The sequence below is a fragment of the Aythya fuligula genome, chromosome 1 (genome assembly GCF_009819795.1).
Source record: "Aythya fuligula isolate bAytFul2 chromosome 1, bAytFul2.pri, whole genome shotgun sequence".
In the NCBI taxonomy this organism is placed as follows: Eukaryota; Metazoa; Chordata; class Aves; order Anseriformes; family Anatidae; genus Aythya; species Aythya fuligula.
Window position 1 is genome coordinate 79,516,407 of NC_045559.1, and position 72,089 is coordinate 79,588,495.

General features: G+C 41.7%; 1 protein-coding gene across 1 annotated transcript; it reads right to left on the reverse strand.

The window, feature by feature from the left end:
* Positions 1 to 19,937: 19,937 nt before the first annotated feature.
* GALNT8 (polypeptide N-acetylgalactosaminyltransferase 8) lies at positions 19,938 to 55,396 on the reverse strand. Its single transcript, XM_032187340.1, has 11 exons — positions 54,871 to 55,396; positions 42,264 to 42,552; positions 40,508 to 40,674; positions 39,245 to 39,428; positions 37,475 to 37,672; positions 33,244 to 33,358; positions 26,369 to 26,554; positions 24,923 to 25,060; positions 23,933 to 24,028; positions 23,186 to 23,353; positions 19,938 to 20,108 (listed from the first exon to the last, which is right to left on the reverse strand). The coding sequence occupies exons 1-11, from the start codon at positions 55,394 to 55,396 to the stop codon at positions 19,938 to 19,940; spliced, it is 2,238 nt and encodes a 745-aa protein (XP_032043231.1).
* Positions 55,397 to 72,089: the final 16,693 nt, after the last annotated feature.

Consider the following 72,089-nt stretch of genomic DNA (forward strand, 5'->3'; position numbering starts at 1 on the left):
CCATCCCTGGAGGTTGTTAAAAGACCTTTAGATGTTGAGCTTAGTGATATGGTTTAGTGGAGGACTGGTTAGTGTTAGGTCTGAGGTTGGACTAGGTGATTTTGGAGGTCTCTTCCAACCTAGATGATTCTGTGATTCTGCAATTTCATCATGATAAAGCATTTTGGACAAGAAAAGCAAGATATTTTGTACACACATAGTTGTGCCTGCAGACAAACACATTCCAGGTCATCATTATGTCAGTATTATAGTACCAGTATTACATTACTAATATATTATATTATCCTGTGCAAGGATATTGAGACAGCACAAATACAATAGGACATTGTTATCGGAAGCAGGTTTTCTGCAAACTTGAACAATTATTTGAGTACAGAACACAAAGGCTACTCTTCCCATGAACTTAAATAACACAAAGGACTGAGGAGTAACAACACTATGACCCTGCTTACTGAAGGAGAGGCTGCCAAGGCTTGTCCAGTCCTCAGACTCTGATTTTCCACGTAGGCACCAATGATGCTGCCTTGGGAGATCTGAAGGATATCAAGCATGATTGCATGGCTCAGGGGGTGATAGTCAAGGTCATGGGGATCCAGGTGGTATTCCTGTGGATTCTCTCAGTAAGGTGGAAGACCTTGAGGAGGAGTAGACAGATCCTGCAGGTCAACAACTGTTTGTACATCTGGTATTTGCAGCAGGGTTTTGGCTTCAGGATCATTTTGTTTTGTTTTGTTTTGTTTTTCCAGCAAGGTCCTCTTTGAAAGAGACAAGATCCATATGACCAAGAGAGGCAAAAGTATCTTCACCAACAGGCTGGCTAACCTGGTAAGAAGAGCTCTAAAGAATGAATGATTAAGTAGTCAACAACATGGGGCTGAAGTGGGGTCACCTTAAGCATATGCACTTAAATAAGGAAATGTCTATGTAACATCTATGGGAAAGCTCTCATACCTCTTCTGTGAAATCACCATGCCAGCACACTTCTATCATGTGCCAGTATATCAATGCATACAGCACAGGGAACAAAGAGGAAGCATTAGAGGTCCATGTTCAATTACTGAGCTACAGAATCATTGGGATCACAGAGACATCATGAGATTGCTCACATAATTGAAATGTTGCAGGAGATGAATACAGGTCCTTTATGCAGGACAGACAGGGAAGGCGAGGAATATGTGTCCTTTATGTGAGAGTATATTGGGAATGCATGGAGCTCTGTCTAGGAAAGGATGATGAGCCAAACAACAGTTTATGGGTCAGGATTCTTGGGCAGACCAATGTGGGTAACATTGTTTTGGTTGTCTGCTGCAGACTGCCTGATCAAGCAGAAGGAATATATGAGGCTTTCTTCAGACAAATGGAAGAAGCCCCATATTCACAGTCTCTGGTCCTCTTGGGGGAACTTTTACCACCCCATAGCTGCTGGAAGGACAACACAGCTGGGCATAAGTATTCCAGGAAGTTTCTAGAATGCATCAGTGACAATTCAGTGACAATTACGTAACACAGGTGATTGAGGAAACAACAATGAGGAAAGGCACTCTTCCAGATCTCATACTTAAAAAAAGAGGAAGCAATGATCAGCAGTGTGAAGATTAGGGGCAGCCTTGTCTGCGTCCTGATAGAAAGGAGCAGAGCAAAAAAAGGTTTAAAACACTGTCCTTCAAGAGAGCAGGCTTTGGCCCCTTCAGGGATCCATTTGGAAGAATTCAATGGGATGTGAGCCTGGAGAGAAAAGGGGTCCAAGTGATCCAGTTTATATTCAACAATCACCTACTCAAGGCAGCAGAAAGCCTGTACAGATGAATGAGGAATTCCTGACAAAACCACAAAGAAAAAATATATAAAGTGGAAGCAGGGATATGTGACTCCTGACAATATAAATTTAGTGCCCAAACACACAATGATGCAGGGGTCCTAGTGATAAAAGACATGGAAAGGGCCAAGGTATTCAACACCTTCTTTACCTCAGTCTTTACTGGTAAGACCGACTTTTAGGAATCCCAGGCCCCTAAAGTAAGAGGGAAAGTCTTGAGCAAGGAAGACTTCAACCCTTAGTGGACAAGGATCAAGTTAGAGAATATTTAAACAAACGGGACATACAAGACCATGGGACACAATGGGATACACCTACAACTGTTAAGAGATCAGTGAACACATTTAAATGTGAAGCCACTCTCAATTATATTTGAGAGATCATAGCATTTAGAAGAGGTTTCTAAGGACTGGAAGAAAGCAAATGTCATACATTTTCAAGGAGGATCTAGGGAACTACTGGTCAGTCAGTCTTACCTCAATCCCTGGAAAGGTCATAGAACCATAGAATCATTTAGGTTAGAAAAAACCTCTAAGATCATCTAGTCCAACCTTTAACATAGCAGTGCCAAGTCCACCATTAAACCATGTCACTAAGCTCTACATCTACACCATTTTTGAAGATGTCAAAGAATGGTGACTCAACTACTTACCTGGGCAGCCTGTTCCAATATTTAACAAGCCTTTCAGTGAAGAAATTTTGCCTAATATCCTACCTAAACTGTCCCTGGTGCAACTTGAGGCCATTTCCTCTTGGCTTATCACTGGGTGCTTGGGAGAAGAGACCAATCCCCACCTTGCTACAGAATCATAGAGTATCCCAAGTTTGAAGGGACCCACAAGGATTACTGAGTCCAACTCACGTGTCCCCAAAGGACCACCCAAAAAATCAGACCATGCATCTGAAAGCATTTTTCAAATGCTTCTTGAACTCTTGGTGTTGTGACCACTTCCCTGGGGAGACTGTTCCAGTGCCCAGCCACCCTCCTGGTGAAGAACTTTTTCCTGATGTTGAGACTGAACCACCCCTGTCATAGCCTCCTTTAAAGTAATTGTAAAGTACAATAAGGTCTCCCCTGCACCTTCTCTTCTCCAGCTAAACAACCCAACTCCCTCAGCTACTCATCATAAGACTTCTTCTCTAGATTCTTCACCAACTGAAGTGAACTTCTTCGGAAACAGGCCAGAAACTCGATGTCTTTCTTGTAGTGAGGAGCCCAAAACTGGACATGGTATTCAAAGTGCAGCCTCACCAGAGTCAAGTATAGAGGGACAATCACTTCCCTAGTCCTGCTGGCAATGTTGTTTCTGATACAAGACAGGATGCCGTTGGTCTTCTTGGCCACCTGAGCACACTGCTGGCTCACATTCAGCCAGCTATCAACCAATACTCCCAAGTCCCTTTCTGCTGGACAGCTTTCCAGCCACTCTTATCCAAGTCTGTAGCGCAGCATGGGGTTGTTGTGCCCAAGGTGCAGGACCCAACACTTGACCTTGTTGAACCTCATATAGTTGGCCTTGGCCAACCTATCCAGATCCCTCTACAGAGTCTCCCTACCCTTAGGCAAGTCAATATTCACGCCCAACTTGGTGTCGTTTATGATTTTAGGAAGGTGTACTAAATCCCTTCATCCAGATCATTGATAAAGATATTGAAGAGAACTGACCCCAATACTGAGCCCTAGGGGACACCACTAGTGACCTGCCTCCAACTGGATTTAATTACATTCACCATGACTCTCTGTTATGTGGAATTATTTGTGGAATTAGTTATTACATGCCATGGTGATGGAATAACTAATCCTGGGATCATTTCCAGGCACATGAAGAACAAGAAGATGAGCAGGATTAGTCAGCATGGATTTAAGAAGAGGAAATCATGCTTAAGCAACCTAATAGCCTTCAACAATGAGGATGAGTTGCTTTACAGATGGAGGAAATATAGTAGGTGTTATTTATCTTGACTTCAGGAAGGTTTTCTTCATAGCTAATGAATCCCAAGGTGTGTAATTAGGCAATGAGTTGGATTGAAAACTGGCTGAATGGACCGGCTCAAAGAGTTGTCATCAACAGCACAAGTCCAGCTAAAGGGCGGTCACTAGTGGTATACTGCAGGGTTTAACACTGTTTACGACCTTTGTTAATTACCTGGATGATGAGAAAGAGAACATCTTCAAGAAGTTTGCAAAACTGGGAGGAGATGATGATACATCATACATATAGCAATTGCCTTGCTACCAAGAAGGCTAAGAGTATTCTTGGCTGCACTATGTGAAGTATTACCAGCAGGTCAAAAGAGATGATCCTCCACTCTACTCAGCATTAGTGAGGCCACACCTGGAGCACTGTACCCAGTTCCACGTCCCTCAGTACAAGAGAGACCTCGACATACAGGGAAGAGTCGAACCGATGCCTACCAAGACAATAAAAGGGGTGGAGCACCTCTCCTATGAGGAGAGGCTGAGAGACCTGGGACTGTTCAGCCTGGAGAAGAGGCTCAGGGTTGATCTTATCATTGCCTATAAACACCTGAAGGAATAATGCAAAGAGGATGGAGCCATTTTTTTTTTTTCCGTGGTGCCCAGTGCCAGAACAAGAGGCAATGGGCACAAAATGGAACACAAGAGGTTCTGTCGAAACATCAGGAAGCACTTCTGCATTGTGTGAGTGATGGAGCACTGGAACAGGTTGCCCAGAGTGGTTGTAGAGTCTCCCTCCTTGGAGATCTTCAATAACCACTTGGACGTGGTCCTGGGCAATCTGCTCTAGGTGTCCTTGCTTTAGTAGGTGCACTGGAACAGACAATCTTGTGGAGTAATTGCCTAAAGTAATTAGGAAAATAAAACTAATATTCATATTTTAAAGAAAATATACAGCACTGAAGAGGTTTTCAGGCTAGAGTGTAGCTGAATTACCTGAACGTTCCCTAGGGTTCCAACCTTAGATGCTATTGCGCTAGGGGAACCTGGTGTGCTGGCTCTAAGGAACAGTATGGAGCATAGAGCAGAGTGGAGACACTGTGACTAGGTTCTGTGACGAGATGAGGTCTCGACTGTTCTTGTGCACACTGAGACTGATAAATTGAACATTTGCTACCCTGAGCCAACAACCTGTCATGTTTTTGACAAAATGCTGTACTCTAGTGAACTTTTGTTCATTATAATATCATTATAATATGAAAACACACCCCCATCCCAAAAGTTACTCACCTCCAAGGTGCAACCACCCCTCACTAAGCTCGCGCTCTGAATTTCTCAGAGCCTATACCTTTAAACAAAGGCGAGAAAACTTTTAACCAATCATAACCAAGATATGCTTGACTAGAGTCACTCAAGCTCCACCTAAAAGGTAGAAAATAATATAAATTGGCTTAAAAGAAAGGGGATGTCAGGGAAGATACCATCCTGAGGGAAGATACCATCCTGACTTCTGGGATAGTTGATGGGCTGAGCCTCTCTTCCCCCCTCATTGGGACACCTTTGGGTGAGATTTGAACACTTGGTTATACTGGGTGTCTCTGCAGAAGCCTAGAAATTTCTGTAGAGTCTTTGTGCCTTTTAACGTGTTAATAGCCAGGCTGTGTATATGTGTATCTCATGCATGCTAGCTTGATTTTCTAGACAGTGAATTTATCACCAGCAATCCAAAGAACCTGTGTACCTGTTGCTGTAATAAATTGCAGTTAATTGCATTGTTCCTAGCAGTGATAGTTCTAATTGAGTGTGACTAGAGTGAGGGCATGCTATGTTGATGGTGAGTCTGCAACTGTGATAGTTCAGTACCCTGAATCCAACCAGACCCATAACAGTTAATCAGCTACACCCCTTAACGCAAAAAACCTCCAGAAGTCCCTGCCAACCTCAACTGTTCTGTGATTTTGTGATACGGTTGCAATGCTGTTCAAAGCATTACCAACCTCAACAGTTCTGTGATTCTGTTCTGTTCTGAATCCCTGCTGGTGATGTGGCAGAGCAAACAGTCTAAGAAACAAAAGGATGTATTCCTGTCAGGACCACACAGTTTCTAGAGAGATACAGAGCTGGTCTCAGACATGCTGCCCCAAGAAATGTTTGCCATCCAACTTAGTGTTTCTGGGGATACAACCTGAAAAGAGATGGAAAGGCCAAGCAGTCTCAATGTTTCCTTTCTGGATAGGTCACACTTTAGATGTCCCTTAGTGCATCACAAAACAAGGATGGTTTGAACTGTCAGGGAACTGAAGCTTTTAGAAAGCTGTGGGAGATACTGTCACAGAACAATGCAGGAACAAGCCATGATCCATTGCATGAAAGAAGCATTAAAGCATTTGCAGAGATCAAGAGCACCAAAAAGAAATGAGCTGGTTTATGTGTCACCAATCACCCTAAAGCAGCATAAAGGGTAATTTGGGACAGTCTGTCCAGGGAGAAGAGTCAGACTGAGAGATGAAAGAAGTAGTTGCTGAAGCAAAGTGATAAAACAAATACCTTCAAGCTGAAAAGATTTAAGGATTAAGTGTCTACACTGTTAATGAAAGCAAGTAAATCTCATTAAAACTATTGGCACTGCTTTAAAACAGGGAATATCAAACAATGTATTAATATTTCCAGTAAGGCAAAACATGCCCTGAACTATGGTGATTAAGAGTTACATTTTAAATAACTATTACAGTGTTAACTGTTAAAATTTTATCTTAATTCCCTGAAAGGATTTTAATGTCTCTGGCTAAATAGATTTTATTTCTTCAGCTGTCTGAACTGAATGGTTTAACTGCATTAGTAATAACTGTATGAGACACCAGAATACAGCCCAAAGATCCAGCAAATGCCCAGCAAGTTCTACAAACCAAAGATGTGTAAAGTGACAGAAATACCTCCCACTTCTTCATCTTCAGAGCTACACCCATATTCCATGCACAATGGAGAGGTATCACTGCCTCTTTCCTGTGCCACAAAACAAAACAAAACAAACAAACAAAAAAAAAAAATGAAACAAACAAACAAAAACCACCAAAAACAAACCAGCATCTTTTGTGACCTTCTAATTAGCCATGTTTGGCATACTGGTATAGAAGAATTGCCCATCTCCTCAGGGAAGAGAGAGAACCCTGCTTCAAACTCTCTTTCCTATCTGCAATGCAGCAATGCAACAAAGCAGTCCCTTTCCCCAGCACAGGTCTGAACTTGAATGTTGAGGTCTCAGGTGTCAAGACAGAAGTCAGCAGACCCACCATAAGCATAACATGGAAATGGAAATTTATGACAACACCCCAGTGCCTACAGTAACTGAGAATTAGCGGGGGGAGGGGTGGCAAAAAGTTGAGCAGATGAAGGGTTCAATGTCTTTATTTTTTTGTCTTTTTTTTTTTTTTTTTTAAGCACACTGGTGATTCACATGCTTGGGATTCAGACAGAGTGATGAAGACTTGACCTCTGAAAGCAGGTGACAAAGAGAAAACTAAGTGGAAACTGCCAGTATTTCCATAAAGAAAAGAGGGAAAAGTACTCTGTAGGAAACCCTTTGGAGATTTTTCCCATTTTCTAATGCTGTGCAGTAGAAAATCATTGCTTTGCTTCTTTGTTTGGGAGATTCAGATATGGAGTGCATGCATGTCTGTGCAAACAGTCCATACTCTGCAGTAAGAAAGAAGCCCTCTGGGCTGAAGTATAAAATTTGGAGACAAATGTAGAAAGGAAGTGAATATACCCACTACAAAAAACGTTTGTAGACTTTTTATAGGATTTATTGTGTGGGAGGCAGACCAGTTTTAAACATTACACTATGACTAAGGACAAGTACATTTCCTAACCTTATTTTATGTTCTTGAAGGACAGAGGCTGCAACTCAAATGCAGTAATAATGTGTAGAATAAATATGATATTTCATGTTTTTATATAATGTCTTCATGTTGTTATACAATAGCTTTATGTTTTTTAACAAAGGACTTGCAAATCCCTTAGGGTCTTCAGGCCTTCAGAGTCAATGTCCACTCCTCTTGCTTCAACAGAAAAGAATTCAAAGATACTACTGCGATGCTCCAATTTCAATACTGACAAGCTCTTGCTATGTCACAAAAATATCACTGATTTAATGGTGCAGTGTACAGAAATACATATATACGTATATACATGCTTCCTGCTCCTGAATATGCCCCTGAAGATCATATTTTGGTTTTCTTCCTCTCTTAGGCATACCTGCAAAAGATTAGATTTTTAAGTCAGCTTTCCTGCAATCTGCTTAATGTTTTATTTATTTATTTGTTTGTTTCTTTGTTTGTTTTAATTTTTTCATTAATGATTTTTTTTTCATTTCCTTGTAACTCTGCTCTTCTCAGAATAAACACAGGCAAGAAAACAAATATGAAACTGTTCTTAAAGAATTATGCCTTTACATGCCAAGATAATGTTAATGTGTGGGCAGGTCTGATGTTGAATTAAGGTATCCCTTTCTTTTGTGCCATGCTTTGTTCCTTCCATTACAGAAAACAATATGCTTTGCTCTGAAGACCCCATTCCAAGCCATTGCTTTCTCACACAGATCATTGACTGTGGATGAAAGTCATGCATGGGAAAAACATGGCATCCTGATGAATTACTGCAGTCAGGAAACAGCAACTGCCTTTCAGTCCTGATGAGCCAAGATTTTACAGGGCTTATGACCACCATATGTTCCTTGTATGGCTCCTCCTTTTGTCCCACCTTCCAAGGAGAGAAAGAGAGAAAGGGAGCAAGACAAAGTCAATACATAAAAGCAACAGTCAAATATCCTGAAAGGGAGTACAGGATCAGGAAAAGGGTCACATGGAAAGTGTACAAACAAGTTAAAAATAATAGAGAATGCCAGAGAAAAGAATAATAGCCCCTTATTGAACATATTATCTCTCCTGATATCAATAAATAATAAAAATAGAAAATAGCAAAAGAATGGTCTGATCATAAAGGCAGGTGTGAACACATGAATATTTGTGTATCAGGTCCATTACTGTTAACACTTTATTTTGGGTTACATCTAGCAAACCATAAGGGCGGGATTTCCAAAGGCACCTAAGTTAAGACTTTCAAAAAGAGAAACTGTCTCCATGGCAATAAGAAATATTTTCACAGGACCAAGGCATATGATTCACTCTACAGACTTGTTTAACTACATAATACAAAATAAACCTGTCTGAATTAACCCTGTACAGAAAACATGAGCATACAGAAAACATGAGCAATAGCAAATGTCACATTTAATAATGCATTCATCATATATTATAAAGCAAGAAAATTGACTGACTGGTGCTCAGGAAGAATAACGTGGGGGAGTCTCTATGCAGTATCTTACACACTTAAATAAAGAATATGTAAATGGTTTAATGTGGTTTATATTCCACATATACAACAAATATAACTCTATTCATAGCACTGTCAGAACAAGAACTAGGACAGTACATTTAAATCCTCAGAAACAAAAATCTCAAGCTAATGATAAATTACTATTCACCAAAACATTGAATTAATTCTGAGGGGAAAAAAATAACATTTACATATGCTCATTTTTTCCTTAAATTCAAAACAAATCTTCCTAATTAAACAAGCCCTTTTAAACTTTGCCCAAAGCTAGAACCTCCAGCTCCCAAGTGTTTGGTGTTCTCACTGCCCTCATGTTACCTTCTCTGGGAACATGAAGGTTTCACAATTGTTATAGACTGTACAGAACCAGAGAGACTTCTTTGCCACATCACAGCTTTCTGTCTAGTTCTCCACATGCACTGAAGTGCATCATAGTTTATATCAGACAACATATCTCGGCAAGGGAAAAAAAAAAAAAAAAAAAAAAAAAAAAAGAAAAGAAAGAAAAGAAAAGAAAAGAAAAGAAAAGAAAAGAAAAGAAAAGAAAAGAAAAGAAAAGAAAAGAAAAGAAAAGAAAAGAAAAGAAAAGAAAAGAAAAGAAAAAAGAAATAAAAGGAAAATTAATGATTTCTAGATAGAACAAGCAACAACCTTCTCTGCTAGTGGCCCTTTCATTCAGGCAAAATTGACTCTGTGAGCTGAATACATAAAACTTAAGACTATAAAACAATATTTGGCACAGTAGTTAACTAGGCTCCTAGGTGAGCAGCAGTATGTTCACTGTACCCAAGAAAACAACTTTTATTAGTAAAACTGAGCCAAGGTTGCTGCAAGCCAAGTGCTGCAAGATTTGTGCTACACTGCACAAGACTTTGGATCACAGACAGATGAACTCTGGAGATGTGTGATTTCAGCACACATGAAAGCAGAGCTGTGGCTCTGGAGGTGGTGAAGAAGGACATGACTGAATTACCTCTGAGCTAGCACAGAACAACTGAACACACCAGAGGATCTGACGTTACCTTTTGTACCCATCCAAACACTCTTGCATAGGAAGCAATGGAGATTCTGGAAAGGGCAACAACAACAAAACAGACATAAAATTTAAAAATATTTTATTTGAGAGTGAATACACTCAACTCTTTGCAACACAAACAGTGGTTTTGCCATCAGGTGAACTAAGACAGAAGAATATGATGACAGCAGTTATCTTTCAAAACCTCTTTTTTTTTTTTTTTTTTTTTTTTTTTTTGATTGAACAAAGCACGTTTTTCTTTAGAACAAGAGAATTTCCAATAGAGTATTCAGGCCTGTGATAGTGTCACATCTGTAAAACCAAAGCTATAAAGTGAACACTGGCAATCAGCATGCCTCAACATTAGCACTTATCAATAGCTATGTAATAGGATTACTGTTAAAACTTGCATGTGTGAAGCATTTTAAATATATTAGATATTTCTCAAATATAGAAACAAAGAGGCAATTGATAACTTCAACCTTGAACATGTGTTTACTTTACATCATTTCACAGCTTTTTGATTGTTTTATTCTAGCCATGCTGGCCCCCAAAATTCTCTCATCTCTTTGCAAAAGCATAATACACAGAGTAAAAAGAATGATCCAGCATTTTTTTTTTATCTTCTGCTATAAAACTTGCACCCTGCCATCCAAAAATTACCTTGTTAGGAAGAAGTCCTGGTGTTCCTTAAAGGAACAAAATCCTTCTTTCATCTCTACTACAGAGAGGGTTGCGAAACTGAAAGACAATATTACAGAAAATCCGCATGGACAATGAGGCAAATGTCACACATACTAAAAAAGGGAAAGGGAGAGGTGTACTGAAAGTAGCTAATTTGTTCTTTAGCCTTAAACAGATGCCCCTGTATTTCTCAGCAATCCTGGTAGGTAAGATCTTTTGTCTTAGCTGAATTTAACAGTGTAAAAGAAGTTATATGATTCTACAATTTAAGTTTAGTTTTCCAAATTGCAAATGCATGCAAATGCTTCACTGTGAAAGCAGACTGCTGAAAGACCAAGGGAAATACTGAGCACTTGCACAATGTCAGGAGGCCACAAGTTGGTCTGGTGTTTTATCACCTCATGTATTTTATAGAATCATAGAATGATTTGGGTTGGAAGGGGCCTTAAAGATCATCCAGCTCCAACCCCCTGGCCATGGGATACCTCCCACTAGACCAGGTTGCTCAAAGCCTCATCCAGCTTGGCCATGAACACTTCCAGGGATGAGGCATCCACAACTTCTCTGGGCAACTTCTTCCAGGGCCTCATAGGAAAGAATTCCTTCCTAATATGCAATCTAAATATACCTTTTTTTAGTTTAAAGCCATTACCCCTTGTCCTGTCACTACGCTTACTGACACAGAGTCAGCTCTCCTGCCTCTGCCCTCAACAGCCCTCCTGTAGGCCCCCTTTTGGTACTGGAAGGCCTCTATAAGATCTCCCTGAAGCCCTCTCTTCTCAAGGCTGAACAACCCCGATTCTCTCAGCCTTTCTCCATAGGAGAGGTGCTCCAGCCCCTTGATAATCTTTGTAGCCCTCCTCTAGACTCCTTCTAATACTTCCGTGTCCTTCTTCTGCTGTGCACCCCAGAGCTGAATGCAGTGCTCCAGGTGGTGTCTCATGAAAGCAGAGCAAAGGGAGAGAACACCTCCCTCTCCTTGCTGGCCATGTTGCTTTTGATGCAGCCTGGGATACTGTTGGCTTTCTGGGCTGCAAGCACACATTGCTGGCTCATACTGAGCTTCTCAACAACCAATACCCCCAAGTCCTTCTCCTCAGGGCTGTTCTCAATCCATTCTCTTCCCAGCCTGTATTTGTATTAGTAGAAAACACTACTCCACAAGAGTGGCAGACCAGTCCTATTGCAGGGCAAGACCACAACCTGCCTGCAACGTTCATATTTGCTGCCCATTAGACAAATGATACCAGCAGCAACCAGGCCTGGATGTACACAGCCTCTCAAAATAAAGTTATCACACAATCAAGGGTCAGCACCAGTTAAACAGGCTCCTGGTAATAGATTATGCCTTTCCTTTAGCAACATTCATAAAGGCATTTTTTACAGCAAGAAACATTGGGTTATATTTCAGATATGCTTAATACTCTGCAGATTTTTTCATGGTCCCTGAAAGATTGTTCATTATGCTTTGGGAAACACCTCATCTGTGGAGGCTTCAAGCAGACAGACACTTTTACAGTTTCTATATAGGAAGAAAGTAGAAGCATGATATGAGAGAGATAATTTCTATCCCCAGTTGTTCATCCTGTTTCAAAGAGGAAGCCACTAAAAGATTTCTCTATGAAGGACCAAATGACAAAAGAATAGAAGGAGACACTATTCCGCTGGATGTTGGCTTGTGCCCTGCATCTCAGAACACTACCCGCTGCCCTGGATGGAGTAGTAAGAACAGCAGTGGAACAGGTAGAGCATTATCTGCTACGAACAGGAGGGTTGGATGCTGGAGACAGTGGACGGCAAAGGCAATCTCTACATGTGGACTGGCCTCTTTTCTTTTACAACATGCACATGCTACTGGGTAGCCAAAGAAGACACCTCAAAAGCCAGTGGTTCACCCCTGCACAATGCTAGCTCTCTTTGAGACATTTTAAGCTTGACTCCCCTCTGTTCACCTTGTGCTACTTTTTGGTAGTGTTCTCCCTTTTGGTAACTGAGCTCTTGGGACTTGCAGATGAGTTGGAAAAAGCATGAAATTCACCGTGCATGGTCTCAGTATTACAGAGCTCAAAACCAAAGGGAAAATGCTAAGTAGCTTCTGCTTCTACTATTCCACATATTCAAAACTGCACACTACAAGGCTGTGTCCACAAGGTGTAAAATGTGTCAAATTAGGTGAGGTCTTCTCTTCATGTCCCTCACTAGAGATCAAAGTGTCCACATAAAGACAACAAAAATGTTTTTACAAATATATTAATGGTAAGACGAGGGCCAAGGAGAATCTCCATCCTTTACTGGATGTGGTGGGGAACATAACTGCTGAGGATAAGAAAAAGGCTGAGATTCTCAATACTTTCTTTACATCTGTCTTTAATAGTCAGACCAGTTATCCTTGGGGTCCTCAGCCTGGAAGTCTGGAATAGGAGCAGGATAAACCCCACAACACTTCAGGAGGAGAGTTAGAAACCTGCTGCTCCACCTGGACTGCCACAAGTCCATGGGGCCAGATGGGATCCACCCAAGGGTGCTGAGGGAGCTGATCAGGTAACCCACCTGGTAGATGAGGGAAAGGCTGTTGATGTAGTCTACCTAGATTTCAGCAAGGCCTTTGACACGGTCTCCCACAGTATTCTCCTTGAGAAGCTGGCAGCCCATAGCTTGGACAGGTACACTCTTTGCTGGGTTACAAACTGGCTGGAGGGCCAGACCCAAAGAGTGCTGGTGAATGGAGTGAAATCCAGCAGGAGACTGGTCACCAGTGGTGTTCTGCAGGGGGCAGTGTTGGGGCCCATTCTCTTTAATATTTTATTGATGATTTGGATGAGGGAATTGAGTGCACCCTCAGTAAGTTTGCAGATGACAGCAAGCTGGGGGAAGTGTTGATCTGCCAGAGGGTAGGAAGGCCCTGCAGAGGGACCTGGACAGGACGGGTCGACAGGCAGAGGCCATGGACGAGGTCAACATCGCTAAGTGCTGGATCCTACACTTTGGCCAAAACAACCTCATGCAGCATTACAGGCTTGGGGTAGAGTGACTCGAAAAGCTGTGCAGAGGAAAGGATTTTGGGGGTGCTGATTGATGCTTGCCTGAACATGAGCCGCAGTGTGCCCAGGTGGCCAGACTTTCAGAATTTCAGTTCACTATCTTCCCAGCCACTGAGAAGGAAAATAGAAACTCTTGCTGTTCAGTTACCTTCCAGTTGCCTTGGATCTTTGCAGTACTCCACCAGAGCAAATAAGATTCATTTAGATGAATCTTGATAATCCCATTGCAGCCAACACACTCATCTGATGATAATAGCTGAAGATTGATACAGTGGTGCTGGGCCATGCCAGGCCTTTGTCAGCAAGCCTGCCAGTTTTCAATCTCTGAATCATAGCTCCTAACAACTGTATCACTTATCCAAAATACTAATATGATTTTGTATGTGGAGAGATCTCTGTTTCAAGCAAATAGTTTGATTTGGTGATTTGTTTTCTCTAGAAAATAATGAATTTTCAGATGTATCACAAAATCGTCTGCTCCCTTACTGCCAAAGTATGTGAACACAAACTTACTTGAATTTCAAGCTGCATGGAATTGCCAAATTACAAAATAATTGTTCATCTTTTGTCCAAAATTACCAGACAAATAATGGCAATGAACATTCCCGTTTACTTCCTTAAAATTCTACCTATAGCTGCCAGAATAAGGGAAATGAAGTAGAGTATCTCTTGTTCCCTTGTTTTAGAAAAGTCTGCCATCCTTTGCAGTCCCTTCAAAGGCTTGAAAGCCCATCCAAGAAGCAGTGGTGAAAATCATTTTAAGGTTGCAGAAAATCAATCCTTTCATTCCAAAATAAACTGTTTTATGAGAACAATGACAAATTAAGGCTCATTCCAAAATAAACTGTTTTATGAGAACAATGATAAATTAAGGCTATTACATGTTTGCCTCCACATTACACACCCATTGTACACACAGTCTTAAGACAGATTAAAAGGAAGGAAGATTACACAAGGAAGATACCTTGAAGTAAGATACACTTTAGACTAGTGAGTAACCACATATTTGCCCAAGTAGGAGGAAAATCATCCCTTGGAGGCAGAGATGTAGGTTCCTTCACAGTGTAGTTCAGGATCTCATAGACAGATGTCCCAGAACTGACACACTGAAACTTCCTTCTTTGCTTATCTCACAGCAGAAAGTGTGTGTCATCATCACCTTGTTTAAAGAGCTTTTCCCTTGCAACCCTAAAGGCATGCTATTGATTGGGGGTGGAGTGGGCAGGATGTTTAACCACAGATATTCAATAAACACTGATTATTGCAGTTTTAATCTGTTCTGTAGCTTCTTCTGAAGGTCAGCAGCAGTCTCAGTGTGCTGAGAAGCACGCGAGGCTTGTGAGGTCCCAGGAGGTGTCTGAGGGGGTTCCTGAGTCCCAACACTCTTGTACTGTGTGTGCCTCGATGGTCTCTCTGGCATGTTGCAGTCTGTGCAAACCTACTGAGAAGCTCAAGGTCTTCAGAAAATAATCAGTGCTTGTAGGCTGTGCTCTGAGATTCTTGGTAGAATAGTAGTTGAGACCAGGCATGTGCTGTGCTCTGCAGCAGCCAGGAACCTAGCCATGCCATCCGTGGACAAGTGGAGGCCATCCAGACAGAGCTTCAGGGAGGCTGCTGTCCAGGTGGAGATTTTGCAGCCCACACTCTTGGGTGGAGGAGTATGGGGTGCTCCACCTGTGCAAGGTGTGATCTAGTGGAGTTATGTAGGCAGCAGGTGGAGTAGCTGCTGGAGGAAGTTGGCAGGTTATGTTGCTTTAGGAAATGGGAACAAGAAATAGAGTAATACTTGTAGCACTGCATGGATAATTGCTAGAGCCCTGATCTCCAAGGACTAGAAGACAAAGAACATCAACGAGACAGGCAGCACCTTGGAAGAGAAGGTGTGGTGTGGTCAGACACACAGAAATTCAAGTCCAAAGGAGATGCAGAGGCAAACTTGGATGGCTCCAGTGTGTGATAGCTATCAGATGAAGTTTCCTTGCATCACAGGTTTGCGCATATTTATCACAGTCTTTTTCAATATGGCTGTCAGTGTAGCACTCTAATATTGTACCTCTTTTCCTGGAAATATGCTGAACTGACAACATCTTTGCAAAGTTACCTGTATAAAATGAGTATTTTCTCTTTATCAAACTACTGTCTTCCCTCAAGATAATGTTTGCCATTAAACCATATGTTTCTAATTTTAAATACTGATGATAATTGCTTAAATAACATTTATGCAAAGCCCTAGTGCAATCCTTATCAGGAGTGAGGGACAGGACATTACCTTGTCTTACCCTGTGTAGTTGACGAACTCCTTAATTTGTTGGCAATCTTCAGGCTTGTGCTTTGGTTACTGAGAGATTCTGGGTGGCTGTCTGTGAGCAGCTCTGCCTCTCTCTGCTGGCAATCATTCATATCCCCCAATACCTGTCAAACTGGTGGATGTCCTCAACTCATCTGCCTCTCTCAGCAGAAGGAAAAGCTCAGACTCAGAGTCTGCTGAAGATTTCAAAGAACATGCATTCACAGGATACTTAGCAGAGAAAAAAAAAAAGTGGGGGGGGGAGGGGGACAGAAAACACAAAGTGCTGGAAGATATGTGCAGGAAAACAAATAGATGTATGGCAGCTTAAATAGGATGAATAAAGCCCAGGAATATCAAATCAAACCAACAAACAAAGTGAGCTATTTCTGTCTTGTGCAGGAATGGAAAAGTTGTGTTCTGACTGGGACATGCATAGTGGTGAACTAGTGAAATGTGTAGTAAATTACCTTTCTGAAAATACAAATTCTTTTGGTAAAGTTTCTCATACCTAATGAGGCTACTTTTGCTTTTGACAGATACATTTCTCACAGATAAAATTTAATCTATCATCTAGTTAAAGATTGATCATTGATTCTGACTGGATTGCTCTTGATGCAAGAAGAGTATTATACTGCAATGGTAACACGTGCTTGTTTCAAAAGGACTAGTTCTGCAGTGAGAGTGGGAAAAGGAAGAAATAATTTTAGGTGGGAAAAATCAGTCAAAAGCATAAATGAAAACAAATATAAATGTTATTTTCACAGTTCCCCACAACATTGTTGGTCAGAACTAAACAAATCCCCTGGTGCAAGCTGAAAAGATGTTCTGTTCTCTGATTTATTTTCCATTTAAAGAGATTGTTGGTTAGTAGTCCATTAAATAGCTCCTGCCTCTAGACTGATTCTTCTCCCCGTTCCACCAAATATTGCAGAAAAACTTATTATCCCTTTCTAGATCTTCCTCCAAAGCTGTATTTGTATCAAAATATGCAGTAAGGTCAAGATTGCTTAAGCACAAAACCAAGGAGAAAAGCTTTATTCTGTACGTGCTGCTATGGCTTACTTCACAGTGGTATGAATCTCAGTCATTTTGTTGATATTTGCTTTGAATTAAAGTTTCCCTTTCCTTTGCATCTGAACACTCATTAAAAACTTCTATGTTATTATTTATCACTTGTTTTCCTCTGTTTAACACATGACTCACGTGTCATTCTGCAGAAGCTGAGGTGACTTTCTGCATTTCTAAACATTCAGCTAATGACTGGTTACCAGATCAAGAAGAGATCCCATTCACTTACTCATTGGACTTCTGTGGCAAAGTTTTGGTAGCAGGGGGGACTGCAGGAGGGGTCTCTATAGGAAAAGCTGAGGAGCTGCCCCATGTTAGAGAACAGCCAGTTCCAGCTGGCTCCAAAAGGGACCCACCACTGGCCGAAGCTGAGCCAATATGTGACACTTCTTATACTTCTGTGAGACCATGTTTAAGTAAGGGAAAAATGGCCGTTAAACATCAGCTTGGAGAGAGAACTGAGAACATGTGAGAAAACCAGGCCCGCAGGCACCAAGATCAGTGCAGCAGGAGGGCAGGAGGTGCTCCAGACACTGGAGACAAAGTTCTCCCGCAGCCTGTGGAAAGGCTCCTGGTGGAGCAGGCTGTCCCCTTGCAGCCCATGGGTCCCACATGGAGCAGATCTCTGGGCCAGCCTGTGGAAGGGAGCCCATGCAGGAGCAGGGGGTCTGGTGGGAGCTTAGCTAGCCATTGCACTGAAACCACCACAGCTACAGTCATAGGTTCCTTCTCATGACACACCATGACATACAATTTCTACACCTACTCTTGACTTGCTGAGAAATCATGCAGTACTACCCTCATGCAAAAGTATTCAAAGTATATCAAAGTAATATTAGTGAGAGCAATGTATTACTGCTGTAGCACCAAAAACAAACAAACAAACAAACAACAACAAAAAACACTAAGTTGTTCTTTATGTCTCACCAAGCATCACCAGAACGCACTAGTCAGAAAATTGAGTTATTCTCTTGTGGCTACTGTCTTTCCTGTCTGCTAAATTAGCCAAACAGTTTCATTTGTGAATGGGCTTCAAAAAAACAAGACAACACACACTTGAGAGAAACCAATATATTAGTGTATTTGAAGTGTTTCGTTTTTTTGTTGATTCTTGTGTATAACTGTTGGCCATACATTAAGAAACAGAATATCCAGACTTTCTGGAACATTTTGATGTTTTCCAAACTCTAATTTCAGAACAAAATTGTTCAAATGCCTATTACATTTTGGTTGTATTAAAGTGGCATATTAAGATGAAGAAATGGTTAAGTGAACACTTTTTATTTACTATTACCACCAGCAGCAAGCCAGATTATATTCTCAGTAGTGCTGGCAAAATTTCCACAATCTTCACTGCGCTTTCCAAATTGCTAAATCCTTTGGCTTTGGTCAGACACACTGTTGAAGATGCAGAAAAGCAGCAGAGCACATATAAAACATTTTCTTTGGTGTCTGGCTTTGACACAAAACATGGGAGTAAGAGTTAATTTCAGTAGGTTAAATCCAATCTGGATAAAACGTATCACTTTTAAAAATCAATTTTCAAGGGAAAAAAAAATAAAGCCACCAAAGATTTTCTTTTAAGAGTTTCTCCAATTCCAGACCTGAATATCAGGGATAGATGGTTCACACCAAGTTTACCGAGAAATCGGAAAATGGAAGTCATATCAATTCATGAGATTATATTCAAACAAACTCTGAACACATTTTCTAATCAAATAAAATGCTTGGCACTTTTTTGATAATGAAATTACTTCAGGCTGAAACTGTGTATAGTTTCAGTGAGTTTGTTTTGCAGGAGTTCCCTTTAACAAATAAGCGTAGGTCCTAGGAGTGGTTACTCTAAGTAGGACAGCCAGTTCCTCCTACCCCTATTTCTATACTAGAGAAGAGGAATTCTTATTGAGTCTACCTGGAGTTTGCCTCTCATTAGCAACTCTGACTGTATTTTACTTGGTTTTTTTCAACAGGCATACACTACTGCACTGGCCTTATATTAGTTTGCAGAAACTACTGAATTAAATCCCCCTTAATCCACGCTGTTAGCTGGCTCACATAAATCAGCTTCATGAAGGTATTCATAAAACAGCCTTAGTGTAGCACACTGCTGAAAATAATAAACTTTACTGAGAAAATGATTCATGTCCAGGTAAATTATACAGAAAGAAAATGCACTTCATTTCACCAACTAGCATGAACACATCATGACAAGAAGTATTGCATTATCTGCATCACCCAAGAAAAATTTTCCAATTCAGCCTAAGATAAACTCATAAACTGTGATTAAGCAAGAAGCCTTAGACCCATATTTTTTATTTCTGAATATTCACAAGTTACAAAGTGAGAGACCTTGTACCTGCTCTACATTAATGAGCAGAGGTAAGCACTTCAAAATGACATCATAAATAACTCAGGTGGGCTGAAACACTTTTAGGAGTAACTGCTTCTCTCCAGTGATGACGAAACAGAGCAAAGACAATTCCAGTCCTAGCCAAAGAAACTCATGGGTAGGAGTGGGATTGGCAAGGACACTTGGCAAGGGATGCCAAGAACACAGAGAGATGAATATGTACCTTTGCATCAGTAGACGACAGCTATTATAGTAAGTAACACATTGTAAAAACCCTTTCTATCAAACTCTTCAGTTCACTCCTTTCAGTGCTGTGTTATGAACATAGCAATTTCCAAAGAAAAAGATCCTCAGTTGAACACTGTCACTGCTGTATCCTGTGTTCCACATCTTTGGTCTTTCCCCAGTCCTTTACTGTGTGTTGAATATTCCACCTTTGTCCCGTGCAGGTCTGCATTACAAGTCTGTATGTACCTGTATTGTCTGCTGTGATTTCAAGGCATCTTTTAGTGTTTCTGTTGATTACAGCTGATCCCTACAAAAGGAAAAAAAAAGAAAATATGAGAGAAGATGTGGGCATTTAAATTTAGTGCTTAGTCAGAAAGTAATTGTCTTGGCCTCTACAAATGAGTCTGACAAACACTGCTAGGTGACAGATATAAAAGAAAAATTTTACACTTGCCTCATGCTAATGACACATGACAGTTTTTGGTACCCTTCAATGCCTATTAAATATATTTAGAGATTTATTTTGTGTCTGCTTTTCAGAGTTTTTCATTCTTGTTTGTTTTTGTTTTTGTTTTTCCTTTTACACTTCAAATAAACATTTCATTACATTATAAAATAATAGAATCATAATCATAGAATCATAGAATCATAGAATCATAGAATCACAGAACAGTTTGGATTGGAAGGGGCCTTAAAGACCATCCAGTTCCAACCCCCTGGCCATGGGCAGGAACACCTCCCACTAGACCAGGTTCCTAAAAGCCCCATCCAGCCTGGCCTTGAACACTTCCAGGGATGGGGCATCCACAGCTCCTCCAGGCAGCCTGTTTCAGTGCTTCACCACCCTCATAGGAAAGAATTCCTTCCTAATATGTAATCTAAATCTACCTTCCTAATATGTAACCTAAATCTACCTCACAAGAGCACAGCAGAGGGGGAGAATCACCTCCCTCAGCCTGCTGGCCACACTTCTTTTGATGCAGCCCAGGATAAGGTTGGCTTTCTAGGCTACAAGGGCATATTGACAGCTCATGTTGAGCTTGTCATTAACTAACACCCCCAGGTCCTTTTCCTCAGGGCTGCTTTCAATTCATTCTCCTCCCAGCCTGTATTTGTGCTTGGGATTGCCCTGACCCAGATGCAATACCTTATGGTTGGCCTTTTTGAACCTCATGATGTAGATACAAGCCCACTTCTCAAGCCTGTCCAAGTCCTTTGGCATGCCATCCCTTCCTTCTAGCATGTCAGCTGTGCCACTCAGCTTGGTGTCATCAGCAAACTTGCTGAGGGTGCATTCAATCCCACTGTCCATGTCACTGATAAAGGTGTTAAACAGTGTCAGTCCCAATACCTGCCCCTCAGGGACACCAGTCATGACTGATCTCCACCTGGACATTGAGCCATTGACCACAACTCTGAGTGTGACCATCCTATGAATTCCTTACCCAATGAGTGGTCCATCCACCAAATCCATATCTTTCCAGTATAAAGACAAGGATATCATGCAGGGCAGTGTCAAATGCTTTGCACAAATCCACACAAATTATATCTGTTGCTCTTCCCCTATCCACCAATGCTGTAACCCCATTGCAAAAGGCCACAAGTTTTGTCAAGCACAATCTTCCCTTAATGAGGCCATGTTTGCTATTACCAATCACCTCCTTATTTTCCATGTGCCTTAGTATAGTTTCCAGGAGGATCTGCTCCATGATCTTGCCAGGCACAGAGGTGGGACTGACTGGCCTGTAGTTCTCTGGATCTTCCCTTTTAAAAAGAGATTTTTTTTAATTTTTTTTTTTTTAAGATAAAAAGTCTTTTTAAAAATGGGGGTTATGAAGTTCCCTCTTCCGGTCAGCAGGAACTTCAACAGACTGCCAATTCTTAACACTGTATCCTGTTTCTAAATAACTCGTAACACTGCATCCTATTTCTCAATAAAACTAATAACAGATAAAAGAATAGTCATCCCTTATCTCTAAGTTAGTATTTCAGTTTTAACTGTTGTGAATGGAGTGGGATGTGATTAAGTCATCTCATTACACTGGAAACAAGGATGTTGACAAGTAGCTGGGCTCCAGACCAACAGGATCTTAACTGGCTACTGTTTGCCAGTTGTTTCACTATGATAATGCTCGACACATACGAGGAACTGAAAGTTTACTTTTAAGGTGGATCTTAATCTTCCAGAAACACACCTGCACTTTTTTCTAAGTTTTATGGTTACAGCCCAGACTAAAGATAAAAGAAATTCCATATTCGAATTTCTGGAGAACATGTAGATCTATATTATTTGTTATACTTCACTGGAACTTTATTATTTGTTATACTTCACTGGAACTTACTTTGTCTTTCACCAGTTCAACTTTATTCTCTACCACTCTTACTGGATTTGTCTCCTGTTTAATTTTTCACTGAGAGGGATATATAGTAGACATTGCCCATACATTATATGTAAAATTAATTAACTACTAATTACATAAGCTAATAAGGTTTGAACTGCCTGACAAGGGTGAAGATGCATGGCTTCCTTTCCCACCTCTCCCTCCATCATTGCTGTTGCTGCCAGTTTATCCTCCCCCAGCACCATGACATACCATGGCTGTATCTCTCCTAGACTAGTTGACTAAGCAGAAGGAAGAGGTACTGAATACAGAAGATGAAAATATCACTGAGGCTCTTAAGCGTGTCAGCATCAGCTAGCATAAATACTGCACAAATGGAGACAACTGAACTTTTTATAGCATGAAGACTCTAATGGCCAGCTGTAACCAGAGCACTGAAAGGATGAACCTAGCCTGATCTCTGGCTAGGACTTCCATGCTCAGACACTGTTACAGATGAAAGTACTGGAGAGGGTGCAGGATGTGGTGTCTTCTCCCTTAAGACCAACACGTCCCATGAGAAGACTGGGAAGACAGATGGTGGATAGTGGAGAGGGTTCATGATGCACAGTCAGACCAAAAACAGTAGAGACTCCCGGGCTTGCATATTTCCTACCTTTCAGCTGAGCTGTGAGCAAGTGAATGTTTTTAGTCTTCTCAGTTAAAAATTAAAAACCTTTATTCTTTAACCTTTGTGTAACAGGCTTAAGCCATCTGATTCCACCCAGGCAGACGAGACAGATGGACAAATGTAAGTGACTATGGTTCAGATAACAAGTGAGGACTGGTTAAATTCTGGTAACTCAGTCAGCATCTGTTGTGTAACCATTCACACACCCCTGAGGACTCAATCAACTTCACCTTAGCTCTTGTAGTGACACCTGCAAGTCTTGAAATTGAGGCAACGCTATTCAGAGGCAAGCTGCTTTGCAATGAATGTGTTTAAGGGTTCCTCATAATGGGAAAGCTTATCAAAATGTGGGGGCATAGAAATGCAACCTACCTGCTTAAAATCCCAGTGCAAGTTCAGACCTTTACTCACAGCTATGTCACATTGCTCTAAAATTGGCAGGTCCCCTCTCCCAGGGTCTGTTACACATCGATCAACTGCATTTAGTCGGGCACGTAAACCTCCTATGTACATTTCTCCTGTGCTGTGATAAAACAGGTGCTGAAAGGCAAGGTGACACCACTGACAGTGAATTAAAGTACTAAGGAAATCTCATCAGCACATTGATAGAATACAGTTCCCAAACTGATATTGAGCGACATCAGCTGTACAGTACCAGTACTCACTGATCTCTCAGTAATTAAACTAGGACAAATGTGACACCATACGATATCTTTCTCCTGTGATAATGAAAAAAAGCCAGATGCTTACTCCTGAATGGTAACCCTCAGCTTCCTACCCATGGAGAGACTATGCAGTGAGGTGTGTGGAAGAGCTCCATCTCTCTCCCTTTTAATGCACTGATCTTCTGTCAATTAACAGGATCAGTATCAACATAAGGTCTCACATTTTTCAGTAAGGCTAAATCAAAAACCTTTAATGCACTCAGATATCTGCATGAGCCTGCTCTGCTACCAGTTGGACTGGGGATCAGAATTTAATGAAATAAAGTTTAATATTTTCCTTTCAAAAGCATAGAGAGAATAGTCCTGAAGTACCTTTTTCATGCCCCTTTGAGAGCTGAAAAGGAACAGTTAGCAATACCTCACATGTGAATATCTGTTCACTTGTTTGCATTACCTGTGGTGAGTATGCATGACAGGGATACATAATTGGTGTGTTTCCAGGGACTGGACCTTGATCAATACAGATGTCTTCTTTCAATGTGTTTTTCATCTACAGAATAAAATACAAAATTTACCATGAGGAACAGCAATTCTATTTTTGACCTCATCACTAATTTTAAAAACTATCCTAAGAGTAATGTTACTTTATTCAGAGCTCAGTATTGAATCCTGAAGTGGGAAATGTAATATGGTTTTAGGAAAAAAAAAAAGAAAAAAAAAAAAAAAAAAAAACCTTTGAATTACTATTGTAGAAATTATTAATAAAAGTAAAAATCAAAAGCAAAATCTAAGGTACTTCAAAGGCTTATTAACATTGTGTAATGTTGCTCCATCTCAGAAATCATCAGGCAGCTCCAAACAGGTGCGTACCACTGCCCAGCTCCAGCCTGGGTCTAGAAACTGTCTAGCTATATTAAGAAGCCACTGCAGCCAGGATGCTTAGTTCTCCCTTTTGTAAAGAGGGAGAACTACTGCAATTATATATATTGCTGTTCTCTAGAACTATTGCTAAAATATTTTCAATTCATACTTTCATGTTTTTCAAATTATCCTGCTAACTGCTGCAGAAAAAAATCCATACAATCCAATCCTTACTGTTCTACTTCATGGAAAAATGCAGGTACTTACAAGAAGTTGTTGATCTATTTTTGTTGATCAGTTGGTAAATTTTGCATATAGTAGAACAATGCATATTAAGCACTTTCCAAAATTACTTTTGTGTTCCCATCAGTACATATACAAAAACCACAGTTTAGAAATTCTAGTTTGACAACTAATATGAAAAAAGATGTTTGAAAGCTTTAGTGTCTAGAAAGACATGTTAAAAGACTTTTTAAAGTTTCTAGGGAAACATATTACAATCAGAAAAACAATGTTTGCAACACTTCTTCCTAACACTAGAGTTAATGTGTTGTTCCATACTTGAAATAGATTCAGTACTTACTGTTCCATAGCCAACAATGTTGGGAAGAAATCTTAAATTAGGGTAAACATTTTTTATGTACCAGTCAAAGCCTTTACAGTTCAGTTTTTTCCTTAGCTCTTTTCTGGAAGAAACATCTCCATAGTCTATTCCAGAATTCTGCAAGAACACCATACTTAATTTCAGAATATAAAAGTCATCTGAGAAACCAGGAAAAACACAGATTTATTTCTCCATATTTTCTACTAATGACACATAAATTATATTCAAAAGGACATTTAAAAAAAAATCCATGCACGTTTTTAAGCTTCAGAAATTCAGAACTTATTTTGACTAGAAGTACCAATACACTGATGAAAAACAAACATGTTATGATTTCATACATATAAAGAATATCAAAGTAGTGAAGTTTGACAGAGATAAGTCCTACACAAGAATTTATATCCAGTCTTTCAGCAGTTTTCTAAAATGCAGTCTGAGGCCTGAATCAGTTAGCTTAAGAATTTCAACATCCCAGAGAAAAGTGATTAATAAAAAAGAACAATTTTCGCACAGGTTTCATTCACTGTGAAAACTGTTATGTATGTTACAACTAAAAGCTTAGTTTTTGATGACTACCATATTCAGATGAAAAAATCCATATTTTTATTGTAAAGGTTAATTAATGGGAAAGGGAAATGAATTATTCTGAAGCTTTAATTTATAGTATATGACTATATATTTTGATTTGTTTCTTTAATATAAGGAAAATACAAGTAGATGGGAAGCTATTCTTCCTTTGTTAAAGATTCATAAACCCACTAAGGGCAGACTGGGAAAATTCATACAGTTCTTGTTATTAACCAAAGATGTACAGACTCAAATGACTTGACAATTCCATATCTTCAACAGTTTGTACAGGTTAAAATCATATTCAGAAGTACTGAAGGTAATTAAATATATACGTATATATATATAAAATGAATAAATAAAAGAAACATAATTAAAGGACAGATTATTATTAAAGGAAAAATAGCAGCGTAAAAATGTTTTTCATGAACAGAAGGAAAAAAAAATTGAACAGTAAATGACTTCACAAAGTGAGAGGGAACCAGAAAGTTCAAACAAAGAATCAAACAGGGACCTACTTTTATAAGACTTACTTCATAGATCTCAATGAGTGTTAAGAACATCAAGCCAAATGAGAAGTCAATATACTATGATTAACATGAATGAACCACTTTATGAGTGGTGCCTGATGTAATTCTCACTGCTTTCTTAGCAAAAGAGGAACAAGTCTATGATCATGGCTCTTAAATGTCATCCATACCAATAATTAGCACCATATCAATTTTAATAACTTTTTTTTTTTTTTATTAACCACTCTTATAACCATGATAGCTTGTCTCTTCTCCTGTGGCCATATGCTCTTATTTGACCACTTTTAAACCCTCGTTATCAGTTTGAAACATAGGAAAACATTGCCACCTCAATTGGAAGATTCCATGCAAAGTAGACCATGTACTTGTATTCATCCATCCATACTTCCGCTACTCGCAAGGCATTGCGTTTCAATGCAATACTCAAGTCTGGCAAGTAAGGCTTGTGAGCTCTTTCCAAATGAGCAATTCTCGAACAGGGCAGTACTTCTATTTTACCTCCACACTGCCAAGCCTGGATCAAGAAGAGAGAATGTCAGGTAAAGTTGCCTATTTCTTCAAGCTGTATGCATTTTTGTTAAAATGTTCCAATTTTTGATCTCCCTATTCTTTCACCAGATGAACTGCCATGACCTCAACATTCCAAGTTATATTTCTTGAGTGAATGAGAATTTTTTAATACCTCTCATTTCTACTGTGTGTAGCCCTATCACAAGTCCAGTAGAGCAAAGGAATGTTCTTTCTTTCTTTTATTTTGCCATCATCATCAACAGAACTGCTCACAAGTTTCCTGTTGCAAGGCACTCAGAACCACTTCAATACTCTAAGGAAAACTGGTATATGCCTCCAAACAGTCTCATTAGAAGCTAGACTGCTAAATACTGTGGTGGATGTGGGTCTGAATCAGGAACTCTCAGGAGCAGTGACATTGCCTGGAACATCCTGAGAACAAAATTCATCCTGCAAAATCTTATATGTTAGGAAGAATTAAAGGGGAAGAAAAAAATCCAGTGGGTTCCTGGAAAATACGTGCATGGCATTCAAAGAGGTACCTAAGCAGGCTACAGCCAACACTTCAAAAGTACCAAAGTATCCAGAGCAAACATACCCAGCCTTACTATATATGAACCAGTGAAAGTATGGAAGCTCCTCAAGAGGCCAGAAGCTATGCTAATCTAAACTCAAGCTTACTAATTAAGATTCAGAACTAAAAATAAAAAGAACTGTAAGAACATGAGAAAATGTCCATACTGGACCGAAGGTCCATCTAACCTATTCTGTATACAGGAAAAACTACAAACTTACTCCTGGAAAAGTGTAAGAACAAGCCAAATACATGTTACTGCTCACAGTCCTCACTTATTTTCAGGCCAGGGGACTTTGTACTTATTTCTGTGATTCACTGGTGTTTACTAACTCTGACTAGGTTTTTCTTCAATAACTCTTCAGTACTCTCATGAATGACTGAAAATTTTTAAGACCCACCATACTGTTTGGAAGGAGATCCACAGATCTTCAGCTGGGATAGTCAAGTTACTCCTCTCTCTTGTTCATTTTGAACCTGGTTACTACTGTCTTTCAAAGCCCCTTAGCTTTCATATTTCTTTAGAAAGATAAGCACTATGGTGTTTTTTAATCTTCTCAGGTTTCCTAGAATATCTCCATCCACCATTACTTTTCAAAAATACTTCCTAATGGAATTTTTAGTTCTGTAACATGTTCCCTAATAGCTGAAGACACTCCAGATAACAATATTGGGGAAGGGGGGGGAAGTCATACATTCTTGATTTGAAGACATCTGAAGTTGAAGAATACATTACTTTCTAGGGGACATGGACCTTTCTGTTGTTGTTTTAAGAATTAAAGTTGTGCTCTTGCAGTGGAAAAATCCACTAACCTTGCATATTCAAAAGTGATTGCAAAGACATAGCAGTGGGGACTATGTTAAGCAGATAAGGGGACAGTGGAAGGTCCCACTGTCCCAACATAAGGAGGATGACTTAAAAAAAAAAAAAAAAGACAAGCAGTTGCAGAATCATCAAGAACAAGGAGCTACAAAATCATGGGCCCCTCCATTTAAAAAAAAAAAAAAAAAAAAAAAAAAAAAAAAAAAAAGTAGAAATAGATGAAATTAAGGATTAAGGTTGGTCAAATAAAATTGCACATACAGGGCATTGTAACAAGCAGTGCGTAGTTCATGAACCTGTAGCACTCAGCCAATGAGGAAACAAGGAAGGAATCAAGCGTCAGGTAATAGGGAATACAGGCCTTTGATACACTTCCGCTGTGTGCTCCTGCTTGCCGAACGCCCACCATTGCAATCATGAATGAAAATGCTACTTCACTGAGATCCTCTCCTGAGCCTTTGTTATTGGCTGCAGATTGTTTCTCACAAACTGGGGGCTCGCCCAGGATCCAGTTGCCTTCAGGAAAGCTTTATTACCACTACAGCAGGAAGCCATGCCCCACTGATTTCAGCAGTCCTGTGCCTTAATGACGGTGGTTCTGCAGAGAGCTGACAAAGGAACTGCGACTGGTTAAAAAGGCAGGATCGGTGAAGAATTGGGGAAGAAAGGAAGGTAGGCACTCCAATTTCAAAAATTGACCAGGTAACTCTGTGCACACACTAAGGTAAGAAATACTAAGTTTGCCTTGGGGATTGGGTAAGACTTGCGTGAAGTGTGATTGAGACGTACGATACGAAGCAAGTGTGGAGCCCCAATCCGCAGTTCTGTAGCTCCACAAAGGGTATGGCCAGAGACAAACAAAGTGAGAGTTAAAAGAGAGAAAGGGTCTTGTGGAAATCTAGTATACAGTACCGCCGTGCACGGTAAAGTGCTCAGCAGTACACTTCCATTTTCTAGAACTGGCGCATTAGTGTGTGGTACCCTACAGGAGGAAAAATTTCTGCAGCAGCACACTGAGAACGGCTAGGAAAAATAGGAAATAAGGGTTCCAGGAGACAGGGAGATATCCCTAGGACAGTGCCTACCAATAGTCCTCCAGGAAGAATGGTAAGAAATTGGAAAAAAATAATCCCAAAACTAGAGGAAATAATAAAATGTTTAAATACTGTGTATTAATCTAAACAAAGGAATCAATTGACAGAACAGCAGTATTTTGGCCTAAATATGTGTCTGATGAAAATTGGTTTTGCCAGGCTTTGAATTTATACAAATGATAAGACTTTTTCGGAGGAGGAATTGTTATGCTGCTTGCTGTGTGCAGCGGGTAAGTCAGTTTTTATTGAAAAAGGGCCATGACCAGGAGAAAGAGGAATCAGAGGGAAGGACAGGTTGATGGGAAACCTTGGATAATTTACACCCTCACCTTCTTACCCCCCCCAATCCTAATCCTGTCCCTAGAGAAAAAGTGCACTCTAGTCTCTGTCAAGAATTAGAACAACATAGAAGAGAGATCGAGAATTTCCACTTCCCTGATACTAACACTACTAACACTCCTATGTATTGTCTTAGGGAGGTCCCAGTGGGACAAGGACAAATAGGTTATGTGAACCCCCCCCCACACACACACACACATACCACCAGCAGAGAGATTAGGAATTTTAAGAAGGAAATGAAGTCTTTAACTGAGGACTCTACAGGACTAGCAGAACAGTTACAATAGTTTCTAGGGTCTAATTTATATTTGGGGCAGGGGGGAGAATATTGATCTTGAGTATGTTACTCACTAGAGACGAGGAGGGGAATGATTAGGCAGGCAGCTATGCAAGAATGGGAAAGAAGAACCAAACCTCCAGGACAAGGAGTAATTCCAGAAGAGAAGAAATATCTGTTTGCTGACCCCAACTGGAATAATATCCCACAACACAGAAATCATATGGGAGACTTAAGGGATATAATAATAATGGGAATTAAGGAAGCAGGAATAAGAGAGCACTTGGGGATGAATCCCAAGGACCCAGCAGCCCAAGGGTTCCTGAAAGTTCATCTTGTGCCTAAAGTCTGGCTGGATATACAGAAAAAGCTCCAGAAGGTAGAAGGATGGAACACTCGCTGGAGACCCTCCTGTGGGAGGCCCAGAAGGTGTTTGTCAGGAGGGTAGATGAGACAGAAAAGCAGAGAGCGAAACTAATGGTCTTCACAGTGGACCAGGTAGTGAGGCAGAGGGTTGGAGATAGACGAAGAAAAGTTTCAGGGAAGTCGGTCCCAGGAAGGAAGGGAGAGGAAGAGAGAAAAAAGAATGGCAGGCAAGGAAAGCTACCTGTTTTACAGCCTAAATCCTAGCAGGGACAGGCTTTGAGAAGATGTTTAAGTGTGGCTGGGCCAGTCACCTCAAACAGGAGTGTCCAGAAAGGAAGAAGGAGGAGAGATTGCTTGCTGTTATAAATTCAGAGTAGGGGAGTCAGGGCTTCTCAGAAAGCTGGTACACATCGAGAGGCCTTGATAAATATAATGGTGGGACCTAATGAAGAAGTTGTATTTAAAGTAGATACTGGGTGTTGTTTTACCCAGCTGGGCAGCTGAGCTCTGCTACAACTGCATCACTCCCCCTTCTCAAAGGGAAACAGGAAGAAAATACAGTGGAAAGCTCTCAAGGATTGAGATAAGGGAGATCACTCAACAATTATCATAATGGGCAACACAGACTCAGAATAGGGAGATTAATAAAATTTATTACCTATTGCTGATGGGCTGGAGCAGTGTGAAACAAAAAAACAAAAAAAAAAAAAAAGAAAAAAAAAAGAAAAAAAAAAAAAAAAAGAAACAAGCTGGGGGCGCATTCTCGCCATCCACCCTCTTCCACCTCCTCCCCCAGGCTGGCATGGGGGGGCCGGAGTCAGGGCTGTGGTTGGTCTGTAACACTTCCTCTGCAGCTCGTTCAGGGTTGCTCTCTCTTGTTCTCTGCCGTGGGGTCCCTCTCACCGGGTGCTGGTCCTGTGAGGCCTTCTCCATGGGTGGCAGCTTTTTGTGAGCTGCTCCTGGTATGGGTCCATGCTGCAGAATCCATCCATCAGGAGCAAACTGCTCCAACACGGGTCCGCCATGGGTGGCAGCTCCCCCAGGCCCCCTGCTCCTGCGTGGGCTCCTCTCCACGGCTGCAGCTCCGGCCCAGCGCCAGCTCCTGCGGGGGCTCTCCATGGGCCGCAGCCTCCTCCAGGCCACATCCACCTGCTCCACCGGGGACTCCTCCACCCATGGGGGGGCTGCAGCGTGGAGATCTGCTCCATGTGGGACCCATGGGCTGCAGGGGACAGCCTGCTCCACCAGGGGCCTCTCCACAGGCTGCAGGGGAACTGCTGCTGTGGTGCCTGGAGCACCACCCTCCCTCCTTCTGCACTGACCTTGGGGGCTGCAGGGCTGGTTCTCACTCCTCACTCTCCCAGCAGCTGTTCTAAAGCAATTCGTTTGTTTGTTTCCCCCCCCCTTTCTTAAATCTGCTCTCAAAGGAGCGCAAACAACATCGCTTGTCAGCTCAGCTCTGGCCAGAAGCAGGTCCCTTTGGAGCCTGATGAAACTGGCTCTGATCTGACATGGGGCAGCTTTTGGATTCTTCTCACACAGGCCACCCCTGCAGCCCCCCGCTACTAAAACCTTGCTACATAAACCCAGTACACTGGGGCAGCTAGGTCATCACTGGCCCATAAAGTATCAGAGCTTAAATTAACTAATGAAACCCAAAAGGTGACAGGGGCAGAAGGGACTGGGATAACAGTGCCACTTTTTGGGGACACCAAGATGAGATTAAGGTATAAAACGACCACTGGGCAATTATTGTATGTACCCAAGGCAGGGACTAACTTGTTGAGAAAAGATTTGATGATGAAATTGGGCATTCAAATAGTAAGTTTTTAGACTGGAATAACAGTATCAATTAAGTTATTGACAGAGGTTGATGAAAAAAAAGAGAGACCCTGTGGTATGAGTCAAGGAAGGAAATAGAGGAAGGCTTAATATCACTCCCTGAAGACAGGTATGCGGGGAGGATATAAGGCAAAAAATCAGAAGCAATACCTTATCTTAATAGAAGGACAAATTGGTATTAAACAAAAGGGCTGATCAATGATGGGTTATTGGAGCCATTCTTGTCTCCCCTTAACACTCCTATCCTGATGGTAAGGAAGGCTGACTGTACAGATCTAAGAAAGATCAACGAGATAATGCAAAAGTGGCACCTGTGATTCCAAATCCATACACACTGATGAGCAAGATCCCACATGACTGTAAGTGGTTTAGTGTGATAGATTTCAAAGATGCCTTCTGAGCCTGTCCATTGGACCCCAAGAGTAGAGATATACTTGCCTTCAAGTGGAAAGACCCTGAAATGGAGCAGGAGCAGCAATACAGATGGACAGTTATACTTCAGGGGTTTACAGAGTCACCAAATTTATTTGGGAAACTTCTAGAGCAGACTTTGGAGCAATTTCAACCACCAGAAGGGATGCTAATGTTACAATATGTGGATGATCTTCTATTGTCAGGACAGGAGAAATATTAACTGTTTTACATCAAGGGAGTCATTGGGGAGTTCAAGCAACGTGTAGCACTGTGCTATGGAAATATGTATGTGAGGGAATATATACTCTGGCTAACCAAGTATGCAGGGTAAATAAACATGACAATTATTGGCAGCCAGCTTAAAGGGGTGCAAGAACCAGGAATTTGACCCTTCAAAAGTGTACAGGTAGATTTTAAAGAACTCCCTAGAGTAGGTAAATTTAAATACATATTAGTCTTGGTCGATCATTTGTCAGGATGGGTGGAAGCTTTCCCTTCAGTATCTGCTACACTGTGAATGCGGTAGCTAATGTAATTCTAGAACAGATAATCTCCAGGTATGGAATTATTTAAAATATTGACTCTGATCAAGAAAGTCACTTTACATCACAAATATTTCAAGGGCTAATGTGGACTGTAGGAATTACAAGGGAATTTCACACTCCTTGGCATCCTTCCTCTTCTGGAAGGGTGGAGCGGATGAATCAGACAGTAAAGAAGTAAGTACTGATAGTACTGGAAACTTTGACATTGGGGAAAATTTGATTTTGTTGTTGCCTGGTTGGGGTTGGCTCAAGCAACTATTTGTTAGTACTATAGTAATAATGGCAAATGTTGGAAAAACTTGAGTGGAAGATGTGAAGAGGTGCAAAAACAATAGGGATAAGAATTTTTTTTTTTTCCCCAAAAAATTGCATACTAATTTTCACTGCTTCTTTCAGAAAAAGGTTAAAAAATGGCTTACCCTCAGGCCAAGTTCAACATTTTCTCCTCCATATATATGCATTCCACCATCTAGTACACCAATCTCACCCAGAAATTTTCTGTCTGCAGCAAGAATCCCCATTATAGATGGGCTCCTGTAGTATAAAACAAGCACAGTTGGAAAGAAGCAACAGTGATTAAAACAAAATAAATTCAACTGGCCATCAATCAAAGCTTGAACTTCCAAAAATATCCAAAGGAGAGTAACAGGTTAACTTCAAAACAAAATGTGGATCAGCAGAGAGGAATCTGGAAGAAAACAAATAATTTTGATCAATGGTCTAAAAAACATGATCTAGTATTGTTTAAAGAATTAGTTCTATTTTGAGGAGAGATGTAGTGGCAGTTAAAACAAGAAGAAAGAAATCAAGTTAAACTGGAGTGAGGAAGAGTAAGGTTAGACGTTACACTAGAAAAACTTACACAGTAAGACACATTGCTAAGGGGGATCATGAAATTGCTATCAACTGTGGTTTTGAAACAGATGAGACAATTGTGTGGCAGGAACAATTTCACTGCAGATGAATCCAACCTAGAGACTAGGGAAAAAGGGACCGAAGGTGGGTTTGGTCCTCTTTTGATATTCCCATCCACTGTGACCAAACCCATTTCCATTTTCTCCCATCCAAAAACTGTGGACCTCCTCTCCGAGCTCCCCAACACAAAACCATTCTTTAAGCTACCAAAGAGGAAATTGTAATTACTCTGTAGTTGTGACCAGGGAATGATCTGACACGGAGTGCAAGAGGGCCTGACAGTAGAATGAGTTCAATTGAATGGAAGTAGGAATGACATAAAGGAGGGAAGATTCCCTTGTCATTAAGAAAAGAAACAATGCTCAGGAACCATTTTTGGCAAACAGCACTTGTACAGGGAGATGAACCAAACACCAGGTTAAGGTGCATGGTGACAGCACTCCTATGGCTCGTGCTGGTGAAGGTATATGTAAGGAATTGTCTTGTGTTGCATCTTTGGAGACTCTTTGTAAATCCATTTAGGGCAGTAGGACTTTTTTTCCAACGCATTGTTCATGGAATCTTTTCGTATTTAAACAGAAGCATGTTTAATTTGCCTCAAGCAGTACAACAAAAAATCCCCAGTGCTACAGTTGGCTTTCTTTCTTTCCATTCTCCTGTCAAACAATTACTGTTTACTATAGAATGTTTTTAACACATTACAGAAACCAGTTTCACCTATAGCTTTTTGTCTAGGTATCTGTGCAGTTTTATCTCCAACATTTAGTTAGAAGGCATAGTGGCATACAAATATCTGCCATGATTATATCTTATCTGTTACCAGTTGTTTTTTTCTTTTAATATTGTGTGGCGGAAGGTTGTTAAGAGCTAAGGGACTATCAAGATCACTCAAAATCCTTGTAGAACAAGGAGACAGATGTATTCAAGTATATAAGGAACTGGCTGGATGATCACACTCAAAGAGTTGCACTCAACAGCTCGATGTTCAGGTGGAGATGAATGGTGTTCCACAGGGATCAGTATTAGGACCGACTCTGTTTAACATCTTTGTCGGTGACATGGGCAGTGAGATTGAGTGCACCCTCAGCAAGTTTGCTGATGACATTAAAGCTGTGTAGTGTGATCAACACACCGGAGGGAAGGGATGCTATCCAGAGGGACCTGACAGGCCTCGTGAGGTTGTGCAATGCCAAGTACATGGTCTTGCATCTGGGTCAGGGCGATGCCAAGCACAAATACAGGCTGAGTGGAGAATGGACGGATGGGATCCACCCAAGGGTGCTGAGGGAGTTGGTGGATGTGATTGCTGGGCTGCTTTCCATCATCTGTCAGTGGTCATGGTCATCCGGAGAGGTCCCACATGACTGAACACTTGCTAATGTGATGCCCATCTATAAGAAGGGTCGTAAGGAGGACCCAGGGAACTACAGGCCTGTCAGCCTGACCTCAGTGCCAGGAAAGGTGATGGAACAGGTCATCCTGAATGGAATCACACAGCATGTGCAAGACAACTAGGGGATCAGACCCAGCCAGCATCGGTTCATGAAAAGCATGTCCTGCCTGACCAACCACATCTCCTTCTATGACTGGGTGACCTGCCTGGTGCATGAGGGAAAGGCTGTTGATGTAGTCTACCTAGACTCCAGCCAGGCCTTTGACACAGTCTCCTATAGTATTCTCTTGGAGAAGCTGGCAGCCCATGGCTTGGACAGGTACACTCTTTGCTGGGTTACAAACTGGCTGGACAGCTAGGCCCACAGAATAGTGGTGAATGGAGTTAAAGCCAGTGGGAGACCAGTCACTAGTGGTGTTCCCCAGGGGTCAGTGTTGAGGCCCATCCTCTTTAATATCTTTATTGATGACTTGGATGAGGGAATTGAGTGCACTCTCAGTGAGTTTGCAGACGACACCAAGTTGGGGGAAGTGTTTATCTGCCAGAAGATAGGAATGCCCTGCAGAGGGACCTGGACAGGATGGGTCAGTGGGCAGAGGCCAGTGGGATGAGGTTCAACATGGCTATGTGCAGGGTCCTGCTCTTTGGCCAAAACAACCACATGCAGCACTACAGACATGGGGGAGAGTGGCTTGAAAGCCGTGCAGAGGAAAAGGATCTGGGGGTGGTGATTGATGCCTGTCTGAACATGAGTCAGCAGTGTGCCCAGGCAGCCAAGAAGGCCAACAGCATCCTGGCTTGTATCAGGAATAGTGTAGCCAGCAGGACCAGGGAGGTGATCGTCCCCCTGTATTCTGCTCTGGTGAGGCCACACCTCAAGTACTGTGTTCAGTTTTGGGCCCCTCAGTGCAAGAAAGACATCGAGGCCCTGGGGCATGTCCAGAGAAAGGCTACAAAGCTGGTGAAGGTCCTGGAATACAAGTCCTGTGAGGAGTGGCTGAGGGAACTGGGGTTGTTAAGTCTGGAGAAGAGAAGGCTCAGAGGAGATCTTATTGCCCTCTACAACTATCTGAAAGGAAGATGTGGGGAGCTCAGGCTCAGTTTCTTCTTGCAGATAACTATTGATAGAATTAGAGGGAATGGCCTCAAGTTGTGCCAGGTTTAGGTTAGAAATTAGGAGATATTTCTTCTCAAAAAGAGTTGTCAGGCATTGGAATGGGTTGCCCAGGAAAGTGGAGGCATCACGGTCCCTGGGAGTGTTTAAGGAAAGGTTGGATCTGGTGCTTAGGGACATGGTTTAGTGGGTGATATCGGCAGTAGGGGGACAGTTAGACCAGATGATCTTGGAGGTCTATTCCAACCTTTATGATTCTATGATTCTATGAACGTAGCCCTGAGATGGACTTGCGGGTGCTGGCTGCTCAGAAGCTCAACATGAGCCAGAAATATGTGCTTTCAGCCACAAATCACAGGGATGGAGCACCTCTCCTATGAAGACGGGCTGAAGGATTTAGGGTTGTCCATCCTGGAGAAGAGAAGACTCCAGGGAGACCTTATAGCAGCCTTCCAGTACATAAAGGTGGGCAAGAAAAGATGGGGAGTGACTCTTTGTCAAGGAGTGTGGTGATAGTACAAGGAGTAATGTCTTAAAATTAAAAGAAAGAAGATTTAGATTACATATTGGGATGAAATTCTTTACTCACTGGGTGGTGAGGGACTGGAACAGGTTGCCCAGAGAAACTGTGGATGCCCCATCCCTGGAAGTGTTCGAGGCCAGTCTGGATGGGGCTTTGAGCAACCTAGTCTAGGGGAAGGTGTTCCTGCCCATGGTAGGAGGGTTGAAATTAGATGATGATTAAGGTCCCTTCCAACCCAAACCATTCTGCGATTCTATTATTCATCGCAAGCTGGTTGCTGATACCACAGTACTTGTGACCATCTTCTGTTGAATACATAAACTAATCTGAGTGTTTAAGGAAGATGTGAGAAACACAAGGAAATAGACTGGAGCCTAGCAGTAAGAGTAGGTATAACAGCTATATGCATTGTGTTCATGTCTTTTTCTTGGTTTTGTGTGATGCTTGAACAGTAGGGGTTGAAAAATGTTGCCAAAGATTATTTTTATTGTGCATCACTCCAACAACTCCAAAGAAAGAAATAAATTGAATCTATATGAGTCTTCACAGCGCAGATATGTGCTTGTCTGGCAAACTGGTATACTGAGACTTTCAGGTCTGCTGAAGAATCATCAGTTACAAACCAACTATCTAGTTACAATGTGCTTTATAAGTTTCTATCCCACCACCCATGAAACAACCGTCTCAAATGCTGTTTGTACTTACCGGACTGGAGCTGTTTCATCTTTAAGAGCATACCATTCATCTGGTAAAGGTTCATAAAGGCACCAGAGTGCCCAGTCAAATCCATCTGCAGCCACTGAATACTGAAGAAGCTCAAAGTCATCAAAACGAATATTGTCAAATACTGGTGATATTATAACAGTGCGATCTTCTTTTATTCGAGACAAAATAGGTTCAGCCCTACCAAAATGAATGAACAGTCTATTCAGCTTGAAAAAGATGAAATCTGTTGAACAGAACTACATTTTACAACTTATTTCAATAAAACTGGGTTAATTAATTTATTTAAGCCATTGAGTTTGGCCTCCAGGAAAAGTTATGTACCAGTCTTGGAGCACTACTAACATGATTTTCTAATTTTCTAATGCTGTGGCTCAGTTCTCCCTTACATTAGGCAACTTCTGAATTTGACTGTCACTAATTATAATAAACATAAGTTCCACACAACTTGCTGAGTTTACTGCTATCCTGGACTGCATCTTACAGGCTCTAGAGAGTATTTACTATCTCCATAAAGAAACAAAAAAAGAAGAGAAAAAGAAGAGAAAAAGAAGAGAAAAAGACCCTGAGAGATGCTGTAAACCACTGATCATTCCCCCTCCTTCCCTGTGCCTTGATGGCATAGCTGCTGTATGATGGAAGGGCTGACCAATCAATGAACCACTACAGTGGAAGAAATCTCACAGAAGATAGGCAAGGACTGACATAAAGCTCAGAGAAGAATATAGGGAGTGACCACAGTGATTGCAAAGGCAATTAAACTTATCTCAACATCAAGGACCTTTGTATGAATGAGTTTTGTTGTAGATAAATAGCAGTATCAGTAGAGTGGGGTAACTGGTTATGTACATGTCCTTCCTAAAATAATAGTAGGAAGTATTATCTTCCCAAGCCAGCCAGATCAATATCAGGGAAGTGCATATGTGGCTCAGGCCAACATAGAAAGTGAAAATTGAACACCCAGCAAAATTAACTTTGAAGAGAGTAACTGACTTGAGTTGTCTTCAACACAGGAATTCTTTCCAAGCAGATGGGGCCCTCTAGCATCTTGATGGTGGGCATATAGGGATCAGTAATGTGAATCATGTTCGTATTGTGATTCAACTGAAACTGAATTTGAAGTTCAATTGAAATTACTATATTATGCTTGTGTTGTGACTTCAGTATAGTGCAGTATCACTTTTCTAAACAAAATTCTGTGTAAGGCCAAAAACATTCAAATAAGTAAATTCAGAATTAAAACATTAAACACGTCTCATGTCTAGTATCTAAAAGAACCTGGTCAGAGACTTTTATAATCTGACAAAGAGACAGCCTTTTTACTGGGTCTCAATTACTGCTAGACCTGGAAGAACTGACCTTATTTTTCCCTCCATACTCTTGCACCCCAACCTGTCCAAAAGAGTTCTTAAAGCCATGACTAGAGGCCTTCAATATTACCTTTAAGACTGTAAGAAATAGAGAATATCAGTTAGCATGTTATCAAGGGAGAAAGAAAGATCTGGACCAAAGCCATTTTGGCCCATGAAGGACTGAGAGAAAAACCTTTTTACCAGGAAATGAAGCAACATGGACAAGAGTCACCCAGTGTTTCTCTCCCTCTCAAAAACAGATGACTTGTTGGCTGTTAATTAACATGTGGCAGACCAGAAAGGAGAGCCATATACAGATGTTTGTCCCAGCTGCACACTTGAACTCCTTGTCCACCACTATCTCCCCATGTCAGAAACCCCTCACTCTTAGTAGTCTTACCAAGCCATGTTCACTTCAATATGGGCATCCAAAATTGCAACAACATCTGCTGTTGATGCCTCCCAGCCAGAAATCCGGGCTTGTGTTAGTCCTTGTCTTCTCTCATGTCTGACAATTTTCAGCAGTCCAGGATGTTTTGCATTGTAATTTTTTATCTGTATTTCCAAAGGTCCTTTCAGATCATCTAAAAACGTCCCACACATTTCAATGATTTTTAAAAATAATAACAGGGGTCATCAATATTTAAAAATGGAGAAGATCATGTACATAACAGCTTTTTAGCTTCTCACAGTTCCAGATGGAACTGATTTGTTCTTTACAGTAGAATAGCTAAAATTATTCAGGTACTAATGATTTCAAGAGGCTTATTTTAAAATGCAGTTTTAATTCCAGGAGTATGATTATGTACCTAAATTTAATTTATATAGAGTGGTATTGTATGGTTTCTAAATTTTACACAAATGCATCAGTATGTACAAACTTTATTAGACGTATGCTATAAAAGCAAGTAATTAGCTGTCTTGGTGCAGTAATTTATGTGTGTATCATATTGCTTGTGGAAAGGAAAAGAGAAAATAAACAGTCCTGAAAATGTGAAATGGTCCTGCAAAAGGTGTAGGCATGCCAACTCCCTTACCAAAAGAAACAAATACATGTGTATATAGTGTTAGAGAGAAGGGATGGAAAATTTGGAAGCTCTTAGTATTGTTTTTGAAATTCATTTGAATTCTTGCTGCATCCAAACTGGCATGTTTTTCTAGCAGTTACAAACCTTAAAATTGAGAAATCACACACAACTCATTAGGCAAGGAAGAAAAAGTAACCCTAAGACAAGGGGCATAACCATTTCTTATAGATAATCTTACAATGCCTTGCTCGATTCAATTTTAAGAGCAATGATGCATTCTCTGCTTCCCTTAGGACTATTTTCCATAACTCAGTATACTGCTCTTCAAGGAGTTATTTCAGATGCCTACAGAAATAGCTATTTTAACATACTCTTTTTTTTTTTTTTTTTTTTTGTAATTTGTCTTATGAGCCCACAATAACAAATTTTTAACTTCAATACTTGCAGAGCATCATGCTGTTTCTTATTAGTTGACATTTTCCAGACTACTAAGGAGGTGTGTTTTTTCTCACATGCTCAATTTGTGTCTTAATTTTGAGCAGCCTACCCTGTGTGTATACTAACGGCCACCAACATTCATTTGACACAATAGCAGCATACATTTGCAAGACTTCTGCCTTCCCCGGGTCACTTACCATTTGAACTGTAATCATCTACTAGGATGATTTCTTTCAATAAATGAGCAGGTGTTCGATTAATTACACTAGTAATTGCACGTAAGATGATTGACAGTGCTTCATTCATAAATATAAGTACAACACTAATTGTTGGAAGGTCTTTGGGATATGTCTTCTCTTTACAGCTGTAATAGAAGAACAATTTTAATACAGTTTCTGAAGAAAATTAGAGAAACACATCTGCAGGAAGTCAGACCTGCGATATTGGACTTAAACCATAAGAATGAAAAAAGGAAGACCCAAATCCAAGATTCATTATTTGTTTCAGCCACATAGTGCTAACTGTTCATTCCTGCTAGAGGAAACAACAGAGCATATCTGCATTCTCAAACTGATGGTTTAATCCCCTTAAAAACATGTTCATGAGACTAACACAAAGTCCTTCTTCTAAGATGTTGGAGGGGAAAATACAGTCTGCATGAACTGTGTAGTTATGTAATACAGTCCTCTGAGAGCCAGGCTCGTGCTCTAATGAGACCTCTGAAGTGGTAATCATGCATTTTTGTTGCAGTTTCCTTAGCTTTATTGTCCATTAGTACAAAAACCTGGGTGAAAAACATCTTCAAAAGGAGGTCTTCACAAGTATGTCTTCCTAGCAAAACAGAAGAGTACCAGGCACTGCACCTGATTTTAGGACCACACAGACCAATCACGAGCTTGCTTTGCTGCAGCACAGCTTTGCAGTGGTTGCTCCAGCTAGTTCTCCCCAGAACAATCCCCAAGCAGGGTGAGCATTGTTCATATTGGGGCTGCCTCAAAAGATCTGTGGTTGGCACAACACTGAATGAGGCCTGTCTCCCTTGTCCTTCTCTCCACCACTTGCATGGCAGCTTTTTCCCCTTATACAATTCCACACATCCACAATCCAAGCACTCCAAGAGACACTGCACAGAAAGACCCCCAAAACTCACTTGAGAAGCTACCACACAATCCTCACACTACTTCAGCCACTGTTAACTGAGAAACACATGTGAAACTGACATTATGCATCAGAGTTAAAGCTTGATGCAAGACTCAGAGGACACCCACAATCAAGGGCAACAGTCTGCCCTAGATGGAACCAGCTCCAAGCAACAGGATCTGGAACCAGTTGCACTATTCACCTTGAGAAAAGGGATTTGTCCTTCTCTTACACAGGAGCTTAGGGGAACCCCATTTACCTCCTTAGAGAATCATTCCTGTCTATGTCATTACTGGTGGCTGTTAGACTAACCTGCTCTTGAAATCTTCCAGAGGGCTGCCAGTAAGACAACTCCCTTTTAACCAACAACGTGACATGGTTAACTCAGGCCCAGTTTGCAACCCATTTTACATGTCACATTATTTGAAACTGTCTGTCAGATTTCATACAAGGATCTATAGGTACTAAGATGTAGGCTTTCAGTATATTTGTGACATTCTTCCACATTTATACCAGTTAACTCCAGTGAAGTTTAATATTAGATTTTGCAACAAATCATGTATCTTATCATACGATGCAGAAAAATGTGTTTCCTTTTTGAACAGATACTCATTCCTAATAAGGTTTCTAATGGTTACTTACACCAGCTCCCATAGTACCACTGGTCTGCTTAAAATATATATTTTTTACTGAGTTCAAGAACCAACTAATTTCTAGAAAAATACCTTACAATAACTTATTCCAAAGCAATGCAGATTCTTTTCTCCTTAATTTCATGTCACCTTGTGAATGTTGAGAGAGCTTATACTGTACCTGGGAGATCTGGTGTCTGTGATAGGTCGGTCCAGAGGCAGATGATCACTGATATATACATTATACCCATATTTTAAGAACAGCTCCTGTGCAACAGTTTGTTCCTCTTCACTTAAATCTGCACCCCAGCGTTTGAACAGAGCTGAGTCTGGGTACAGCAAATGATGTACTATCTTCTTTTCCTCTTTCATATTATCAGCTCGGCGTACTTCAGTCTTGGAGATATTTTGCAGCTTCTGATCATGTTTTATTTGTTTTACTTTCTCATGGACCTTCTCCAGTGATTTAGCTGATTGAAAATGAAAGAGGATTGATTATAACAGCAGTTGAGAACACTGTCCGTTTGTATTGATTTTACATGGCAAGGTTTTGATAACAGTGTTAAATCAGTTAAACCTGCCGGTGATAAAGCAGCACAGCCCTTTCTGGCTACTAACATGTAGTTTGTAAGAAACTTGAGGTTAGGACAGTAACTGGGAGAGTTTAACAGGCAAACCACAGAGAGGATACTGCCAAAGAGTGTAATAACTGTGGTGAATTTGTGTTGTAATATGGTAAAGGGACAAGAGGTAGACTGTGTGTACTTGTCCACCTCTGTAGGTGTTGTGATGATGTTATGTTCACTTTGGTGTGGATAATTCTTTTTGTTGATTTCTGTGAAGCGTGTGAAGATTGTGTGATGAATGTATATATTCATCATAATTTTTAAATAATTTTTTTACAGATGCAAGAGGTAAAATGTACTGTGCTTACATGGCAAGGTTTTGGTAGCAGAGGGCTACTGAGGTGTCTTCTGTGAGAAGAGTCCAGAAGCCGCCCCGTGTTAGATAAAAGCAAGTTCCAGCTGGCTACAAAAGGGATTACTAGTAATCTTTCCTTAATAATTATTTTCCCTTTCATTAAATTATCCTTATCTCAACCCATGAGTTGTTCTTTCCTTTACTTCTTCCCCTCCTCTTCTAAGGAGGGGGAGTGAGAGAGCGGTTGTGGTGGAGTTCAGCTGCCTAGCAAGGTAAAACCACCACACGTGGGAGGACTACAAGGATGCTGCTTACCTTTGTAGAGAGAGAGAATCCAGACAGCCAAAGCTCAATTAGAGCTAAAGCTGGCCAGCAGTGTGGGGGGACAATAAAAAAAAAGCTTTTTAAAGTATGGTAGTGGGAAAAGGAGGACCAGAGCAAACATTGGTCCGATACTTGGTGAGGATGGTCACCTAAACAGGGCCATATACAAAGCAGAGACATTTAATGCATTTTTCACCTCTGTCTTCAACAGGAGTGATGGGCCCTGGGACCCCAGCTGCCCTGAGTTGGAGGAGCATGACTGTGAAAATGATAAACTCCCAGTTAACCCCAGACTTGTGCGGGATTTGCTGCTCCATCTGGATGCATATAAGTCCATGGGGCCTGATGGAATTCATCTCAGAGTACTCAGAGAGCTGTCTGATGTCATCACAGGACTCCTCTCAACTATTTTTCAATGGTCTTGGGAATCCAGAGAGGTCCCAGTTGACTGGAAGCCCGCAAATGCAGTCCCAGTTTTCAAGAAGGGCAAGAAAGAAGATCCTGGCAATTATAGGCCTGTCCGTCTCACTTTGGTGCCTAGTAAAATTATGGAGGAGATTATTCTGGGAGTTACTGAAAAACACCTGAAGGACAACACAGTCATTGGTCAGAGCCAACATGGGTTCACTAGGGGAAGGTTATGTCTAACAAACTTAATTTCCTTTTACAAGATTACCCAACTAGTTGACCAAAGGAAGCCAATCAATCTAATCTTTCTGGTTTTCAGCAAAGCTTTCAATACTGTCTCTCACAGTGTCCTTCAGGACAAAATGACAAGAATGCAGTTAGATAAAAGCATAATAAGATGGGTGAACAATTGGCTGGTGGGTCAGGCTCAGAGGGTTCTTGTAAACGGGGTTACATCAGGCTGGCGGTCAGTCACTAATGGGGTTCCCACTTCAGTACTCTTCAGTGTTTTCATAAACAATTTGGATGAAGAAGTTTGCTTTAGCAAGTTCATGGATGATACCAAATTGGGTGGAGCTGTTGACTCCATCAAGGATGATGAGGCCTTGCAGAGAGATCTGTACAAATTAGAGAGCTTGGCAATCAGCAACAATATGGAGTTTAATAAGAGCAAGTGCTGGATTCGACACCTGGGAAGTGGCAACCCTGGATATATGGACAGACTTTAGGAACCCAGGACTTGGACTCAATGATCCTTGTAGGTCTCTTCCAACTCAGATATTATATAATTCTATGAGCTACTTTGAGTCCATCCATTGGCTGAAAACAGCTTGTTTCAGGTCTAGAAAACTTCCCAGAAGTCTCTCAATGTCCTGGAGCAGTGAGCTGTCATAGTTTCTAAGATCTGATGTAACAGTGTGGGACAGGAAAGATTTTTCCATATGTCTTTGGAAAGCCATCAATAACTACTGCTTTTCTACAAGAACTTTGCTACCACTAGACAGCCTCTGCAGCCTCAGAGAGCACCATTTTGCATGTTGCATTTGAATTACATGGCTGAATTAGCTGGAGAACGCCTAGCTAGTAAGCTCACCTTCATATTCAGACTGCATAATGATAACATTCATAACAGCAAATTATATCTTTCCATATAAATGTTAAAGTGTGTGCTAATATATTTCTATTGGTTGGTTTATTTGATTTTCCTTATTTAATTTTAAACAGTGTAATGACACTTTACAAACCTACTTCCTTTAAATTAGGCACTGAAATTGTTTTCAATTGGATTAGAGGTTGATATTACATCATTTACCTAGTTGCACTGTATACATTGCATTATTTCATCTTTTATATCATTCTACACACTCTCTACGTATATATGTGCTATACAGCACTCTTATCTAAACAAACTGCACATTCCATTCCCCAGACTACTTACCAGTGAGTTTTTCTTCAGCAAAACCACCAGAATTTCTCTCCAGTACAACAGAGTAGAAATCCCACCATAATCTTTTACAGGTCCCATACCAATATGGTGTTAAAAAATTCCTTATTTACCAGTACTTGCATCAACCACTTCCTAGTTTATCACAAAACGTAAGAACTGAGTCATACATCCTTCTGTGTACTTCAAACATAAGAAGGTAATTCTGTATCATGGAGCGTAAGTCTCCTTTCACTCAATAAATATAATTTAAATACTATGTAGAAAAACACTTTGTACCTTTTCTATATTTTTCAGCTCTTCAAAGACAGTATCTTTGCACTACTTCAAGAACACCTACAAAATAAGTGAAGTTCCTATTGGAATTGGGTTCTCGCACCACTCGGACACTTCTGGAAATATTAAAATTCTGTTAAAAGGAAGAGGTTATAAGCGTCTGACTTACGTAAGGCTTTAGGATACATACAACAGCACAGTAATGCAGGAATGTGAAACTGGGGAAGAAAAAGCAGGGCTATTTCAAAAGTCCTGAACAAGTTGAGTCACACTTAGCCAAAGGAGCTCTATTTTGATTCTTCTGTTGCCTCTGAACTATCAATGGGGTATTGCTGTTAAAAATGCAACTGCTCACATGTAGAATGTAATTACTTTCAAACTCACAAAACTATGGGGAAGAAAACGGTGAGGGATAAAGGACAAACAGTTCCAAGAAGCTACGGAGTTTGTTTCCTGGTTGAGGTTTTGAACTCTTTACAGTTCTGTCACAAAGGACACAACTCAGCACTAATTACCGTTGTCCATCAAATGGTGTTCCATGTTGTATTTGTGAGAAATAGGCACAATTTCAAGTTCTCTGACACCACAGTCCTCCAATGGCCAGGAAAAAATTGCATTAAGCCAAAAATCAGCGAGGCGTTACTTCTCTAAGCCCCCACACTATCAATGGACACACTTATCATCACGGTATTTGGTTTACAAGCCTTAAGGTTCTCCAGCATTTAAATATGCATTTAAATCCATATTAGCATTGAAACTTCCATCAGTATGAATCACGTTTTCCTCTCAGAAGGAAGACATGTAGAAGTTCTGCTGACAAGGTGATTGAACACTGCCAGGATTCACTCATTTTGTAATTAAAATAGAGGATATTACCATGTGTGTTCTCCATATGTTCTGTACTCAGTTAAGTTCTTTTATCTAGTGGCTTCTTCCCCCCACCCCCAATTATCTGTATTTGTCCACCCAGGTTTTAAAGCAGCACTCAAAATCTGATAGTTACTCAAAATTGATGTGGTTAGTCTCAGTAAGCAAAAATTGAGCAATATTGTTTCCAGCATACTCCCAACTCCCAGTTCCTCAGAGCTGATCCAAAACTTTTAGCTACTTTTATGAAGGAATCTTTCAACTGAAATAGAAATGTTTGGGTGCCCAAGATTTCCTTAACCTCCCCATCTCTGGTGTATTTTTCTCCCTTCAGGCAGAGGAAGAAATAGTGGCACAGGGAGATGAACAACAGAACACAAATACAGCCATGATAAACCTTGTCCAAAAAATTTTATTTCCTATTTTTCTAACTGCTTTGCAGAAGACATTAATCTGTCTCCTCCCTTCCTCCTTGTAGGTCATATTTTCTTTTATTACATCAGAAAATATGAAGTATATATTTAAAATAAATAAAAAGCAAACACACCCTCTCTCACACACACACACAGAATCACAAATCAGAAAACTTTTAAGAAAAGTATTTAAGGTCATTTCAATCAGTCTTATCGGCCCCCCAAAGATACCTACTGGCCAAGAAAGTTACAGTGAAGGTGGGAAACCTACAAAAGCATTTGCAAAGCAGTAGCACTGACTACTGGCTGATGAAATTCTAATCAAGGCACTGGCAACACAAGGGGTAAACCAACAAACATGTATTGCTATGTGTTCTCCTCAAATGGGCACTCAGCTGAGCTCTGTGCCCTACTCCAACTCAGAATTCCAGCAACAAAATCCTTGGAATCTAAATGAGATTCCTTAGGGACAACGAGAAAGACTTAATTTCCAGTTTCTGGTTTTCACCGAAAATCAAACAGGCTTTGCCCCTTCACGTTAGAAAACTCTCTGCAGTCTTAGAAGATCAGCTGTGATTTATGGTTTTTGATTTATATAAAAGCCAAAACAGAAATGTGTGTCAAAACAGGCCTAAGAAAGAAAAAATAAATAAATAGAGACACACAGGAAGAGAGCACTACCTTCATTCAGAACTTTCTTCAAAAGGTCTCATTTCTTTATTATAAAAATTTCAATGTTACCAATGTTGTAAGCTCTTTCAGGAAAGAATGTTGTTTAGAGTAACTTTCATGCTATAACTAGCCATTAAAGGATAGAAGGAAGCCACAGCAGGATGCTGTCCACTAAATTCTCAGCTCTCCCACCAGATTTCCTTTGTTTTTTACTGTCCTTTATCTTCTGCCTCCATACCTCAGGAAGGCTGCAATAACATTGCCACAGATTACTTGTACATACAGAACTTCTAATTATTTTAAATACAGCAGTTCTTTGATCTCCTATTTCCATATAGAACTGATCTATTCTAGTACCTTTGCTGGACTACACATCACTTACGGAGATAGAACGGAAGAGGTGAGATAAAAGAAGCAGATGGGAACATTTAATTCTATACAAGTCACCTGTTCCAATGTGAAGCACTACACTGTAATTTAAGAGCTACCACATTTTCTGCATAAATACACGTGCAATTAGCAGCAAATCCAAACAGAATCTTTATTGCTTAGGAGACATAGTCTCTAAAGAAATCTTAAGTCCAAATCTTTACAGGCTAGAAAAATGGACCCAGGTGAACCTCATGAAATACAAGGACAAGTGCAAAGTCCTGCACCTGTGTTGGAGCAATCCCCAGTATCGGTACAGATTGGGCGCTAATTTGATTGGGAGTAGCCGTGCCAGGAACAGCGGGATACCGGCTGGTGGAAATTTGGACACGAGCCAACAGTGTGCACTTGCAGTTCAGAAGGCAAATCACACCTCGGGCTGCACAAACAGAAGTGTTGCCAGCAGGTTGAAGGTCATGATTCTCCCCCTGTACCCTCATAAGACTCCCGACTAGAACTACCGCACCCAGCCCTGCGGCCCCAGTGAAAAGATCTTCTGTCCAGAGTAGAGACCAGAAAAGAAAATGCCAGAGCAAGAGCCAGCTGCAAATAGAGGCAAGCCGCATGCTTTTGAAGACCGTTGCCGCTTTCTGCTCTACCAGTGACCTCTCGTGGACACGGTGGAAAATAACACGTCCCTCCTCACTGCTTCGAAAAGCTCCCCTTCACAACGGTGTTAAAAATTGTGCCTCTAGATTCTAGGTACGTAAAGAACCTCCAGTAACTGCAAACTGAAGATTAGCAGAAAAAAAAACTATTGCAGAAGCTGAGACACTAGAGATGGGATACAAAGGAAGACTCCCTCCATGAGCAGGGATAAAAATCACAGATGAAATTGAATCTTACTTTAGCATGGCTTTTTGTGATGGGCATACCATGATATCATCTAATATCATTATACAACAGACATAAAAAAAAAAAAAAAAAAAAATCAGATGTATGGAATTATTAGAGAAAAAAAAAAAGGAATACAAAACTAAACAGGCAAGCACCACTGAAGGACTCCGTAAAGCCACAATAAGCCTAACACTTGATGGCTGTACATGCAGTTACTCTTACCCACCACCAAATGGACAAAGAATACAACAGGTCAAGAGACTGCAAAAGGCAAAAAGGTACACAGCAGCTGCTACAGACCAACAAAATAACAGAACTTCAAAAGTGGCAAAGACTACAAAAGTTTATAAATTCTCAGCAGTTGAAGGGAAACTTAGTAGGGAGCCAGTATTTCCTTGAGTATGAGAATGTAAGAGGAAGGGATCACAAAATTTAATCAAATCAAATGAGACAATCAAAAACAAGGAAATGTTTCATCCTGCTGTATGCCCTTGAACTTGCAGAGCCATAAGGTTTTATAGGTGACACAAGTTTTCTTAAGATTTAGAAAATAATTAGGCCAATTAATGGTGTGCTCATGCACTGAGATCTACCTCAGGAAAACTTCCAAACTATAGATTACTAGAAGATGGGAGAGTACCCAAGTATCACTCTCATTTTTCTGTTCGAATATGTTGCTCTATGTATCTACTATTAACAGTGACAAAATACTGAGTTAGGCATACCACTGTCTGACCCAACACAGAAATAGATCTGTTCATGTCATCAGCCGTTCTACCACAGGATATACAGCTAAAACAGACAGGAAATTCAGAGTGGGATTAGTCCATTGTTCGCCTACATGAGATTTAGTAGCAAAAGAACCTAAGGTGTGCCCTCTGCATTTTTCACATGAATCTTCTTAGTCAGCTTCCACTGAAATCAATGAAAGCTACCTACCACCTAAGTATTGTGTAGGATATGATCTATTCTGAGGAAGACTAGAAAAAAAAAAACTTCAATACTTTCATGTTTATTCTGCAATCACCCCCTTCTCACATAGGTTCACTTCAGAGGGGAGGGAAAAAAAAAAAAAAAATTTCAAAAACTTTGTCTAAGAAACACCATAAAAAGAGCTGAGATTTTCTAACCCCTAGTGCTTGTATATCAAAGCAAGGGCATTTCTTAGAACAGATCCCTTGATGGGGATCTGAAACTGGGGAATTAGTCATATTCTAGCAAAAACATAAGAAGAAGCAAATGCTAATGATTCCCTGTCTTTAAAAGGTACTTAGTGGTTCTGCACTATATTCCTTGGCAAGAAACATTACTCTAAATTCAAGTGACAGCCAAAAAGCCATACAGAGACTGGGAAAAAAATTGACCAGATTAAAAATTATTGAAGGAGTGGAAATAGTGGAAGAGAGATACACTGCATAATACAAAGCATGGAAGAGATTAATACTATTAAATTTACAGGTGTGGCTTGCTCACACAGCCTGAAACCATAGGTATGAGGCCATCTAGTGGCATTCATTCACAACAAAAGAGATACATAGCTAACTGAAGTCAACAACTGGGGAACTACTGGAAGCTCCTATCTAGTTTTTTCCTTGTAAATGAAAGATAATAGTGACTGAGGCTGCAATATCAGACTCTCAGAAATGAAAAGTGTCAGAATTAAGGCTTCATACACTTAATTTGTTCCGTTTCCATGTTGTGTTCTGATCTGTATTAGTCCGTCCGTCCCCCCCTTTTTAGTCATTTTTTATTTGTTGTTGCTGTTTTTAATACATTCAGGAACCATGTGTCCTACAGAAACCTGCAGCAGCAATAGCTGAGCACATCTATGATGCTCCTCTTCTCTGGTATTCTTACCTGATGTGGAATATGCTGCCTAAAGCAAACTTTTCATGGATCCGGTGCACGTTCTCTATTTAATGTGTATCTGAGTTAAGATCCTGTAGGAGTGGTCTTTGGTGCAACTGAATCCACTGGAAAAGCTGTACTTAAAATGCTTACTGTAATGTTTATTGTTTTTTTTCCCCCCCCCATTCTCAGAACTGGCATCTATCATCTATCATTACAGCAGTACCCTTATCACTGCTCTGTTATTAGTAGGCAATATATTACATTTATTTCCCCTTTGCTGAGTGTGTTTTGTGCATGATGGTAATCAGTGACTTATCTCTGTGTCCATATTACAACCCATGAGGGTCTTTTTTGATCATATTTTCTCCCCCTGTCCTTCTGAGGAAGTGGAGTGAGAGTGAGCTGCATGATGGTGCTGAGCTTCCTACCAATATGAAACCACCACCCCATTATAAGTAAGCCAAATGTGTCTCATGGTACGATAGGTGAAGTGATCCATGAAGTTACAGCTAAAATGATATTCACATGAGAGTAGCATCAGACCCTCCCTTCTACATAAGATCATTTTTGAAACATTACATTCCACATATCCTGCATCAGATTCTATACAAACACAGAGCAAGATACACAGTTCAAGAAATCTGGAAGTAGGGAAAATGCATAATTTTTTTAATGAGGTCCAAACCATTTTTATGCACTTATGCTTGGCTTATATTAATGTATTAAGAATCCATAACAAGGTTCTTACCTAAGTCCAGTTGTTTATACCATACTGATTTTGAGGACAAAGACTGTAAATGAACTGTAAATGAACCCTTTGTCATCTCCATTAATAAGCTTACCCAAAGAAGTTGCATTCTGCTCTGTCAGAAACCTTTGAACTAAGCAGATCCTTCTCTGTCAAGATTTCCCTACGTTTACAATATAGGGCTGTGCCATAAAGATAAGGCACAGATAACCTGGGTGAGTCAGGTTACTTAGCAAATATTGGTCTTGAAGACAAATACAATCAACAAACCCTTTGCTGTATCTTTTGAAAAGCATACTGAATGCTTTGACCTCTGCTCCATCAAAAACCTTTGAACTGAGTGGATCCCTAATCTCTCAAGTTTTGCTGGTGTTTTTTTTTTTTTTTTTTAAAGGGTTTTAGTATTACACTGTGACATAAGGAAAAGGCACAAGTAACCTGTGTGAGTTGAAGCTTTTTACAGTGGGATGACTGTCTTGATGAATGAGGGGTGAGGAGTGAATGTTGTTTAAACTCAGGTAAGGCTTTTGACAACATGTCTTTAAAAACACCCTCATGCAGAAGCTGAGGACATATGCACTAGATAAGTGGATAGCAATGGGGGTTGAACTGACAGGCTCAGAAGGTTGTGTTCAGTGGCAGAAAGTCAAAATGGACACCAGTGTAGTACTATTTAAAATGGTTAATTAGTACTAAACATAGATAGTACTATCCCACCTTGACAATGGGGTGGATTGCATACCAGTAAAGACTGCACATGATACCAAAATGGGAAGAGGGGCTGATACATCAGAGAGCCATCCTGCCAGTCAGAGTGATCTGAACAGGATGGAGAAATGAGCCAAGAAGAGCATCATAAAGTTCAACAAAGCCAAGTGCAAAGAGAATAAATCAGTACTAGCTGAAAAACAGCTTTGTAGAAAAGGATCTGGGGGTCCTGGTGGACAAGTTGAACATGAGCCAGCAAAGTGCCACTGTGGCAAAGAATGTCAATGTTATCCTGGGCTAAATTAGGAAAAGCAGTGACAGCAGGTCAAAGTAGGTGATTCTTCCCTCTACTCGGGACTGATGAGACCACATGTGTAGGGCTGTGTTCAGTACTGGGATTCCCAAAACAAGAGACATGGACACACTGAAACAAATCCTACAAGGAGCCAGTAAGATGACTAAAAAAAATAGAGCATATGTATTACAAGGAGAAGCTAAGAGAGCTGGAGAAGAGAAGGCTTGACTGAATTGATGAATATAAATATTTGATGCAAGGGACTAACAAAGACAAAGTCAGTCTTCTCCTAGTACACAGTGAAAGGACACAATGGTGGGCACAAACTGAAATACATGGAATTCTATTTAAACATTTTTAAAATAGTGTTGTTTTTTTTTGCCTGCTAGAGTGACTGAAAATGAGAATGATTAATCTAGACAGGTTTCCAAGTCTCCTTTCTTGGAAACTACAAACCCTGACTGGACAATGTCCTGGGCAGCCTGCTCTAGCTAATCATGCTTTCAGCCCAGAAATTAAACCAGACCATCTCCAGAGGTGCATTCCAACCTCAATTAATCTGTGGTTCTATGGCTAAGTGTTGAAGTGAAGGCTTCAGTTCAATTCTTTCAAATGGCCCTAAAATCATCTACAAAAATATATGTAACTATTGGTGTCCATAAGAATAAGTGTCAACGATAACATGGCATTATGGGATATTAATGTTTGGGATATGGGATATTAAAGCTGACCAAGCTGTATGTGACACATTCCTCACTAAATTCCAAGGTGCCCCACGTACCATTTGAAACAGCTAGTTTCAGGCTTGATGACTGGGACGTTCTAAATTTCTTCTTCTGTTTTACCTAGCATGAAATCTAGCTGTAATGTGAGGAGACATAGACAACATGACTGTTCAAACAATGGCAGCCAGCATGGTTCTGGCTGCTTTACCCCTCTTACCACTGCCATGAGGTGATAATGTTGTCTATAGGTTTATGCCCAGTGCACATGGCCAATAAGCACACAGAGTTGGAATCCACATAAAGGTCTTTTAATTACATAGTTAATTAAATAATTCTGCAGAATCAGGTGCTTGGCGATCTTTTGCAAAGATCCCACATTTCCATATATTTGCATTTTGGTGTGTGTTTTTGAATATGTTAATGACCCTTAATCACAGAACATTAGGGATTGGAAGGGACTTTGAAAGATCATCTAGTCCAATCCCCCTGCTGGATCAGGAACACCAAAATCATGTCACACAGGAATGCATCCAGGTGGGTTTTGAAAGTCTCCAGAGAAGGAAACTCCAAAATCCCCCTGGGCAGACTATTCCAGTGCTCTGTCACTCTCACTGTAAAAAAGTTTTGTCTCATATTTAAGCGGAACCTCCTACGTTCCAGCTTGCACCCACTGCCCCTTGTCCTATCATTGGGTGTCACCGAGAAGAGCCTGGTTCCTTACTCCTGACACTCACCCTTTACATATTTATAAACATTAATGAGGTCACCCCTCAGTCTCCTCTTCTCCAAGCTAGAGACCCAGCTCCCTCAGCCTTTCCTCGTAAGGGAGATGCTTCACTCCCTTAATCGTCCTTGTGGCTCTGCGCTGGACTCTCACAAGCAGTTCCCTGTCCTTCTTGAACTGAGGGGCCCAGAACTGGACACAATATTCTAGATGTGGTCTCACTTGGGCAGAGTAGAGGGGGAGGAGAACCTCTCTCGACCTATTAACCACACCCCTTCTGATACACCCCAGGATGCCATTGGCCTTCTTGGCCACACGGGCACAGTGCTGGCTCATGGTCATCCCGTTGTCCACCTGGACCCCCAGGTCCCTCTCCCCTTCACTGCTCTCCAGCAGGGCAGTCCTCAACTTATACTGGTGTCTGGGGTTGTTCTTGCCCAGATGTAGGACTCTACATTTGCCCTCATTATATTTCATTAAATTCTCCCTGACCAAGTCTCCAACCTGTCTAGTCCCACTGGATGGCAGCACAGCCTTCTGGCATGTCAGCCATTCCTCCCAGTTTAGTGTCATCAGTAAACTTACTGGCGACGCACTCCATTCCCTCATTCAAGTCATTGATGAATATATTGAACAACACTGGTCCCAGTACCAACCCTTGAGGGACTCCACTAGATACAGGACTCCAATTCAACTCCATCCCATTAACCACAACCCTCTGGCTTCCTCCCTCCAGCCAGTCTACAGTCCACCTCATTACATGATCATCTAGACCACACTTCCTCAGTTTAGCTGTGAGGATGCTGTGAGAGACAGTGTCAAAGGCTTTACTGAAATCAAGATACACCACATCCACTGCCTTTGCATCATGTATCCACCCGGTTATATCCTCATAAAAGGCTATCAGGTTGGTCCAGCATCACTTCCTCTTGGTGAATCCATGTTGACTGCCCCTAACGACCCTTTTATCCTTGATATGTCTAGAGACAATGCCAAGGATAAGTTGTTCCATCACCTTTCCAGGGATGGATGTGAGGCTGACCAGTCTATAGTTACCCGAGTCCTCCTTCTTGCCCTTTATGAAGACTGGAGTGACATTTGCTTTCCTTCAGTCCTCAGGCACTTCTCCCAGTGCCCGTGACTTACCAAAGATGATGGAGAGTAGTTTAGCAATGACTTCCGCCAGCTCCCGCACATGCATCTCATCAGGACCCATGAACTTACGGATGTCCAGTTTGCTTAATCGGTCCTTAACACAGCCCTCATCAACCAAGGCAAACTCCTCCTTTATTCTGATTTTATCTGAGGTTTCAGGGGTATGGGTCTCCTTAGGAGAGCCTCTGGCATTATAGACAAAGAAGGCATTCATTAACTCTGCCTTCTCTTTATCTTCTGTCTCCAGGGCACTCACCTCATTCATTAGTGGGACTACATTGCCTCTAGTGTTAGTTTTATCCACAGTGTGTTTGAAGAAGCCCTTTCTGTTGTCCCAGATGCCTCTTTCATGGTTTAATTCTAAGGAGCCTTTAGCTTTCCTAGTTGCTTCCTTACATTCTCTGACAACAGCCTTATATTCTTCCCAAGTAGCCAGACCCTCCTTCCAAAATCTATAGACTCTCCTTGTCCACTTGAGTTTGCCCAGCAATTCCCTGTTTAACCATGCAGGTCTCATGGTTCTCTTTCCTACTTCCTACCTGTTGGGATGCTCTGTTCTGGCACTTGGAAGAAGCAGTCCTTGAATGCTAACCAGCTGTCTTGGGCTCCTTTTCCTTCAAGTACCTTGTCCCATGGGATTTCCCTATTTCCCCTAGCATATGCTTGAAAAGACCAAAGTCAGCCCTACTGAAGTCCAGGGTTGCAATTCTGCTTGGTACTCTGTTCCTGCCACATGAGATCCCAAACTCCACCATCTCATGGTCACTGCAACCAAGGCTGCCCTCAGTCTTCACCACTTCAATACAATGAAGAAACCTCCTGGACTGTGGATAGATGGCTGAGTAGGCCTTCCAGCAAATGTCAGGGTAGTTAAAAGCCCCCCATGATCACCAGGGCCTGTGATCGCGATGCTGCTATCAGCTGCCTGTAGAAGGCCTCATCAACTTCCTCATCCTGATCTCATGGCCATTAATAGACACCCACAACCCACAACAGTATCCCCCATGCCGGCCTGCCCCTTAATTCTCACCCACAGACTCTCAACTTACTTCTCATCTGCCCCTGGACAGTACTCAATACAATGTAGTTGCTCTTTCACGTAAAGAGCAACTCTGCCACCTCACTTTGCTGGCCTGTCTTTCCTGAGAAGGACATACCTGTCCATGACCACATTCCAGTCATGTGAGCTGTCCCACCATGTCTCTGTAATTACCACTAGATGATAGTATCCTGACTGAAAATGGATTTCTAACTCCTCCTGCTTATTCCCCATGCTACATGCACTGGTGTACAGACACATCAGAGAGCAAGCTGAGCATGCCGATTTCACCCTAGGCGGGTGGAAGGTCTACCGGTCTTCACCACTGCTAGAGCACTGCCCCACTGGTGCAAGCGCAGCTACAACCCTCTCCTCCTTTGGATCTTCCTTAAAGCTTTCCAAATGAGCCCTGCTAATTCCTGTCCCGGAACACTTTTGCCCCTGTGAGATAAACCTTTCCCATGTATTCTTGCCAGGCCTGGTGTCTTATAAAACCAGCCATTATCAAAGAACCCAAAGGCCTGCCTGTAGCACCAGTCACACAGACAACCATTTATGGACTGGATCCTTCTATTCCGTCCCACATCATCACCCCGGAACGGAAGGAGGGAAGAGAAAATGACTTGTGCTCCAGACTCTTTCACCAACTGTCCTAAGGCCTTGAAAATCTTTTTTCATTCCCCTCAGATGACAGGATGCAGATTCCTCCCCACCTATCTGGAAGATCAGTAGCAGGTTGTAGTCTGTTGAGCACACCAGGTTGGGGAGTGTCCTGGTGATATCCCTGAGCCGGGCTCCAGGTAGACTGCAGGCTTCCCTTCAGTGAGGGTCAACTTTGCATATCAGGCCCTCCGTTCCTCTCAGAAGGGAGTCTTCTACTACAATTACCCTTCTTTCTTTCTTTTTGGAGGCAGTGTTGAGGCGTGGTGTCAACTGCCTCTTCCTGTGTGACCTTGTAGGCAGGCCTTTCACCACATCCTTGCCTATCTCTCCTTCAAGATCCAGGGCCTACAGACTTATTGTGGAGGGACACCTGGGGAAGCGAGGTAGGGAGAGAGGGGGGTTACCTGCAGCGCTGAACTGGGACTCGCTTCCAACCCTCCTTGTCTTCTTGGTTCCCTCCCTCTGTCTGACAGTGACAGCATAGGGGCTTCATCACCCTCTGGGGGGCATCCCCCCGGCACCCTTCTCTCTGTCACACCAGGGAGTTACTCCCCCAGTCAATCTCCTGGTCACACGCCCTGATGCTCCTTAGTCTTTCTACCTCCTCCTGGAGCTCAGCCACCATGGTGAGCGGACCTTCCACCTGAGAACAGGTCTCCCCGCTGCTCTGCTCCCCTGGCAGTGGCAGGCTCAGGCACTCCCTGCAGCCGGAGACCTGAGCAGCCACGTCTCTGGGCAGGCCCTCTGTCTGGGTCACCACAGCCTTTTTGGAGAGAGCTCTCTGCCTAGTGGACACCATGGTAGCTGGATGATCTCACAGACTGCCAAAAAGTTGGTGCTGAGCCCTGCGCCCTGCCGCACCAGCGGCACACCAGTGCGCACCGCGCCACTGCCAGCCCCTCTCTGCTCGCAGTGTACACCTGCAGCCATTGCCCTCATCACTGGGCGGAGGTGCAGCTGCTGTTGCCCTGGCAGCATCTGCTCCCTGTCAGCCTCCCCCTGAGAGCCAGCGGGTACAACCTGGTCACACTGCTGTCCCAGGCCTCCCCTGGTGAAGCAAGGGCCTGAGGTACCCCTGTAACGCAATGTTGGGCGCTGTGGCTGCAGCGACTCCAAGGTGGCTGGTGCCAACTACTCAAATAATGTATGGCAGTTATTAATGTATGCCCTGTAATGGACAAAAGGTTACCATAGGTCAGTCTGGAATCTTCCTTTAGTTGTTTTCCTCCTTCCTGTTTTCTAGCTTTCATCTCTTCTCTCTCGTACTTCTGCTTGCTAAAGGCTACCAGTTTCCCTGTATTTTCCAAGGTTTCCTTGTTTTCTTCAGCTTAAGACTACAATGAGATTCAAATTAAATTAAAAAAAAAAAAAAAAAAAGTAGGAAACCAAAAGCAGTCCAAACAAAATAGAGATCTGAAATCTTCAGCCCTGAATTGGGTGAAATTGACAAGGTTTTGGTAGTGGAGAAGGCTATAAGGGAAGCTTCTGTGTCGAGACCAGGAGCTGACACCGTGTCATCTGGTTCTAGCTGGCTCTGAAAGGGGCCTGCTACTGCCCAAAGATCAGCAAATAAATGCTGGTTGCACCTCAGTGAAAGCATAGTTAATAAAAGGAAAAACGCTGCAGAGCAGCAGCTGGGAGAGAGGAGTGAGAAAATTTGGGAGAAACAACTCTGGAGACTCCCAAGGTCAGTGAGGAAGGAGAGGGAGGAGGTGCCTGGAGAAGATGCTTATGGTTCGAAGTTCTCCTGCGGCCTGTAGAAAGGCCCCTGGTGGAGCAGGCTGTCCCCCTGCAGCCCATGGGTCCCACATGGAGCAGATCTCCACGCTGCAGCCCGTGGAGGAGCCCCTGGTGGAGCAGGTGGATGTGGCCTGGAGGAGGCCGCGGCCCATGGAGAGCCCCCACAGGAGCAGGCCCCGGGCTGGAGCTGCAGCCTGTGGAGAGGAGCCCACACAGGAGCAGAATCACACAGAATCACAGAACCATCATGATCTAGGTTGGAAGAGACCTCCAAAATCACCTAGTCCAACCTCTGACCTAACACTAACCAGTCCTCCACTAAACCATATCACTAAGCTCAACATCTAAACATCTTTTAAAGACCTCCAGGGATGGTGATTCCACCACTTCCCTGGGCAGCCCATTCCAATGCCTAACAACCCTCTCAGCTAAGAAGTTTTTCCTAATATCCAACCTAAAACACCCCTGGTGCAACTTTAGCCCATTCCCCCTCATCCTGTCACCAGGCACGTGGAAGAATAAACCAACCCCCACCTCGCTACAGCCTCCTTTAATGTACCTATAGAGAGCGATAAGGTTGCCCTTGAGCCTCCTTTTCTCCGGGCTGAACAATCCCAGATACCTCAGCTGCTCCTCATAAGACTTGTTCTCCAGGCCCCTCACCAGCTTCGTCGCCCTTCTCTGGACTCGCTCAAGCACCTCGATGTCCTTCTTCTAGTAGGGGCCCAAAACTGAACACGGTACTCGAGATGCAGCCTCACCAGAGCCAAGTACAGGGGGACAATCACTTCCCTAGCCTTGCTGGCCACACTGCTTCTTATACAAGCTAGGATGCTGTTGGCCTTCTTGGCCACCTGAGCACACTGCTGGCTCATATTCAGCCGACTATCAACCAATACTCCCAGGTCCTTCTCTGCCAGGCAGCTTTCCAACCACTCATCTCCCAGCCTGTAGCGCTGCTTGGGGTTGTTGTGCCCCAGGTGCAGGACCTGGCACTTGCAGGGGGCCTGGGGGGACCCGCCACCTGTGGGGGACCCATGCTGGAGCAGTTTGCTCCTGGGGGACGGACCCCGTGGTATGGACGCATATTGGAGCAGTTATTGAAGAGCTGCTGCCTGTGGGAAGCCCACACAGGATCATTTTGAGATAGATGGCCTCCAGTGGGATCCCACATTGTTAGCAGAAGAGAGTGACCATGAAGGAAAAGTGGATACAAAGTATCAGGGACTGACCGCAGCCCCCTTTCCCCATTTCCCTGTACCACTCAGGCGGATGAGGGAGAAGAGGATGGATGAGAGTTGTTTTTTTGTTTGCTTTTAGTTTCTTACTGTTGTTGGTAGGCAATACATTAATCTCCCTTTTGCTGAGTGTGTTTTGCCCATGACGGTAATTAGTGAGTTATCTCACTGTTCTTGTCTTGATTCACAGAATTTAGAGCAGCACAGTGAGGTAAAATGGTAACAAACAGTGCTGATGTTTAAGAGTTTCTAGAGCAGAAGTTAGTGATCAGGGTTTGATGCCATCAATGTCACTAAGTCTCATTCGCAGTGTCATAATGTAGATTCTCCCTCTGGATGTCATCTTTATCAGAAGTTCAGTTAAACAGCACTTTAGGACTAAAGGAGTCTTCAAGTTTACTTTAGAAAAAGTATCCACAAGGAAAGGGTAGTTCTCAGCACAAAAGAAAGTACCCAACATCAACAAAGGTTGAGACAAAACTGAGTTAAAGAACTGGAAGCTTTCTTTCTTCAGTCGAAAGCATATCAATTGATTCATGAGCTTTTTCCTTCCTTGTCTTTCCGAGGTGGAGTGAGAGCAGCTGAGTGGGCACATAGAAGCCAGACAAACTTAACCTACTACAAGCTGTCATTCAGATGGCTCTGTTGTGCCCACCTCCCAGCAGTCCAACAACAAATATCTGAAAACACAGTTCTTCAAAATTCACAAACTGTTCTGTGAGAAAGAAGAGGCCATCATCAATTAATATCCCTCATGTATAAGTACATCAGCTGGGATGCTGTTGGTCTTGTACTGTAATACTATAAGCGAGAAATAACCCTGACCACAAATTTTAGCAAATGCTGCTTTGAAATATACTCCAATTTACCAGGTGATGTAAAGTTCATCTTCCTGGTTCATCACTTGAGATTAGTATACTGGTACAATTGCTTTATAACTGATTAACACTTCAGGGCAAGAAGCTGTCTAATATGCAAAAATAAAGAACACAGTGATGACTGTGAAAGACTTTAATGTGTTGCATGTAAATTGAGAAGCTATCACATCTTTTTCAAGACTGCAAGAAAGAAAAATTTAAACGTCCAGGGAAATCCAGGTAAATATTATCTATGTTACCTATTTTTCTGTCCTTCAGAAAATCTAGCTACCTAACTCTAACAAAGTTAAGCAGCATAGCATTTTACTTACATAGGTTATAAATGTTCCAGTCCAAACGATCTAGTCTCTCAAGGATGAGATTTCCATTTAGAGATCGAGGATTAACTTCCAAAGAATCATGTCTTCCCTGTCTTTGATCTTGCAGTAAGTGCACAAGATAACACACAAAACCTGCATTCATGATTAACAGTGCAACTTTATGCAGTCTTCTCCATGGTGCCATTGTAAGTGTAGAGAAACTCTGCGTTCTGCTGGTGGAAGTTTGTACCTGGTTCTGGGTCTGCACCGAGTCTTTCTCTTAGATTTCCTGTTTCAAATGCCTCTAAGTCAAATAGAAACAAGGACTGCTCAGAAGTAATTAACCAATTCTAATGAGTCACAGAACTGATAATAATAAAGTACAGCTTAAGGGTGTTCTCTCGTTCATGCTGTTATGCAACTGTACACATAATCACTGTCAGAGAGAGAATGCAGTTCACTAAGTGCTTACCAGAAAGGATGCTGTCCAAACAGGGCTGTTGCATATATGTCAAAGTCTGTCGTGCAACAAAGCACATGATCACACAAGGAAGTCTGGAAAAAAATATGAGCCACTTCAATATTTCCTCGTCGTTATCAGCTAGAAATGTTGTATATTATATGTAATTAAAGAATGCTATGAGATGGCATACACCTGGAAGGCATACAACTTCTCCAGTTGAATTTTTTCATAGGTAGCCAATTCACCAAAAAATAGATGATTTTCAGCAGAGGAATCAGTTCAGGACATTAGCTCTAGCTTGCTCTCTTCTTTACAGAAAAAAAAAAAAAAAAAAAAAAAAAAAAAAAAGCAATAATCCTCTGAGATCCATCAGAAATGCAAGCAGCTGCTTTTGTGACTGTCTTCCAAGCAAGGAAAGGTGACCAACTCCATGTGAACAGAACAGGCAAACAGGGTGTGGCGTGGCAGTTGGCACAGCAGCTGGCACAGGCAGGGTGAGCAGGGAAGGTGCTGAACCTAGGCCAGCCCAACCAGGGAGAGATGGTATCCACCCAGCAGAAGGCAATGGCCTCTTGGATTTTGGCACCCACCACATCCAATGCAGCCTCTTAGACAGAGCTGGGGGGGAAACACGCTGCCACCCAGGTGTTAGGCTGCCAAGTGTGCCCTTCTCTTATGTCAGTACAGGATGGCAGCAGTGAGCATATCTGTGGGAAGCATGGCCAGGTTGAAGAACTGCTTTGCCAGGTGGCAGAGCTTTGGGAGGAGGTGGGCAGACTGAGGAGCATCAGGAAGTCAGAGAATGAGATTGACTGGTAGGGTAGAGCTCTGCTTTCCCTGAGACAGGCTCCTCAGCCAGCCACTACACAAGAAATTAAGTTTCCCATATCCCCTCACCACCAGGCAGAGGAAGGGGATCTAAGAGACAGGGGGAAGTCAAATGCAGGTTCCTGTTCGGCACAGCAGGTGAACCCCCCTGCTGCATATGTCACCTTCCCAGGTTCCCCTACGCAACAGTTATGAGGCTCTGGAACTGGGAACTGGATGGGCAGGCAAGTGATGTGGACAAAGGTCCATCCACGTTAGGGAAGTTGCCCAGGGAAAGTCAACATATGCCCAACACCACAACAACTCCCATGAAGAAATAGTCATAGGGGATTCCCTTCTGAAGGTAACAGAGGGCCCAATTTGTTGTCCGGACCCAACCCATAGGGATAGGGAACTCTGCTGACTCCCTGGGGCTCGGGTAAGAGACATCACTGGGAAAGTCACTCGCTTGGTATGGCCCTCTGATTATTACCCCGTATTGCTTATTTCATGTTGGCAGTGATGAGATAGCAAAGAAAAGTCTAGCAGTGATCAAAAGGGACTTCTGGGCTTTGGGTCTTTTGGTTGAAATATCAGATGCACAGGTAATATTTTCCTCTATCCTTCCAGTATTCGGGATCAATACTGAAAGGCAGACCCAGAAGATGTGTTTCTGAGGCTGGTGCCACCGATGCAGTTTTGGGTTTCTTGAGCATGGGAGGATCTACGTGACACCGAGCATACTGGCTCCTGATAGGGAGCACCTTTCTCAGAGGGGAAAAAATGATTTTTGCCCAGGAGTTAGCAGGAGTTAGCAGGATAGGGCTTTAAACTAGATTTGAAGGGGGAAAGGGACAAAAACAGGCCCCTCCAGTGATAAACTGTGGGACTGCATGCCAAAAAATTGAGGGACTGTGTGCTAGTAAGATCCTTCAGTCTGCCCCATGAGGAGCTGGGTCCAGTGAAGCAGATCTTAAACGTTTCTATATAAATGCACAAAGCATGAGAAAAAAAAAAGCAAGAGGAGCTAGAAGCCTTGGCCCCATCCCAGAGCTACAACGTTGTTGGCATAAGCAAGACACAGTGGGAAGAAGCCTATGGCTGGTGTGTTTTGATGGATGGTTACAGGCTCTTCAGAAGGGAAAGGCAGGGCAGGTGAGGCAGGGGGATGGCACTCAATATAAGGTGGACCTCAATATAAACTGGACCGTACAGAGCTTACAGTTTGCGACAGTGGGGTTGAGAGACTCTGGATAAGGAACAAGGGACATGAAAATAAAGGGGTCCATCAGTGCTGGTTGGCTTTTAAGCACCACCTCCTAAGAGCATAGGAACAGACAATTCCAAAATGTTGGAAGTCAACATGGAGACACAGAAGGCTGGCTTGGCTGAGCAGAGATCTTCTTCATGAGCTTAGGCAGAAAAAGAAAGTGGATGGCCACTGGAAACGAGGTTGGGCAACATGGTGTACTGGGTCTGGCTGGAACGTTAACTTTCCCTGCAGCAACCCATACAGTGCTGTGCTCTGCACTTGTAGCTAGAACAGCAGTGGTATCACACCAGTGTTGTGTCTACTGTTGAGCAGTGCTGGCACAGCATCACAACTCTCTCTAACCCTGCTAGGGGGTGGGTAAAAAGTGAGAAGAGAAATATCACCAGGGTAGCTGACCTAAACCAACCAAAGGGATATTCCATACCATCTGATGTCACACTCAGCAATAAAAGGTGGAAAAAGGAAGAAGAGGAGAGGGGTGGGCTCTTGTTGCGAAAATGTCTGTCCTCCCGAACAACGGCTACGTGCGTTGAGGCCCTGCTTCAAGGACATGGTCAAGCATCGGTCATTTGTGGGAAGTAGAGAGTAATTCCTTTCCTCTGCACTTCCATACAGCCTTTACTTTTTTTTTTTTTTTCCCCCTTTACCTCTCATTTTTCCCCTTTCCCTTTTTCCCTTTAGTTAAATTGTTTAATTACTAGTAATCTTTCCTTAATAATTATTTTCCCTTTCATTAAATTATCCTTATCTCAACCCATGAGTTGTTCTTTCCTTTACTTCTTCCCCTCCTCTTCTAAGGAGGGGGAGTGAGAGAGCGGTTGTGGTGGAGTCACTTACCCCGGGTCACTTACCATTTGAACTGTAATCATCTACTAGGATGATTTCTTTCAATAAATGAGCAGGTGTTCGATTAATTACACTAGTAATTGCACGTAAGATGATTGACAGTGCTTCATTCATAAATATAAGTACAACACTAATTGTTGGAAGGTCTTTGGGATATGTCTTCTCTTTACAGCTGTAATAGAAGAACAATTTTAATACAGTTTCTGAAGAAAATTAGAGAAACACATCTGCAGGAAGTCAGACCTGCGATATTGGACTTAAACCATAAGAATGAAAAAAGGAAGACCCAAATCCAAGATTCATTATTTGTTTCAGCCACATAGTGCTAACTGTTCATTCCTGCTAGAGGAAACAACAGAGCATATCTGCATTCTCAAACTGATGGTTTAATCCCCTTAAAAACATGTTCATGAGACTAACACAAAGTCCTTCTTCTAAGATGTTGGAGGGGAAAATACAGTCTGCATGAACTGTGTAGTTATGTAATACAGTCCTCTGAGAGCCAGGCTCGTGCTCTAATGAGACCTCTGAAGTGGTAATCATGCATTTTTGTTGCAGTTTCCTTAGCTTTATTGTCCATTAGTACAAAAACCTGGGTGAAAAACATCTTCAAAAGGAGGTCTTCACAAGTATGTCTTCCTAGCAAAACAGAAGAGTACCAGGCACTGCACCTGATTTTAGGACCACACAGACCAATCACGAGCTTGCTTTGCTGCAGCACAGCTTTGCAGTGGTTGCTCCAGCTAGTTCTCCCCAGAACAATCCCCAAGCAGGGTGAGCATTGTTCATATTGGGGCTGCCTCAAAAAGATCTGTGGTTGGCACAACACTGAATGAGGCCTGTCTCCCTTGTCCTTCTCTCCACCACTTGCATGGCAGCTTTTTCCCCTTATACAATTCCACACATCCACAATCCAAGCACTCCAAGAGACACTGCACAGAAAGACCCCCAAAACTCACTTGAGAAGCTACCACACAATCCTCACACTACTTCAGCCACTGTTAACTGAGAAACACATGTGAAACTGACATTATGCATCAGAGTTAAAGCTTGATGCAAGACTCAGAGGACACCCACAATCAAGGGCAACAGTCTGCCCTAGATGGAACCAGCTCCAAGCAACAGGATCTGGAACCAGTTGCACTATTCACCTTGAGAAAAGGGATTTGTCCTTCTCTTACACAGGAGCTTAGGGGAACCCCATTTACCTCCTTAGAGAATCATTCCTGTCTATGTCATTACTGGTGGCTGTTAGACTAACCTGCTCTTGAAATCTTCCAGAGGGCTGCCAGTAAGACAACTCCCTTTTAACCAACAACGTGACATGGTTAACTCAGGCCCAGTTTGCAACCCATTTTACATGTCACATTATTTGAAACTGTCTGTCAGATTTCATACAAGGATCTATAGGTACTAAGATGTAGGCTTTCAGTATATTTGTGACATTCTTCCACATTTATACCAGTTAACTCCAGTGAAGTTTAATATTAGATTTTGCAACAAATCATGTATCTTATCATACGATGCAGAAAAATGTGTTTCCTTTTTGAACAGATACTCATTCCTAATAAGGTTTCTAATGGTTACTTACACCAGCTCCCATAGTACCACTGGTCTGCTTAAAATATATATTTTTTACTGAGTTCAAGAACCAACTAATTTCTAGAAAAATACCTTACAATAACTTATTCCAAAGCAATGCAGATTCTTTTCTCCTTAATTTCATGTCACCTTGTGAATGTTGAGAGAGCTTATACTGTACCTGGGAGATCTGGTGTCTGTGATAGGTCGGTCCAGAGGCAGATGATCACTGATATATACATTATACCCATATTTTAAGAACAGCTCCTGTGCAACAGTTTGTTCCTCTTCACTTAAATCTGCACCCCAGCGTTTGAACAGAGCTGAGTCTGGGTACAGCAAATGATGTACTATCTTCTTTTCCTCTTTCATATTATCAGCTCGGCGTACTTCAGTCTTGGAGATATTTTGCAGCTTCTGATCATGTTTTATTTGTTTTACTTTCTCATGGACCTTCTCCAGTGATTTAGCTGATTGAAAATGAAAGAGGATTGATTATAACAGCAGTTGAGAACACTGTCCGTTTGTATTGATTTTACATGGCAAGGTTTTGATAACAGTGTTAAATCAGTTAAACCTGCCGGTGATAAAGCAGCACAGCCCTTTCTGGCTACTAACATGTAGTTTGTAAGAAACTTGAGGTTAGGACAGTAACTGGGAGAGTTTAACAGGCAAACCACAGAGAGGATACTGCCAAAGAGTGTAATAACTGTGGTGAATTTGTGTTGTAATATGGTAAAGGGACAAGAGGTAGACTGTGTGTACTTGTCCACCTCTGTAGGTGTTGTGATGATGTTATGTTCACTTTGGTGTGGATAATTCTTTTTGTTGATTTCTGTGAAGCGTGTGAAGATTGTGTGATGAATGTATATATTCATCATAATTTTTAAATAATTTTTTTACAGATGCAAGAGGTAAAATGTACTGTGCTTACATGGCAAGGTTTTGGTAGCAGAGGGCTACTGAGGTGTCTTCTGTGAGAAGAGTCCAGAAGCCGCCCCGTGTTAGATAAAAGCAAGTTCCAGCTGGCTACAAAAGGGATTACTAGTAATCTTTCCTTAATAATTATTTTCCCTTTCATTAAATTATCCTTATCTCAACCCATGAGTTGTTCTTTCCTTTACTTCTTCCCCTCCTCTTCTAAGGAGGGGGAGTGAGAGAGCGGTTGTGGTGGAGTTCAGCTGCCTAGCAAGGTAAAACCACCACACGTGGGAGGACTACAGGGATGCTGCTTACCTTTGTAGAGAGAGAGAATCCAGACAGCCAAAGCTCAATTAGAGCTAAAGCTGGCCAGCAGTGTGGGGGGACAATAAAAAAAAAGCTTTTTAAAGTATGGTAGTGGGAAAAGGAGGACCAGAGCAAACATTGGTCCGATACTTGGTGAGGATGGTCACCTAAACAGGGCCATATACAAAGCAGAGACATTTAATGCATTTTTCACCTCTGTCTTCAACAGGAGTGATGGGCCCTGGGACCCCAGCTGCCCTGAGTTGGAGGAGCATGACTGTGAAAATGATAAACTCCCAGTTAACCCCAGACTTGTGCGGGATTTGCTGCTCCATCTGGATGCATATAAGTCCATGGGGCCTGATGGAATTCATCTCAGAGTACTCAGAGAGCTGTCTGATGTCATCACAGGACTCCTCTCAACTATTTTTCAATGGTCTTGGGAATCCAGAGAGGTCCCAGTTGACTGGAAGCCCGCAAATGCAGTCCCAGTTTTCAAGAAGGGCAAGAAAGAAGATCCTGGCAATTATAGGCCTGTCCGTCTCACTTTGGTGCCTAGTAAAATTATGGAGGAGATTATTCTGGGAGTTACTGAAAAACACCTGAAGGACAACACAGTCATTGGTCAGAGCCAACATGGGTTCACTAGGGGAAGGTTATGTCTAACAAACTTAATTTCCTTTTACAAGATTACCCAACTAGTTGACCAAAGGAAGCCAATCAATCTAATCTTTCTGGTTTTCAGCAAAGCTTTCAATACTGTCTCTCACAGTGTCCTTCAGGACAAAATGACAAGAATGCAGTTAGATAAAAGCATAATAAGATGGGTGAACAATTGGCTGGTGGGTCAGGCTCAGAGGGTTCTTGTAAACGGGGTTACATCAGGCTGGCGGTCAGTCACTAATGGGGTTCCCACTTCAGTACTCTTCAGTGTTTTCATAAACAATTTGGATGAAGAAGTTTGCTTTAGCAAGTTCATGGATGATACCAAATTGGGTGGAGCTGTTGACTCCATCAAGGATGATGAGGCCTTGCAGAGAGATCTGTACAAATTAGAGAGCTTGGCAATCAGCAACAATATGGAGTTTAATAAGAGCAAGTGCTGGATTCGACACCTGGGAAGTGGCAACCCTGGATATATGGACAGACTTTAGGAACCCAGGACTTGGACTCAATGATCCTTGTAGGTCTCTTCCAACTCAGATATTATATAATTCTATGAGCTACTTTGAGTCCATCCATTGGCTGAAAACAGCTTGTTTCAGGTCTAGAAAACTTCCCAGAAGTCTCTCAATGTCCTGGAGCAGTGAGCTGTCATAGTTTCTAAGATCTGATGTAACAGTGTGGGACAGGAAAGATTTTTCCATATGTCTTTGGAAAGCCATCAATAACTACTGCTTTTCTACAAGAACTTTGCTACCACTAGACAGCCTCTGCAGCCTCAGAGAGCACCATTTTGCATGTTGCATTTGAATTACATGGCTGAATTAGCTGGAGAACGCCTAGCTAGTAAGCTCACCTTCATATTCAGACTGCATAATGATAACATTCATAACAGCAAATTATATCTTTCCATATAAATGTTAAAGTGTGTGCTAATATATTTCTATTGGTTGGTTTATTTGATTTTCCTTATTTAATTTTAAACAGTGTAATGACACTTTACAAACCTACTTCCTTTAAATTAGGCACTGAAATTGTTTTCAATTGGATTAGAGGTTGATATTACATCATTTACCTAGTTGCACTGTATACATTGCATTATTTCATCTTTTATATCATTCTACACACTCTCTACGTATATATGTGCTATACAGCACTCTTATCTAAACAAACTGCACATTCCATTCCCCAGACTACTTACCAGTGAGTTTTTCTTCAGCAAAACCACCAGAATTTCTCTCCAGTACAACAGAGTAGAAATCCCACCATAATCTTTTACAGGTCCCATACCAATATGGTGTTAAAAAATTCCTTATTTACCAGTACTTGCATCAACCACTTCCTAGTTTATCACAAAACGTAAGAACTGAGTCATACATCCTTCTGTGTACTTCAAACATAAGAAGGTAATTCTGTATCATGGAGCGTAAGTCTCCTTTCACTCAATAAATATAATTTAAATACTATGTAGAAAAACACTTTGTACCTTTTCTATATTTTTCAGCTCTTCAAAGACAGTATCTTTGCACTACTTCAAGAACACCTACAAAATAAGTGAAGTTCCTATTGGAATTGGGTTCTCGCACCACTCGGACACTTCTGGAAATATTAAAATTCTGTTAAAAGGAAGAGGTTATAAGCGTCTGACTTACGTAAGGCTTTAGGATACATACAACAGCACAGTAATGCAGGAATGTGAAACTGGGGAAGAAAAAGCAGGGCTATTTCAAAAGTCCTGAACAAGTTGAGTCACACTTAGCCAAAGGAGCTCTATTTTGATTCTTCTGTTGCCTCTGAACTATCAATGGGGTATTGCTGTTAAAAATGCAACTGCTCACATGTAGAATGTAATTACTTTCAAACTCACAAAACTATGGGGAAGAAAACGGTGAGGGATAAAGGACAAACAGTTCCAAGAAGCTACGGAGTTTGTTTCCTGGTTGAGGTTTTGAACTCTTTACAGTTCTGTCACAAAGGACACAACTCAGCACTAATTACCGTTGTCCATCAAATGGTGTTCCATGTTGTATTTGTGAGAAATAGGCACAATTTCAAGTTCTCTGACACCACAGTCCTCCAATGGCCAGGAAAAAATTGCATTAAGCCAAAAATCAGCGAGGCGTTACTTCTCTAAGCCCCCACACTATCAATGGACACACTTATCATCACGGTATTTGGTTTACAAGCCTTAAGGTTCTCCAGCATTTAAATATGCATTTAAATCCATATTAGCATTGAAACTTCCATCAGTATGAATCACGTTTTCCTCTCAGAAGGAAGACATGTAGAAGTTCTGCTGACAAGGTGATTGAACACTGCCAGGATTCACTCATTTTGTAATTAAAATAGAGGATATTACCATGTGTGTTCTCCATATGTTCTGTACTCAGTTAAGTTCTTTTATCTAGTGGCTTCTTCCCCCCACCCCCAATTATCTGTATTTGTCCACCCAGGTTTTAAAGCAGCACTCAAAATCTGATAGTTACTCAAAATTGATGTGGTTAGTCTCAGTAAGCAAAAATTGAGCAATATTGTTTCCAGCATACTCCCAACTCCCAGTTCCTCAGAGCTGATCCAAAACTTTTAGCTACTTTTATGAAGGAATCTTTCAACTGAAATAGAAATGTTTGGGTGCCCAAGATTTCCTTAACCTCCCCATCTCTGGTGTATTTTTCTCCCTTCAGGCAGAGGAAGAAATAGTGGCACAGGGAGATGAACAACAGAACACAAATACAGCCATGATAAACCTTGTCCAAAAAATTTTATTTCCTATTTTTCTAACTGCTTTGCAGAAGACATTAATCTGTCTCCTCCCTTCCTCCTTGTAGGTCATATTTTCTTTTATTACATCAGAAAATATGAAGTATATATTTAAAATAAATAAAAAGCAAACACACCCTCTCTCACACACACACACAGAATCACAAATCAGAAAACTTTTAAGAAAAGTATTTAAGGTCATTTCAATCAGTCTTATCGGCCCCCCAAAGATACCTACTGGCCAAGAAAGTTACAGTGAAGGTGGGAAACCTACAAAAGCATTTGCAAAGCAGTAGCACTGACTACTGGCTGATGAAATTCTAATCAAGGCACTGGCAACACAAGGGGTAAACCAACAAACATGTATTGCTATGTGTTCTCCTCAAATGGGCACTCAGCTGAGCTCTGTGCCCTACTCCAACTCAGAATTCCAGCAACAAAATCCTTGGAATCTAAATGAGATTCCTTAGGGACAACGAGAAAGACTTAATTTCCAGTTTCTGGTTTTCACCGAAAATCAAACAGGCTTTGCCCCTTCACGTTAGAAAACTCTCTGCAGTCTTAGAAGATCAGCTGTGATTTATGGTTTTTGATTTATATAAAAGCCAAAACAGAAATGTGTGTCAAAACAGGCCTAAGAAAGAAAAAATAAATAAATAGAGACACACAGGAAGAGAGCACTACCTTCATTCAGAACTTTCTTCAAAAGGTCTCATTTCTTTATTATAAAAATTTCAATGTTACCAATGTTGTAAGCTCTTTCAGGAAAGAATGTTGTTTAGAGTAACTTTCATGCTATAACTAGCCATTAAAGGATAGAAGGAAGCCACAGCAGGATGCTGTCCACTAAATTCTCAGCTCTCCCACCAGATTTCCTTTGTTTTTTACTGTCCTTTATCTTCTGCCTCCATACCTCAGGAAGGCTGCAATAACATTGCCACAGATTACTTGTACATACAGAACTTCTAATTATTTTAAATACAGCAGTTCTTTGATCTCCTATTTCCATATAGAACTGATCTATTCTAGTACCTTTGCTGGACTACACATCACTTACGGAGATAGAACGGAAGAGGTGAGATAAAAGAAGCAGATGGGAACATTTAATTCTATACAAGTCACCTGTTCCAATGTGAAGCACTACACTGTAATTTAAGAGCTACCACATTTTCTGCATAAATACACGTGCAATTAGCAGCAAATCCAAACAGAATCTTTATTGCTTAGGAGACATAGTCTCTAAAGAAATCTTAAGTCCAAATCTTTACAGGCTAGAAAAATGGACCCAGGTGAACCTCATGAAATACAAGGACAAGTGCAAAGTCCTGCACCTGTGTTGGAGCAATCCCCAGTATCGGTACAGATTGGGCGCTAATTTGATTGGGAGTAGCCGTGCCAGGAACAGCGGGATACCGGCTGGTGGAAATTTGGACACGAGCCAACAGTGTGCACTTGCAGTTCAGAAGGCAAATCACACCTCGGGCTGCACAAACAGAAGTGTTGCCAGCAGGTTGAAGGTCATGATTCTCCCCCTGTACCCTCATAAGACTCCCGACTAGAACTACCGCACCCAGCCCTGCGGCCCCAGTGAAAAGATCTTCTGTCCAGAGTAGAGACCAGAAAAGAAAATGCCAGAGCAAGAGCCAGCTGCAAATAGAGGCAAGCCGCATGCTTTTGAAGACCGTTGCCGCTTTCTGCTCTACCAGTGACCTCTCGTGGACACGGTGGAAAAT

Coding starts and splice junctions, on each gene's coding strand:
- GALNT8 (XM_032187340.1), bottom strand. CDS start 55,396: ATGAGACCTGCATGGTTAAACAGGGAATTGCTGGGCAAACTCAAGTGG. Junction 33,359..37,474: donor GATGAAACAGCTCCAGTCCG/GTAAGTACAAAC, acceptor TTTATACTACAG/GAGCCCATCTATAATGGGGA. Junction 25,061..26,368: donor CATGGAATCTTCCAATTGAG/GTGGCAATGTTT, acceptor GTGTTCTTGCAG/AATTCTGGAATAGACTATGG.